At 44.0% G+C, this 63,155-nt stretch overlaps 2 protein-coding genes and 1 long non-coding RNA gene across 3 annotated transcripts in view; all 3 read right to left on the bottom strand.

Moving 5' to 3' along the window:
• Nucleotides 1-4,813: 4,813 nt before the first annotated feature.
• On the bottom strand, nt 4,814-8,287 carry LOC136718274 (uncharacterized). Its single transcript, XR_010805271.1, has 2 exons — nt 8,135-8,287; nt 4,814-5,578 (listed from the first exon to the last, which is right to left on the bottom strand). It is a non-coding gene; the product is annotated as an uncharacterized LOC136718274 (long non-coding RNA).
• A 2,742-nt stretch (nt 8,288-11,029) lies between these two features.
• LOC136718289 (antigen WC1.1) lies at nt 11,030-19,501 on the bottom strand. Its single transcript, XM_066695974.1, has 13 exons — nt 19,411-19,501; nt 16,525-16,839; nt 15,832-16,125; nt 15,677-15,745; nt 15,281-15,598; nt 14,951-14,989; nt 14,558-14,686; nt 14,346-14,444; nt 13,818-13,889; nt 13,432-13,518; nt 13,112-13,183; nt 12,750-12,836; nt 11,030-12,392 (listed from the first exon to the last, which is right to left on the bottom strand). Exons 1-13 carry the CDS (start codon nt 19,484-19,486, stop codon nt 12,217-12,219), a joined length of 1,833 nt encoding a protein of 610 aa, XP_066552071.1. The 5' UTR covers nt 19,487-19,501; the 3' UTR covers nt 11,030-12,216.
• A 34,540-nt stretch (nt 19,502-54,041) lies between these two features.
• Nucleotides 54,042-63,155, bottom strand: part of LOC136718535 (scavenger receptor cysteine-rich type 1 protein M130) — a 13,924-nt gene continuing 4,810 nt past the window's right edge. The window contains exons 5-16 of the mRNA XM_066696286.1: nt 58,762-59,076; nt 58,070-58,363; nt 57,915-57,983; nt 57,519-57,836; nt 57,196-57,234; nt 56,803-56,931; nt 56,591-56,689; nt 56,312-56,383; nt 55,926-56,012; nt 55,606-55,677; nt 55,251-55,337; nt 54,042-54,891 (exon numbers count right to left, since the gene is read on the bottom strand). Coding sequence (XP_066552383.1) covers nt 54,716-54,891; nt 55,251-55,337; nt 55,606-55,677; nt 55,926-56,012; nt 56,312-56,383; nt 56,591-56,689; nt 56,803-56,931; nt 57,196-57,234; nt 57,519-57,836; nt 57,915-57,983; nt 58,070-58,363; nt 58,762-59,076 — 1,757 coding nt within the window. The 3' untranslated portion in view covers nt 54,042-54,715. The remainder of the gene's footprint in view (nt 54,892-55,250; nt 55,338-55,605; nt 55,678-55,925; nt 56,013-56,311; nt 56,384-56,590; nt 56,690-56,802; nt 56,932-57,195; nt 57,235-57,518; nt 57,837-57,914; nt 57,984-58,069; nt 58,364-58,761; nt 59,077-63,155) is intronic.

Raw genomic sequence — 63,155 nt, 5'->3', positions numbered from 1 at the left:
CCTTCCGGCGAGCAGAGGGGCTCGGTCTGCTGCCACGGGGCCCCAGGGCTGGTGTGGCTGGGAAATGAGCCTCCATCCATGGGATGGATATACATTAGTATAGGAGATAAGAACATAAGAAAGTTTACAAACGAAGGAGGCCATTCGACCCATCGTGCTCGTTTGGTGTCCATTAATAACTAAGTGATCCAAGGATATACATTAATATAGAGATACATACCAAGGTGTACATATTATTTGGGTAGAACCAAGGTGACTCACATTCATATAGTTTATCAGCAAAACAAAGAATATGTGAATGTTATTATATAATTAAGTGATCTACTGCACCCTTTGATTGTACCAGGAGCAAAGGGAACTCGCTTTAATCCCACTCAGATCCCTTCCACAATAAATGGGAGAATAACTTCAACACGGGCGTGCATAGAGGATGTTCTGCCCTATCACAGGCAAGGGTCTTTATTATAAAATACAGACAAAAACAAAAACATTTACTGGTTACTAAAAACACAAAGTTAACGTCTGCCAATCGCTGTGAAATAAACTCCTTCCCGATAGCACCCAGAGAGATACGCCATCAAAGGCGGCACTGCTCCCGAATAAAACGCGCTGAAAAGAAACCAATACAAATACATTTAAAGTGTTTCACAGAAAATAGGTAAAGTGTAGAAAATCTTGAACTTCATAATAAAGACACATCAAAAATACCACACCAAAAACGGGGCAGTGACACCCGAGAAGAGATTCTAACACTTGGGCTATAGATTACATTATATTCGTATCGCAAAAATGCAAAACGTTATACACAAGGGTAGATATTATTTCAGTTCACAAAGCGATATATAGTCAATTAAAAAAGCAGCGCAAAAGAATAAGACCGTTAAAAAGAAACCAACAAAACTAAAGTGGAAACAAAACAGTGGCCAACGCGTTTCCTGTAGAAGAAAGAAAAACAAGCGTGACCACCAACATCGTTTTAAACAATACCAAAACCATAACACACAATCAAACATACAGAACCTCGGGTCAAGCACAACGAAATAAAACCAGATCCAGTGTAGCGAAAGCAATGCAGTGCTGCGGAGTCCATCCGTATGTGAACAAACACAAACACACGCCTTATCAGCCCAGACGGAAACACAAGTACAATGCAAGATCAAACAGAAATCGCATTAAACACGTAACGTTTCCAACTTAATTAAAGTGGTCTGTTTAAAGCTTATTCTTATAAAGCAAAGTGAATGGCAAATGACCCAAAAGAGCGCACTTACCGTGAGACGCGTTGTTGTCCGAGTCGACAGTTGCTTTTCACGCAGCGCACACAATGGCAGCACCGTTCTGCACATGCGCACTAAACGCGTCTCAGCGCAGCCGCTGCTGCTCAGACAGACTCCGCTTTAATGACAGTGTCTGATGTGAACAAACTGCGCCGTTTCTCTGCGCCGATCGGTGCGAGTCCGTCTGACTGAGTGCAGCGCGCCTGCGCCGTGACGCCACCGCCGTCTGCCTTCCTCAGACACGTCCACGGTGCTGCTGTCAGCTAGGGGTGCGCCAATTAGCGGCTAATGAGCCAATTAGCGGCTGATGAGCCAATTAGCGGCTGACGCAGGAGAGCTTGACACGGGAAGAGGCGCGTCTCTCTCTGCTGGCGTGGTGGCTCAGCGGGCTACGCGTAGCTTCAACCCCAGGGCTCGCAGTTAGAGCCTCTAGTCCCTGTGGCCCCTGGCCTCTCCATGAGAATCCAGATCGAGGCCCAGGCGGGGGTCTGGCTTCTGATGGGGCGAGTTTCGGTGGCGGTCGTTCTCTGCCACGTCGGCTGATTTTGGGGGATCGCCGTTTTCGGGCGGTTCCCCAAAAGCTGGGCTTCAAATGGGTTTTCAAAGTGGGTTCAACAAAATCAGCTCAATTGTAAAAACTGGCGCCTTTTATCCCTGGGGAAGCGGATGGCCGCTGTGCGCTGGAGGGACTCGAGTCAACAGGGGGTGTGGACAGTATGAACACAACAAATCACCCAGTGCAATGTACCGATTTTCAGAAAGACCCTTTGATGTCAGAGCTGAGGTTCGAGCCGCTGCGCTGACGCTGGGGGGCTATAATGTACAGACTACAGGTATAAGGTGTCTGCCAAGAAATAAATCATGTAGATGTCTGACATGACATGACTAGGCTATACAGGATATCTAAATCAAAAAGGCACAAACAAGAATAAAAAGGTACATAATATCCACACGTACATTCCTTAAATAATTCATAAAAGGCAATATATTAAAATGGCAAAAGCTGTTCTGTTCTGTCCTGTCCTGTCTTGTCTGTGTTATAAAACCAGTAGACAATGTGCAACACACCTGAGATGGAAGAGCTGACCATCGCACTCCCGCTACACAACCATTAACTAACACACAATCAGACATGCACGCAATTGCACTTTATTAAATATAATATACAAGGCGACAATCAGGGTAACAGGAGTCGAGACCTGCAATTGATACGGTCATCGGGGATTTGTTTCCGACAGCAGAGGTGAAACCTTAAACCCGCAGGTCCAATAGATGCGCACTGCTGTTATTGGGTGTGAAGAGACATGGAGTAATAATCGGTGCTGCTTCACTGGAGTGCTTTACTGCAGGCGGACAGTCTGCTCACTCATTGGTCGTAGCTGTGGAAGAAAGACCGGAGCGCTGGGGCAATATTAGGGTTTCATTAGCCTTACCCACTGTGACCCGCAGCCAGGATCGTAAGTGAGAAAACAGCGCCCTCTGCTGGGCAGATGGGTCTATGGCATTTTGCCTTTGTATAAGAACAGCGTCTGCCCAGGCGTAACAAATTAAAAGCTTTATAGTGGGGAAGTGAGGGAGTGGCAGACCCGGGACGTCGACCTGTCCCCTCTCCAACACGGGCGCTGTACAGGTCCCGTAACAGAGAGCCGGTGTGGAATGACAACCAGACGAGATGTGTAGCTGGGGCAGACACTAACCCCACTACTGTGCCATCGTGATGTAAATTTGGCGTTTCATTGTATTGGATGGTGTTGTTACCACACCCATGGAATGGAACCTCATATCCAATTGTTTTTAATAATTATCATCATACAAAGTCCAGTAAGCCTCTATCTACCCAGTAAAAATCACATTAAAAACAGCCTACTTGTATTAAGCTGGAAAAGTCACGTTTCAAGTGTATACTTATAAAGCAAAGTGAATGGCAAATGAGCCAAAAGAGCGCACTTTACAGTTGCTTTTCACGCAGCACCGTTCTGCACATGCGCACTAAGCGCGTCTCAGCGCAGCCGCTGCTGCTCAACAGACTCCGCTTTGATGTCAGTGTCATTACTACACGTTTGAACACAACAGACCAATAGGACACGGCGGCGTCACACACACTAGACGCCGGGAGCGCACGATGTATCCAGCGGATTCATTCCCGAACATCACTACCATCACCCGCCGCAGAGCCTCCGTGTCCCTACAGTGACAACAGCCGCAGATCTGCAGTGTATACGCTCCCCTCACCCGCATCATGTAGCCAATTATACCGCCTTGAGTTTTTGTGGGAATAAGGTGTCATTTTACAGAGTTGTTGTGTAAACATTGTCAGGGGGACATTTTCCTCATCAGGGATCAGACAGTGAACGGAACGATGGATAATCAGCTCCAGTTTAACGTGATTTATCTTGATATTCAAGAGTAGACATGACAACTAAATATCCAAGTTCATACTCACAGCCCTCAATTGTGATTTCCTTCTCCACCTTCCTCGTCTGTAAGGAACGGTAATTCAAATTGGCCTAATTACATTTAAATAGGCTGTAAGCAAGATCAATCACATTACATATTCCAACAGTCTATACATAACATAGACAGCTAGGCTATATTATAAATATTTCAATACACTGTTGGCCAGTGTTGCACTTTATGAATGAAGAAAACGTAGTCCACCCCAGTGCAACACATGTATTGTTCCTGTAAACACAATCAAATCACTGTATCGATCGCATACAACAACGTAACGAAAATAAAAAACGAAAATGGTCGTAAAGATGTTTAATTAGATTATAGAAAAGTATATAAATGACAGCTTACCTGTAAGCACCGCACTGATATCTCACGTCTTCTATTGACTTGCTTACTAATGCGTCAGTGACGTACTCCAGTGAAAGCAGAAGTAACTATCGCCACCTGCTGGTCGGAAGCTACTATACAAATGATACATTATACACATGGATTATACACATTTTAAGATGTACCATGGGGGTGCAATGTCATTGTGTTCAGCTTACACAGTGCCAAAGAAGCATATGACTCTGTGTAAAATCTGCATAAGTCTGAGATCAATTATATTGAACACCACCACATGGATGAAGTGGGAATTTTGCCCAGAGTGAGCATACGTGGGAGGAGCTCACAGAGCCACAGTCAGTGAGGTGGGATATTGTCATGTGTGCAGCATGTCAAGAGAAGGTGTTCTTTACTGCTGACCCATACAATACAGCACACCTAACTGCATTCCCGACCTCTTGCACAATAGAATTGTACACCCTGAAGAGAGAGAGCTGTTGAGGCCTGATATGCCAAAGTTTGAACCAAAGTTTGCTTTTTATATGTAATTCGTTTTTTTGTCATAACCAGCTTGGTCCTGAGTATCTTCAGAGGACTTGATTCATATTTACTGTAAAATATTTCCAGTTTCATTTGATGTATCAATAACATTACTGTAACTGAATATAGTAAACATTTTTACTATATTAACATTGCTGTTGAGTGAAATTGTTTCTGAGTCACCCAAGGAACATCAGCTCATTCTGGGGAGAAATGTCTACTGACCATTTACACTTTATTTTACAAACAAGCAGAAGAAGACAAAGAGAGTAAACAGGGCTGACCATGTCATATTGATGCTCATTGTTTGTGTGTATTGTGCCATTGTGGCTGATACAAAGAACGCATGTTAATTGGTTTGAAAAAGTTAATTCTGTTTGGAGAAATTTGTTAAGTTAGTAAGTCTTTATTATATATAGTATTCGATAAAATGATGACAGCTGAGCAAAATTAAATTGAGAGCTGACATGGCGTTTAGTTTGAAACACAGTTCGAACACACTTAAGTATGTTTGGGGTCAGACTTGTGTCAGACTTGTTCTGCAGCATTTCAAACATCTGTCCCATGAGCTGGGCAGGAGTCACAACACTGCTGAAGGCCCGCGGTGCTTTATCTCTTGCCCCCCAGGTGCTGAAGGTTATTGGCAACAGAACTGAGCAATGACTGGATTCTGCATGGATGTGCAGGTTGCAGCTCCGCCCAGCTCAGCTGCTGCCTGGGGAGTACATAAGAAGTGGAAATTGGCATTCAAAGCAATTTTTATTGAAGCGAAGGTTAACTTCTCTCTCTCTTTCTCCCTCTTCATCTTTCTACCCCTGTGCTGTGCGGCGCTGGAGACGCAGGTGTTGGTGGCACCAGGGTCAGGGTCCTGCTGTTCATGAGTCCTCAGAGTGGATCAGAGCGTGGAAGGAGCACAGGCAGATGGGAAATCCCCACTAACAGCATGTCCACCTGGGTTTGTCTGCTGTGCCTGGCTGTGCTGTCTATAATTCATAAAAGGCAATATATTAAAATGGCAAAAGCTGTTCTGTTTTTTTGTCCCGTTATAAAAACAGCAATGGAATGGAATCTCATATCCAAAACTTTGAATAATTATCATCATACAAAGTCCAGTAAGCCTCTATCTTCCCAGTAGGGATAACTAACTAAATAATGTTGTGGCAACATTGCAACCTGTCGCCGCCATGTTGGAGGACAAGCAAAGCGATCCACTGGTCAATGGTCTGAGTCTGCTGTGCACTTACGAGGGTTTGTGACTCCGTTGTGCCTTTCAACCAACTCAACCATGTCATTAGTGCATGTCCTAGACGTTTATATGTGTAAATATGGAAGTAAAATTTGAGATGTGTTCAAACTCATATTTATTTCTGTGAAAAGGCTATTCATATCTAGAAATTCGTTTATTTGATTTTAAATATATTATAAATTCCATCACTACGTTTAAACTTTAATTTAAAGGATCTGCACTGCTCTCTAATAATTGATAGCTTATGCATCATACCGCTATGATCCCGATTAACTTTCCAGATACCCCTTGAAATTATGGTTAACAAATGCTTTTATTCAATGATGAAAACTGTATCCCATTAAACATGACTGATCATATTGACGTGTACATCCAAAGTTGCAGACAAGCTCAAATAAAAACAAAATCAGTCAACACTTATTTACATAATAAAAACGAAAGCAACAGTAACAATATAACATGTGATAGAAGATTTTCGTTTTCACAACTGGTATTATGTAAGCAATCTTTAATTAATATTAATTTAATATTTTAATTTTGTTCTAAATATGCTAACTGCAAACCTGATATAACATTGATTGTTTACTATAATGATTCAGCTCGATAAAAAAAAAAGTAATAATAGTAAAAAAAAAAAAAACACACCATTACTTTAATTTCATGGTAGTTAAATTACTTTGTCCGATTATCACTTATGATTATTGTACTTTTACCTTCGCCATCAGTCACATTAATGCAGTCAGTGTCTACCAAGATGGCCGCGGCCCGATAGTAGGTCATGTAACAGGTTCGCTGTATACGACACTGTGACATCACAGACAGGTAGACTCCAGGAGTTCCCAAAACTATAATGCAATATCAAATATCAATATTTGGTGGTTGGAGGTGTGTTAATTCTTTTGAATAAGTTAATTGTTTGGAGGAATGTGCTCAAGTAATCCAGAGACTACATTGATGCCACATTTTACCTGCTTAGACTGGGCTGCACCTTCTGGCCAGCCTCTTGCATTGGAAGGCCATGGTTTATCACATGGTCAATGTGAGTGGCACACAGGTCATTGGAAACATCAGTTCTCCGTCTTCCCCTTTGAGCTGCTGGGCCACCACATAGATGCTCCCGTCCTTAATGACGGAGATGGCTAACCCTGGTCCTGGAGAGCCGCAGGGTATACAGGCTTTTGTTCTATCCCAATCGTTAACTGTTTAATTGAACAAATTGTGGATCTTAATTAGGCAATACGTCTGTGTTCAAGGTATCCAATGATTGGTAATTTAGAGAGGCCTGGATGTCCTGCAGGATTGCAGCTCTCCAGGACCAAGTAGCCACCCCTGCTCTATGGGCTCATGGTTGTGGTCACACCCTCTTTCTCCATTTCATGCCAACACCAACTCACTTTTATATGCAATTATGGACTGACTAAACAATGAGGATTTGCAGTAGAGGGTCACACTTGCGTGTTATGGACTGATCAAATGTTTTATTTTTGTTTGACAAGACTCACCCAATTGAGTGCATGTGTAAGAGTTGCATTTACAGTTTTGCACAAATGTGCTTGGCACTGGGATTTTGTGTGAAAAGGGTCTTAAGCTAGGGTGCATTAGCATGGGGCACTGGACTACACCACTCTGATTTGACCCCCACATCAAAACTCAGCCACACCCTCCCCACTTGCGTTTGGATCTTGGCACACCAAGGACACCAGGTAAGAATATAACCGAATTTATTCAATAAAGAACAGTTTATACACTCGGACACAGCAAGCACAGGGCATGTTGTAAGTCGCCCTGGATAAGGGCGTCTGCCTAGAAATAATAATAATAATAAAGTTTGTAGCTGCCTGTACACAAAGTAGGGAAATAAAATCCAAGTAGTAAAATCAGCTAAAACCTGTACTAAAATGACTATTACACACACACACTATTGTTGTTCTCTACAAGTCTCCGCGGAGCTTCACATGACCTCTGGAAAAAGATACGTAACGTTATCAGGTAACTTCAACCGCATACAGAGCTCTTGTTAAATAGCTGCCAAGGTAAACAAGTTGCGGTTTGTCGCCCCCTTCAGGTCGCTGGACGCAGCGTCAAGGAAGACCGTAGCATCAGACAGGCAAGTTAATAGTGTACATGCATGGACTATAAATTACAGTAACTAATGCATTTCTTATCAGTTAACCTTTGGGGAAGCAGCACACCAGCCCAGGAAGGGGAACACGTTTCCACGCGTATATCACGGTATAGCCGTTCAAGGTCTCGTCTCCGGCGTATTGTCCACAGTACCCGGCCAACCACTCACCCGGCCAACTGTCCTGTCCCGCCGCACTCGTCCTCCTCACAGGCCCAGAAGCCGAGCTGTGGCTTTGGCTTAAACAGCGTTCCGGGCTGCGCCAAGGCTGACAATTATCCTTTGCTGGGCTGGTGCTACTGAGCTACTTTTTCCCCCGCCCTGGTTAACCTATCATTTCACTGGTTATCAATCAATCAATCAATCAATCACTGGTAGCGCTCTCCTCTAGCCTTCCTCCCGGGCTTATATCCGTGAAGTGCAATTAACTGAGTTCGCACCGTGTGTGACAAAAGCAACCACAAACATCTGTTCTGGGTCTCCCCTGAGCCCTTTTCCCCTTAGACTAATTGCCCTTTTATGTGCCCTGTTAATGTTGTTTATACAATGGGATTTATAAATCGGCATGCCGTTTAAACACGTGATTCACATTGTTTTGAGTGTAAATGCTCCCCACGGATTTGATTTAATATTATTATTATTATTATTATTATTTCTTGGCAGACGCCCTTATCCAGGGTGACTTACAACATAGTGCAATACAAAGTGCAAGAATACAGTTAAATACAAGGCATCAATCATTACAAATTCAATTTAACTAAAACATAGCAATACAAAATACATTTTACAAATTCCAAATTTACACAAGTACAGTAAGTGAGGTCCTACATCCTGGACGGTGAAAGCTAAGTGCTGTCAAGATGTAGGGTCACAGTCAAGGGCTACTGGAAAGGGAGCAAGGAGGAAAACAATCAAGAACGCAAGAAGCATAATAAAAACTGTGAAGTGCTATCTAGCAGGGATAGAGGACTACTATTACAAGTACTGTCGGAAAAGATGCGTCTTGAGTAAGCGCCGGAATGAGGTCAAGGACTCTGTTTCGACTTCAGTGGGCAGGTCGTTCCACCATTGGAGAGAAGGAGCAGGCTCTGGAGGAAGGAGAGTAGAGAGGAGGTAGAGTTAGTCGTCTGGCACTGGAGAAGCGCAGTGGTCTGGAGGGGATGTATGGAGAGACGAGTGACTGAAGGTAGCTCGGTGCAGTGTGGTCGAGACAGAGGTAGGTGAGGGTCAAAGTCTTGAACTGAATGTGTCCCGCTATCGGGAGCCAGTGGAGGGAGCGGAGCAGTGGAGTAGCGTGTGCGAATCGTGGCAGAGAGAATACCAGACGAGTCACAGAGTTCTGGATGAGCTGGAGTGGGCAGGTAGTAGATGCAGGCAGGCTGGCCAGGAGGGAGTTGCAGTAGTCCAGGCGGGAGAGGACCAGTGACTGGATGAGCAGCTGAGTCGAGTAGTTGGTGAGGAAGGGACGGATCCGGCGTATGTTGTTCAGGAAGAATCTGCAGGTGCGTGTCAGTGTGGTGATGTGCTGGGAGAAGGAGAGCGCAGGATCGAGGGTGACTCCTAGATGTTTAGTGGAAGAAGGAGAGAGTGTGGTGGATTCCAAGGGGATTGAGATGGGGAGGTCAGCAGAAGGTGAGGAAGAGTGGGGGAAGAACAGGAGATACGATTCGGAGAGGTTGAGCTTGAGGTGGTGCGAGTGCATCCAAGCGGAGATAGCAGACAAGCAGGAAGAGATGCGACGGGATGAGAGGGTCAGAAGAGGGAAAAGACAGGAAGATCTGGGCATCATCACCGTAGAAGTGGTAGGAGAAACCATGGGATGCGATGAGGGGCCCCAGGGAGCGAGTGTAGAGAGAAAACAGGAGCGGGCCCAGGACAGAGCCTTGGGGAACGCCTGTGAGGAGAGGTTGGGGGGTGGATGAGGAGCCTCGCCATGTCACTTGGTAGGACTGGTCACTGAGGTAGGAGGAGAACCAGGTGAGAGCAATCCCAGAGATTCCAAGGTCAGTGAGGCAGGAGAGGAGGATGGAGTGATCAACGGTGTCAAATGCTGCAGAGAGGTCAAGGAGGATGAAGACTGAGGAGAGGGAGGCGCCCGAGCACGGCTGAGGGAGTCAGTGACTGCCAGGAGAGCCGTCTCAGTGGAGTGAGCTGTGTGGAAGCCAGATTGCAGAGGATCAAGGAATGAGTGTTGGGACAGAAAGTCAGAGAGCTGACAGTGGACCGCCCGCTCGAGAGTCTTTGAGAGGAAGGGGAGTAGGGAGACAGGGCGGTAGTTCTGTGGAGAGGTGGCATCAAGGGTTGGTTTCTTGAGCAGTGGGATGACAGCAGCTTGTTTAAATGCAGAGGGGAAACAGCCAGAGAGGAGTGAGGAGTTGAGGAGGGAGGAGATGAAGGGGAGAAGATCAGGAGCGGTCGCTTGGAGGAGGCGAGAAGGGAGAGGGTCCAGGGCACACGTTGTAGGTTTGTGACGTAGGAGGAGAGAAGAAACCTCAGCATCTGAGAGAGGCGAGAATGAAGAAAAGGAAGCTTGATCGGTTGGAGGTTTGGGTGTGATGGGAGAGGAGGGGACTATATAGACTATTGGTTGGTGCCTGGTGCAGTAGATGATGAGAATATTGATAGCGGTTTACAGTATTGTTCTTTTATTTACAGATTTTGTGACCCAATAGTTTTACTGGGTTGAGGGGTGTTTGTGATATTTGTGAGGTATTTGGGTTGTCTTCTGTTTGCTGCATTTCCTGGTAGAGAGCTGTGTCTCTAGCCACCCACCTTTCTTAGCACAGCTGTGATCTGACATAAAGCCAAGGCTTACCTGTATTTTCACCACACCTGTGTCTTGGGTTTCATTGAAGGGGAATTGAGACAACCAGCCTGACCTGTAAAAGCGTCTGTGAGGGTGTGTGCATGACGCATATAGCTAACTTGTGTAGCTGGGCTAGTGTACTCCCCAGGGTCCTGGTTGCTATAGCCTTGGCTTCTGGGTCTAGGTGTTACATATTTACCATGTACATAGACTGCAGTTAATCTGAAAACTGACCAGAACAAAGTGAAACATTATGATGCAAAATAAAAACTTTATTGAAATTCATATTAAAATATGAACCAATCGAAAAGGGGTACATTTAATACCATACATTAATGGATTATTCAACTTTCAGAAAAAAAGCCACATATATAAGAGGAATACAGACAGTTATGCAAATAAAGCAGTTATGAGATCTCAGTTTTTGCAATAAATCATTGTGTTCATATACCTACAGCAACATTTACACTGGCAAAAAAATCAAATATATATTCTGAAATCAAAGGATAGTATAGATGTGTACATTCTTTCACAGAACTGTCTTATTGTTTCTGCCTCTTTTAAAAGTCTAATACGAAGCTCAGTGTTAGAACATTTCAGGTAAGGAATATTACATGTTATTATTTATAAACAAAATGTTACAATTGTATACACCATGTGTATTCTTATTTACATATGCATACATCTTCTCAGTTTATTTAATTTTGTTATTGTACACATGAGCACCCTAACTACTTCACGTATCAGACCAACTGGACCCCAATGGATGGTGTGAAAAGTCCTAGTGATTGACAATACTGAGACTGAATCTGAACCAAAACTTAGGGGTAAGATTTATAACAAGTATGAGTGAATTATTCTGTGGTCCAAGTCTGAAGATAGGCTCTCTCTAATCTATACTCGGATACAACTGCATGTGAAAACATTTTACAAATCTTGTGCTCCATATGTTAATAAAATTTACCCAACTCTCCACATATTTAAAGACAATGGTTATTTATCATGGCATTTGCTTTTTGTAGGCGTATGTAATGCTTTGCAACACTTAATATTAAGCTGATATATCTGTAGCAGTTTAAAAGCAATGTATATCATACATATAAAGAATATCTGTTGTAGGAATTAACCATTGGTCATGTGACCTGCTGTGATGTGTAAATACTGTGTTGATTCTCTACAGAACAGATTGAACATGGAAACCTCAGCTCTGTCATCTGACTACAATAAAATCTTGTCTCTGATGGGAATCCATTGCAGACATTGAACAGGTTGCTCTTTGTGTGCTCGCTCTTTTGCTTTCCTGGAGATAACACTATATTACTACATTGAAAATGCTTTTATATGTTATTCATGACCAATTAATATAATACAGATTGCTTATTAACTGCTCTGGATGTACCCTGACCAAAAAGTGTGAACTGACACTCTTCTGTAAACACTTGTGTGTCTAGACCTGCAGGTGGAGCCTCTTCCAGACGCCTCTGTCAGCATCACAGCGCCCGTCCTCTCCCAGAGACTCATCCCCGACATCATCGTAGTCAGGCCTGTCAGGGGCCGGGGGTCCTCCTTCAGAGGGCAGTGTGGCCAGGACAGTGTCCACTGCAGGAGCAGCGTGGGAGACACCTGCAGAGACACACAGTGTCAGGGACAGGGAATGGATGGGCTCAAGAAGAGACTCAGGATCTAAAAATGAAGTTCAGATCTCAGACTAGCAGGTGATGAGCAGGAGATGAAGGTGTGAAGACCTCGGGGAGTGTGGGACACAGCACCAGTGCAGGTGAACTGGTACAGAAAACACTGTGCTGACATTTATACCTCAGAGACCTTGAGCTGAGACTGGATAGAGCCGACACAGTCGTAAAGCTACAGGATTGGGATTGGTTGGTGATGGGCAATAGACAGTGACAGGGAGAGGCCTGTTGACAGCTGGTCCTGGTCAGAGAGAGCCCTGGGAAACCGGAGATTCATGTCATAACTCACCTGGCAAACCATCTGGGCTCTTGGTCACAGGGACGGCATCATCATAGACCTCTGGGGCCTCTTCTGTCACAGGAGGCCTGGATTCACCTAAACCAGGCAGAGAGACATTGATTATATATCAGGACCAGCACTTACCTTGGACATAGAAATAGCTGTTCATAGCACACTCATGCTTTACTGTAATCACAGTTAATTAAAGAACATACAAGTTAGCAAAAGATTTTACAACCTATTACCTGGCCTAATTGAATTGACTAATGACTTCCACATCTGCTGTAGTCTTTATCTCTCAGTGTGATGAGGGATCAGACCCCTGACCCCCCACACCTGCACTGAGCTGCACTGACTCCAGCCCCTCTTACCTGTGACGGGGTCTCCCTCACTGCCCCCCACATCATCATACGCAGTGGGCAGCTCGTCAGGAAGGACACTCCCTGTGAACACAAGAGCAGTTCAATCACAAATATCATAATTTTCTACTTGAGACGTTTTGTTTGAGTTATTTAACATTTTTAATCTCTTTAGGTGCATTTAATAATATGATTATCTTACATCAAGTATATGTTTTGAATTGTTAAGAGGTACATTTCAATTTTTGGTGCATCAGTATACATTAATGTCATCCCATATATTCTTAAATCAGTATTTTCTGGGAAACGGGTGATTTCCTGTAATAACTCACCTGGCAAACCATCTGGGCTCTTGGTCACAGGGACGGCATCATCATAGTCCTCTGGGGCCTCTTCTGTCACAGGGGGCCTGGATTCACCTAAACCAGGCAGAGAGGCATTCAGTTCACACTGCGGCACTGACTTACCCTGGACAACTGGACTGAACCTGTTCTTAATAAGGATCCCTTGCTTTATCAACACAAACACAGTTATAAAACAGGTCTCCTGTAACACAATAGTGTGTGTAATTTAAGTCACTATGGATTGTACAGTTCCTGCTGAGTGCTTTAACTCATATTTCAGTCTGATATGGGACCAGAGTGAGCCCTGGGCTGATGTCCCCCCATCCCTGACCCCCCACACCTGCACTGAGCTCCACTGACTCCAGCCCCCTCACCTGAGATGGCGTCTCCCTCACTGTCCTCCACATCATCGTAGTCAGAGGGCAGCTCGTCAGAGAGGAGTCTCCCTGTGAACAGAGAGCAGGTTAGTCATATCTGCAATCATTAGAAATGAAACATTATATTTTCCATAAGAATAAGCTTTTCTGCATGGATTTTTGTATGTAGCAGAGCTGCTTTCACAGTCTTTAACATATGGAAAATATGGTGATAATCAGTCATTAAAATGAGAATCCGCTTTTCATCTGCTGGAGATATCAGATAGAAAACAAACATGTCTGTCATTTCATGGTTGTAACATATATTCTGTATTTTAATGATACTGTATTATTTTGCATTACTATGTTGAGAATGTGATAATCTGTGTTCAGTGTGTGCAGTAGTCATTCATGTTGAGTGTCTTGATCGGCTGTGGGTCTCTGCTGTGGGTACAGATCCTCTCCTGTGAGTGGGCGCTGTGGGCTGTGTGCCAGTGTGCCGTGTGTGTGGAGGGCCGATCACATCTGAAGACTCTCTCCTCTCACCTCTCCTGGGGGCGCTGTAGGTTCCCTCTCTGGCCAGTTTGTACTCAATCTCCTCGTAGACGGCTTCATGCAGGGGGCCGACCTCCACCTCAGATAAGGCTGTGAGAGGAAATGCACACAGAGACACACAGTCACATCTCTCACTCGGCAACAAGTGCAGACTTTGGTGTAGTGTTTTATTTGAGTAGTGGGGACAACATTGATATGCCCACCTTTCTTCAGCTTCCTGTTCTGCAGCAGCTGCCCAACCAGTAGGGCCAGCACTACGAACAGCACAGCGCACAGCACCAGGAAGACCAGCGCTGGGATGTTGACGCCCTCCAGCAGTGGCTTTGTGTCAGCTGACAGACGAGAGAGAGGACAGTGAGGAGAGACGCAGAGACATGTTATACAGCACATATAAACCTCTCTCATCTGTACTGCTGGGCTGTCACTTCTGTCACAAAGAAGACTAGACAGTGATCCCCCACTCCCATTATTACTGCCCTCTTCCAGACTGCCAGTGAAACACAGAGGAAAGGGAAAAGAGCATCACATCTTTATTGGGGATCGGAAGGGATCTCAGTACAGGGTGAGTCTATAAGAAGGATGGCTGTTTTATTTACCGTTTACCACTGTTGAGCTGATTGTTGCATTTGGCAAGCCTGGGGAATAAAAGGAAAACTTTAATTGACATATTTCATTCTGTAGGACACCCAGCATGAAAAGCAGATGTTTGAATACATTTACGCAGATCTTTAACTGTGCAATTCATTCAGTTGTTGTGTAGTGTAACGGTCAACATCACATTGTTGTGACAACAGTCAAAACTACAGAACTGCAAGGAACTGACAACTGAATCCTGGGCCATATTTAAACACAATCAGTTGGAAACTGTATGAAGGTGAGGTCAGTAGTGCTGTGGACAGCTGGCATCTCCTGCTCCTCCCTCTCACCTGCACAGATCACCCCTGCATCCTCCTTGTGCCGGCAGTCGCTCTGGTTCAGGGGAGAGTGACAGCAGTCCCACAGGTGGCGCTCACTGCCCGTGCAGGTCACCTCGTCCAGCCAGATGGCACCGCTGCCTCTCCCGAATGAAGAGTTTCGTTCTGTCACGATGCTCATCGCATCCCCACAGCCCAGCTGCCTGCAGACCACCTGGGCATCCTGCAGGTCCCAGGAGTCATCACAGACTGTCCCCCAGGAGCCCTCATAGCGCACCTCCACCCGGCCAGAGCAGTTATCGGGGCCAGTCAGCCGCAGCTCCAGGGGCTCTGGAAGAGAGCAGTGCGGTCACTGAAGGCCCTCAGCTCAGGGCTCTGAGTGACTGACAGTGTTGACCCTGAACTCACCTGGGCAGTGCGGCAGAGGCTGCTCTTCCTGAGATGGCACAGAGGGTCTGAGGACATCTTTCTTTTTAACTGAAAAGTAAACAAGGTATGAAGAAAACCTATACATATCTGTTTTGATGTTAAAATGGCTATTGAATTCACAGTAAGAGTGTTACCTGAGCAGCTGATCTCAGCTGCTTCTTCATTTGTGCAGTCATTCTGACCCCAGGCAGCAGAGGGGCACTGCCACAGTGTGGAGTCGTGTTGACGGCATTTAACTAAATCCAGCCATTTGACAGCAGTGCTGGACACATCCTGAACACGAACGCCGTCTCCACAGCCCAGCTGACGGCAGATTACCGACACGGTTTCTTTCTCCATGCCATTGAAGCAGACGCTGCCCCAGGTGCCATTGTAGTAAACCTCTGCCAGTCCAGAACAGCCTTCAGACAGTCTCAGTTGTTTGTGCTCTGTCAAGGCAGTGGGGAGAGTGACAAGATGAACAATACTTGATGACAACTATTCACATCATACAGAAAGGTGATATTGCATTTTTATAAGTCAGATAAAACAATTTCAGAGAGAGGATGATAAAAACCCCTGTGGCAACTCTGTATCTCTGTAAAATTAGCTTACGTACCAATTTCAATAACATAAAATAATTTACAAAATATGTAAATGCTGATAATAGTTAATCAAAAACATCTACCACATATGAAACCATTATTGCAATTTAACAAGCTGTAAACAGTATCACATGAATAAACTTAAGCAGCAAGTTGGTTTTAAAATCTAAAAGATTTCATTTAACTTTTTACTTAACTTTCTTTTACTTCTTTATTTCCCAGTAACAGAGGCATCAGCTGTACCTGAACACAGGATTGTCACATCCTCCTTGTGTCCACAGTCATGTTGTCCCCACCCTGCTGAGGGACACTCCCACAGAGACGACTCGTTCCCCAGACAGCCCACCTCGTCCAGCCAGATGGGTCCAGTTCCCTGGCTGAGGGAGGCTGGCACTGGGGCGCTGAGGGCCATCCCACACTGGAGCTGCCTACACACCACCTGAGAGTCTGCCAGGTCCCAGGAGTCATCACAGACCGTCCCCCAGGAGCCACTGTGATACACCTCCAGCCTCCCAGCACAGGGACCTCCTCCCCCAGCCAGCCTGATGAGCTCATGCTCTAATGGGGATGATTAAAGTGTCGCAGATTAATATGACAATCAGGGACTACAGATCAGGATACAAATCTAAAAACCTGCACAGCCTGAAAAATCAGTCCCATAAAGTGTTTTTTAACACAGAATTTAATGGAAGTGATCTGCAGCTGCCCATCGAGTCCGAGTGTTGAAATTGAGGCTTGTCTGCACTTTTGAGCAAAACTCCTCAGCTACACAAGCTGTTGACCATATTGTAATTAAGATGACTAATCTTTTAGGAGAAGGTAGAGAAGGAGTCTACTCCACGGAGCAGTCTCCCCACGGTTGTACCGCCCGCTCTATCCTGGGATCTCGACCTCTGTCGGCAGATTTTAATCCGTTCGACATGCCGAAAACAGCTCTCGACACCGAGCTTGTCGATCCCTCGATGTTGTCGACATCTTCCAACCCCACCGATCCCTCGCCCCTGCTGCTCGACATCGATCAACCTCATCGATCCCTCGACCCTTCCGTTGACACTGATCGACCTCGGCGATCCCCCGACCATGCTGTTCACATCGACCTAACTCAACGATTCCTCGACCATCGACCTCTCGACGAGCTCACGTTGACAACCTCGACTTGATCATCGAGGGGGACAGTCTCAGAGCGGAGGAGTTTTGGTGAAGTGCTTCTACCACGAGAGCTGTCGATATACTTGAAGGGTCTGGACGTGGATGATCTAGAGATGAACCTTCTCACAGGCATGAAGCCGAAAGGGGCTTTCCATCGCTGTTCCGGACGCCAGGGCAAGCTGTACTCGGACGATGGACACGATCTGTGTGTGCATTGCCTAGGAGAGGAACACGCCAGGAATGCGCTGACGGGAGAAGACGACTGTATACATTGTGCGGCTTTTACTTTTACAACGCGCTGTAGGAGGGCTAGAAACTCCCCGTCTGCCAGCTGTCACAGCAGAAGCTCCGCTCACCACTCCTCTCTGGGCTCTGCGAGGGACTGTAGCGAGTGCTTCTCCAGGGCAGAGACACTCGTCCTCATCTCGCTCCTCTTCAGCGAGAGTGCAGTCAGCTTCCCCATCTCTATCTCCACCTCCACCTCCACCTCCTCACAGATGCACCCGAGAGGAGAGCTCGCTCTCCAGATCCCCGAGGGCGAGACGCTCCCGCTCCTGATCGGCGAGGCACTCCGCGCCACAGGAGACAAGAGACTGAAGGGATTGCGTCACTGATCAAAACAGTCGGGGTGCTGGCGGACAGCCTGGACTCTCAACAACAAATACTGAACACAACGGTGGCCCGTCTTCCGACTGGAGAGGAAGCGTCCCAGAAGGGGCGTGGCCACCATCGCCAACCCCCCCCCCCACCCAACAGACTGACTGGACTCTGTCCTGTCTGGGCTTTGGGGTGCTATATGCGAAGGACTGTGCAGAGCCGCAAATCCGACCAGCTGTTTGTCTGCTACAGTTCCACCACCAGAGGGAGGGCGGTTTCAAAACAGCGACTGGCACATGGGGGACGGATGCGATCCGCCTCACCTATGAGACTGCTAATGTTCCCATGCCTGAACACATCTCAGCGCACTCAACGAGGGGACAGGCCACATCGTGGGCTCTTTTTCACGGTGCCACACTACAAGAACTGTGCAATGCTGCAACCTGGTCTGGCCAACAGACCTTCACAAGGTTCTACCGCCCCAAGCTTGGGCTCCCAGGTACTTCAAGCTGCTATCCCTCAGGTGCCGTGAGGCTCTGCTTTCCTTGTCATTGTGGGTTTAGGCTTAGTCAGGTGTCAGGACTCACGACAGCTCTGGTATAGTCTTCCCATTAGGTAATGGCTGTCTTTTGAATTGAAAGGGAACGATAGGTTATTATCATAACCCCGGTTCCCTGAAAAAGAAAGACAGCCATTACTCTTTAGGGGTTGCTCGGCCAGAAGACCTTCCTGATGAAGACATGGCAGGGAGCTGCAGTCAGGAGGAGACTTTTCACAGACGCCGGGGGCGGGTCTCTCCTGACAGCAGGGCCCCTATTGGGCAGCTTTGGTACATGTTTTCAATGATTGGCAAGGCAGAAGGCTCTTCCCATTAGGGAATGGCTGTCTTTCTTTTTCAGGGAACCGGGGTTATGATAATAACCTATTGTTTTCACATAAATTGAAACATTGTTATTACTAAGAAATTATTATTTAGTAAGCATGCACCAAATAACTGTGATTTAACTATAATTCAGCTATAGTTTGTAAATGCAGAGTAATTCAAGATAATGTTTTATTTAATTAGTTCACCGCAACCAGACTGGAAGAAGCGGTTATTGAAAACGGATGGATAGGTGGATTTGCTTAATTTTTTATGTTTAATTTACAAGTATTCAGACATAACCAGTTTTGTTTTAATTATCATATACATACAATTCAAATTATACACTAATGATACAGACTGTTGTGTCCTTGCAGCCCGTGTCTCACAATATTCATACGTAGACAGGAGTGAATGTGTCTGTGGCATCACAGGGGTGTGACTGAGCCATTCGACTCCTGTAACACAGAGCATTACACACCTTGAAAACTGGAATAGTACAAAAGGGTGGGATGTCCTACCTGCTTCTACTGAAGAGGTAGAAGTTGGAGATGGAACACCTGGAACATGAATATGAAAAAAATATAATTTTAACATGCTGGCTGAGAAAGAAGCATCACAGTAAATCTGTAAAATACGAGCGTGTTTACATCTAATACACCCCACAATTATCTGAACTTTACGAGTGTAGTTTAGGTGAACACATTAGATATAATGTATTTTATGCCATACAACATCTATAAAAAGCACCTTCAACAAAGAAAATACAATACAAATATGTTAAAAAATAGCTACTGTTCACATATTGCCTTTGGGGAATGTTTACTTTAACCTTCTTTTCATGAAGTAAAATGTTATTGCTAATGTTTGAGGCTGTGAAATGAAAGAGAATGCATTTAATTTCCATACATTGGAGTGATGCAATTTGCATAAATAACAAACCGCAATATATAAAATATTGCATATTAATCAGACCTGGATAATTAGGTGGAAGTAGATACAGGAGAGAAGATGTAAGAACTACACAGTAATGAAACTGTTATATTCTATTAGTGTGTATAAGTACTAGTCATTCAAACCTGAAACAAAAGTAAGACACAATGTCTTAAATCTCAACAGGCAAACACTGCTTAAGTCAGATCAAATATAATGGCAATTTCTCCCTGTGTGTGTCAATGTTAAAGGTGGACGTTCACACCTGAACAGATGACTCCTGCATCATCTCCATGGGCACACCTGGCTCGCCCCCATGAAGAGATAGCACAGTGTGACAGACGTGTCTCATTACCCTGGCACTCAAACACATCAGCCCATACTGAGCCACTGCCTTCTCCAAACCTGGCCTGTCCTGGAGCCGCTACAGCAAACCCACAGTTCAGCTGCCGGCAGAGAGCGCTGGCGTCTCTCAGATCCCAATAGTGACCACAGACTGTCCCCCATTCACTGAGGTACCGCAGCTCCACTCGGCCAGAGCAGGAGTCGGTGCCATTCACCAGCCTGAACCCTGTGTACCCTGAACACAGGAATAAAACATTACCCGAGTGAGACACTGTAACAGACCAGGAGCAGTAGTGAGGAATACTAATTAAAATGCATTAACCTTAATTAAAATAAATGCAGTATAGTGGACATAATGGACATACTCTCTATGTGCTGTAGGAGCGCGTTAAAATTTCATTTTCTTAGATCACTAATCAGCTCTTAAATAAATGTCAAGATGTAAAATAGTAATTTGTTTATTTGTATTTCAAAATATTCAATATTTTAATTATTAAAATTGCATTTGACAGCACAAGCAATAAGGATACTGTGAGTTTCCCATTTAAAGTAAGCAATTTTTATCATCTATTTATTTTTATTTTTAATGGAACCCAGTGTAAATCACTCACCAGTGCAAGTGAGCCCCACATCACTGTGGTTTGTGCAGCCCTGGTCTGGCCTGGCTGAAGTGACACAGTGCTGGAGTTTGGTCTCCTGTCCCTGGCACTGGAACTGTCCTGGCCAGACAGAGCCCTGACCTTCTCCATAATGAGCCCCCCCGTGTATGATGGCAGGAACGCCACAGTCCAGCTCCCGACAGACCACCTCTGCATCGGGCCAGTCAAAGTCATGGTCACACACTGTAGTCCAGGCCTTGTTGTGATTGACCTCCACTCTCCCAGAGCAGAGATGTCTCCCATTCACTAGTCTGACAAAACCTACAATCCAAACACGGCAGGCTGTTAGTGTTAGGTTACAAACAAAACACACACTTGTGACTTAAAAAAGTGTTTTTTTAAATAGCTTAATAATAATGTAATGATAGTGTAGCTGCATTATTAATCAGATTATTGTAACAGGGAATGTTTGCGTGTTTCAAAACATTGTGAACTTTGTGGCCCAGATAAGTAGATTGCCCTCTACTGTGAAGGAGAAACATTTATCTCGTGTGACATTATGAGGTATGACAACAGCCTGGTGTTGGGTATGGAACCGCATAACAGTCTTGCATTTTGATTGGTCCATGTCTGTTAAATGTATAGGACATTGATCAATATGATTAATTAAATAAATACATACATATTAGAATTGGATGTGGTAAAATAGATACATAGATAGTGATATAGATATTTATTGTTATATAGAGAACCTCTTCTATGGTGTAAAGGGTGAATCAATCAATAGGGGATAAAAACAAACATCAATATGATGTCATATAGAGTAGGCCTGTCAGTAGCATTTTATTTGAATGACTCTGCAAGACTAGAAGGAGTTGCAGTTCTTCAGTCTATCTGTGTCAGTTTATCTTTAATCTATGATATCCTAATTGAAGAAAAATGCTACATATCCTTTATTCCTGTGCATGTCTAATATAAAGCAGGTTTTGGAGAAATCAAAAGAGCAGAGACAGCTGGAGGAACTAAGCCAAAGAAGTCTTCAGAGTAAGGTATGCAACAGCTCATGCTTTCGGTTTTGGTCTTGGTGACAGAGAGAGACTTCAAAACCCATCAGCAAAAAAATACACACATTTCTCACCTCTGCATCTCTCTCTCTCTCTCAAATTGATCATTATATCACAACAAACTCCACCTTCTCTAAAATATCTAATACAAAATTTGTAAAAAATATATAATACATTACAAGAAGAAAATCCAACAGAATAAATAAATAAATGGTAATTTTCTGACTAACCGCCTTAAAAGAGAGACAGAGAATGAAATGACACCCATTATAAATGATTCAGAGGGCAATGTCATACAGACCCTGGTTGGCATTAATTACACTTTTAAGATGTTTCATAGTAAATTAAATATCACTCCCGGTGCAGCCATTCACTCTTTAACTAAAGTGCTGTACAGTAGATCAAATGAAAAAACAAGTACATAAAGCAACAAATACAAAAAATACAGAACACTATACACATGACCTAACATACGACATGACAGACATTGTAACACTGCTGCCCTTATGCAGACTCACACACAAAGGAGAAGAGATGGGTCTGAAGATGGGATTGAAATGTGTCAATAGTAGGGGAACACTTACTGCACAGTGGTAGACTATTCCATAGCATCGGGGCAGCAACAGAGAAGGCACCATCACCCGTAAACTTTAACCAGGACCGTGGGCTAGACAAAAGCATTTGGTTTGAGGATCTGAGAGGCCTAGAGGTAGACCTAAGCCGAATAAAGACTCAACCCATTGCTCCAGCTCCACCTATCACTTATTAATCCAGGTCTGAAAATCATCAGTAAGACACTGGCAACCCGAATACAATCAATTATTCAATGACTTATTCATCCCGGGCAAACAGGCTTCATCAAAGGCAGACATTCATCCAGTAACGCCATTGTCTTTTCAATCTCATAACACAACACAATAATATAAATGCAATCACTGTGTCACTCGATGCAGAAAAAGCCTTTGATCGAGTCACTTGGCCTTTTCTCTTCTCAATACTACAGAAAGTTGGGTTTGGAGAATCATTCATTCACTGGATCAAAACACTGTATTCATCACCTATGACTGCAGTCATAACGGTATAACATCCAAAAGATTCAAACTTCAAAGAGGAACACAACAAGGATGCCCACTTTCTCCATCACTATTTGCCCTTTTCATTCAACCACTGCCATCAGACAGAACAGTAATATTATGGGAATTCAAACACTTAATTCAACACATAAAATCAGTCTTTACGCAGATGATATTACACTTTACCTTCAAAACCCCTTTCCTCTCTGCAGGAAGTGTTTAAGGTTATGAACACATTCTCTCTCATATGTGATTATTCCATGAACTGGACTAAATCAGCGGTTTTACCCATGACCAGTCAGAGCTGGAGTCGTGCACTTCAGACACAACTCACAGTGCCTTTATCCTCTGGTAATATCACATCTGTATCAACATCTCAACCAGGCTATCAGAGCTCTTTCATCTCAACTGTATTCCTCCATTAATGTCCGAAGAAGAACCGAAACACTGGGTGAATCTTCCCATTTCCCTTATTGGATGAATAGCTGCCATTAAAATGACCATCCTCCCTAAAGTAAATGAGCCGTTTCAAATGACCGGTACAGCCAGCATCACACTGGTTTTACAATTTCAACTCCATCATTACAAAATATAACTGGAAAAATAAATCTCCTCTTATCAAATTGGCAACATTACAAAAACACAAATCCTGTGGAGGACCTGATGCACCAATTCTGATTTATTATGGTCTTCCTTGGTTGGTGAAGCGACGGTCGCTTATCTAGGTGCAGGTTGGGCGGCTCAGGTTCGTCCTCTTGCCGCTCAGGTCTCCGCTATCACGGCTTGTCCTGCACCCACCACCCGGCGTGAGCGGCGCAGGGTTCAGGGATGACTGGATATTACCGCCGTTTGTGCGGGACCTTTTCCACCGTGTTGCCCCTCGGACTAATTTACTCAGCGCGTCTCTTTCTGCTGCTCAGATGAAGGTCAGTGAGCTTTTGCAGCTGCAGGCGCTGCTTTGTTCTCCGCTTCTCTCTGCCCCAGACTTTTCTAAACCATTGAAACTGCAGGTCGATGCGATGTTGGTGCTGCTGCTGTATTGTTGCAGGAAAATGTGGACGGTCTTGATCACCCTGCCTGTTGGTTTTGGCGCAGATGTAATAGCGGTCAGTCCCGTTACTGCACTATTGAACAGGAGACTCTTGCCGTATTGCTCGCCTTACAACATGTTGAAGTGCATGTTGGCTCTGGCGTTGTCCCAGTCGTTATTGTTATACCTGCGGGTTTCGTGTGTATTGTTTGTGCGCATCTTCTCTGTGTCGATCCCACTGTCACATCCCTGTAGTCAGCCTGGGGAGGCCGAGGTAGGTAGGTAAGACCCCAGGGCCGACATATTCATCACGCAGGGTTGGGTTTTGTCGAGACACAGCAGCCTAGTCCATCGCAGGGAGCCGCAGTGTGTGTTTGTGGGCTAGACTATGTGGCTGCTGCCGTAAGGGCTTCAATAGCTTGGGTTTGTTCATTTCTTTGATTTGGCCCCCGTGTTCGTCCTCCCTTTGGATCTGTGTATTTGTTCATTATGGTTTTATCCGGGGTATTTGTCATGGCCCGGTCTTCAGTGATTGTGGTCCCAGCACTAAATCTGTATGATTTCACAGCATTGTCCGTGACCCCTCTGTGTCCCACTGCTCGCTCCTCTCAGCGCACTTTCCCCATCGCTTGTGCGGCGCGTTATGTTGCGATTCCGCAGCACTTTCTACCCCCAGATCCTAGACCAACAAGGGGGGCTCATAACACTGTCTAGCAACACACCTGCAGTTCATTATCAAGTGATCAACCACGACCACCGTCACAATTCATGGATAGATATTGAACAATCAGAGTGTTCAGAGATCTGTATAGGTGACCTCCCAATTATGACCAAATCCATTAAAACATCCTTGCTTTAAAAATATGCCTCTCTCTACAACTCTGACAGCTTGACGGAAAATAAATACACTAGTTATACCATGACACCCTGTAGATTTACACCTATATTTTACAATCCAAGTTCTTGATAAATAAAACACCCATTACTTCTACAATATGGAAACAAAAAGGCATCACTCATTTACATCACATTTGATCCAGAAGTATGGTATCAGTAAAGAACAGGATTTAGCATATTTACAAAGAAGACACACCGAGTGTCTGCTTTTTTCTGCAGCTCTTCACAATGGCATTCATTCTGGATTGTAGCATCCCAGTCTCTCAACATTATGTTCACTAGGTGACCTCTCAGATATCAACACATTATACCAATCTCATTCCTGTGTCTCTAACTATCGCCAAGAAATCAATGCTATTGAACTGGAAAACAAACAAACAAACCTCAATACTACACACTGGCAGAATCTAATGACAGATACATCTCATCAGGAAACATGTCTGCACTCCACACATCTCAGATTAGAAATGTTCAATACAACCTGGACACCTGCAGTTTTATATGTGAATGTATCCCTAGATTAATGCCACAAACCCAAGTATGATCATATCAAATAACACAATAAAACAGACCACACAACGCAACACACAAACAAAACGATACGGGTGTATTTCCCTCCTGACCATTCCCAGTTTCCTCCAGCAGATGGCAGTGTTACCCTCGTTTAGTTCCGCTCCCTCCAGACTTGCAGTAAATCAACGAGTGATTTGATTGATTGATTGATTGATTGATTGATGAGCCCACCTGTCTCTCATCACCCGCACATCAGCGCAGATCCAAAGCACAGCGATCATTTTAAAAGCGATATTGAAGAAGCTGCTCTCCAGAGATTGTGCCAGGATTTGGGAGAGTCATTCAGTTGTTGGTCAAAAATATAATATATCATGTTATATTTACTTTATTTAATCTCATTACTAGACTTCATTCAGTATAGGATACAGATGTGTGCATACAATAATAATAAGGTAATATGCTGTGGCCTTTGGTTTGCTTATGATGTAGCCAGCCTGCTGCTGCCACTTTATTGTGACCAGATTGACAATAAGATCCCTACTGACATATGTAAATAAGTAACACTTCTCTAATTAAGATCATGTCCATTTTAACAAGACATGAGTCCAGTGTCATGAGTTTGTGGTGCAGTCAGTTCTGCTGAAGTATTGGGAGGTGGGATCAATGTTTTATGCCAAGATCAGTGAAAGTCAGTCTGACGTTAATGGAGAGAATCTGTGTCTCCTACCTGAACAGATAACTCCGGCATCCCCTCTGTGAGAGTACCTATACTTGACTTCAGTTGATCCACAGTCCCTCAGCGCAGACTCTGTCCCACGACAGGAAACCTCATCCAGCAGCACTGATCCAGACCCGCCTCCAAAGTGAGCATTGACTGGTGCTGATACAGCAGATCCACAGCCCAGCTGTCTGCACACCACTGCGGCATCATTGACATCCCACTTATAACTCCTAACTGTCCCCCACTGTCCTTTGTGATGGACCTCCAGTGTCCCAGCACAGGGACTGCCACCCTTCACCAGCCTCACAGCATCACTGCCTGCAGAGAGAGGAGAGAGAGTCACAGGCGGCCAGGGCTGTAAAGCAGCGAAGTACAAATCCTGAGAGGCAGCAGTAGCGGCTTGTTTTGAAAGATAGAGCCGCCCTCGCTTCAGAGCGTCTCCAAAGCCACGCCCCCTCCATCACACATGCGCACACACACAGAGCGGAGTCTCAGCGCCAGGAGGAGAGACGTGCGGGTGGAATCGATCGCAGCAGTTTTGGATTATCGCATGTCTCACTCATAGGTTACACATTACAATAATAACGAACGTAAACATCTTATTTACGGTTGTTATGTTTTTAAAAATAGTAGCTGCGGCTCGCTCTGCACAGCGTCAAGGTTCCCGCGCTGATGACGTCTGATTGTCTGCGCGAACAAGTTGCGCGGCGGTATGCAAATACAGATTGACCGACAGGAAGGACATCCTATCATTACATTCGGACCGAATACAATGATTGGTCGATCCTTTTTTAGTCCTCTCCCTTCCACAGAAGATATGAGATATGAGATATATATATATATTTTACATTTAGACCACTTAAATTATTGATTGCTATCAGGATGTGAAGAGACGTTCAACCAGTATAACAAAAAAAAGTTTTCTGGCAAAGATTGCATACTCTACCTTTAAGTACATTTTTCGAGTATCTGTAGTTTACTTAGTATTTTTTATTAGTGGCTACTTTTACTTTTACTCCACTACATTTACCAACAAAATAATGTACTTTTTACTCCATTACATTTACCAACAAAATAATGTACTTTTTACTCCATTACATTTACCAACAAAATAATGTACTTTTTCTCCACTACATTTCCCACAGACGACTTGTTACTGTTATTATAATTGCAGAGAGGAATTACATACATATACGTGCAATTAAATGTTTCAGGTTTGCGAGAGACTTGTGACCAATCACGCTGTTTCATAATGAGCAGCGCTGCAGTGAGCCAATCAGTGAGCCGGATCCGCGGCACAGACCCGCCCCTCTGTCGTCATTGGCGCATCAGCTGTTGTTTTCCTGGTCAGAGATGGACTCGAACCCGCGGCCGGAGCGGAGACCCGCACTGAGACACACGCTGTGACCTCAGAGCAGCTCTCTGTTGCTGCAGCCCCAGCAGAGAGAGTATTGATTGCTCTGACATGCAGTTTTTGCGCATTCAGAGGCTGTTTGGAGGTTGAAAGTGATGACATTACATATTAACTGTATTATTCACTTTATGATTTAAATACAGTTGTATATGAGAAAAGGTCCCGAAATCATGTCCATGGTGATGTTTACACTTTATATATATATAATCAATATAAAATGTGATGTTACGCACGCCATCTTAAACAACGTTTGTTTTATATAATGAATAAATGATCTTGTAGCCGCACTCTCACATATTAGGTATTTAGCCCTGATGATCACACAGCAATGTGGAAAGGCGTTGTTATTCAATGAAATGAAACTTTTGTAAAACGAGTACTTTTTCATGATATATTTTGCCTTATTTGGGTCAGCAGCTCATGGCAGTGAAGACGCTGCAGTGCACGGATGATTTCAGTTATATTCACATACAGGCCGTATGGAGCCGCTGCCCCTTTTCATTGCCCTGTCGTTTTTTCCTAAGTGCCCCTGTGTCCCGACCCCCCGGGACCGAAGTGCCCCTTCGTTTGTTTCAGCCACTGCCCCCCCGCCAGCCTGTGCGCCTCACTGTTCAGAGATGGATCATTTTGAGTTTGAGATTCAAACCCAGTGCAATAGATTACATTATAACACATGTGATCACTACAGGGTACACATTTTATATTGTTTATTTTGTTTTATATTATTATACAGATGTGTGGGATATATGTATACGTGTGTGTGTGTGTGTGTGTGTGAACAGTGTGTTTGCTCAGAAAACTCCAAATTATTTATATAAACCCCCAATGTTACCCTTTGTTAATACTGAATACACATGAAAGTAATATCCAGATATGAGCCTAATAACATTTCTTTTTGTCGGACTTTGTTTTCTTGAACATAAAATTGAGTAAAAATACCTTGATAATTTATGGAAAATAAAATGTTGGATTAAAACATCAAATGAATCTCTTGTGTGCCCCCTTCATGAGGCTCACACACAAACACTTCCACTTTATTACTAAAATCACAATTTACTTTTACTTTTGGTACTATAAAGCCCTATAAAACGTCATGTCTAAAGGACCCCATTCCTCCACAGACAGTGTGAAGAGGAACCTCATGACTGAACAGAGACGCCTCTCAGCACCCAATATTACATCACTGAGAGACACACAGCACCCTCGGGACATGCTGACGCTTCATTAACTAGGTCTTACCTTACTTTCTGTCCTTTAGTTATATGGATTTCTGTATATTTTTGTTGATCACATTATTGGTTGTGCTTGCTCCTGTAAGATATTATTTGTTAGAATGTATTTTTCTATGGGAAATTCTATACCATCTGGTTTGGCAGAGGAAACAGACTTCCTTCCTTTTATCTAAGTTCCCTGGTAGCCACTGGTAGCCCCATGTAACCTTATCTGTATGTCCAGAAGACCAAACTGTTACCTGTCTTCTGATTGGCTCCTAGCCAAATTCCAAAGGACCCCAGACTTCCAAATTACATTCGCATAAAGCACCTAAGTCATGGTGGTGGGAAAATGTGACTGGTTGAAAGGAAACCTTATAAAAGGGAAAACAAAGAGAAGTTCAGAGAAGAGACAACAAGACAAGACAGAGCAGGAGAGGAGAGAGAGAGAGAGAGAGAGAGAGAGAGACACCGCTTCCTGCCTGACCAGTTTGACCTAAGCTGTCCTGTGAGAGGACAAAGGAGAAATCGGGTATTATCTGTTTCTTACTGTAATCCAGCAGAAGCTTAAAATTACTTATTTTCAGTTATATAATTGGATGATATTTGTTTTATTTTGTCATAAATAAATGATTATTGCACATCTGTGACTTGACCGCATCTTCCCTCTAAAAAGAATCTTAAAAGAGAAACCAATTGACCTATGAGTTTTCAGTTCAACTATTTATTTAGATTGATTGAAATAACAATAACAATTACTTGATTGATTTATGGGTTTGTTATGTAACACATTGGTTGGGTGGAGGCAGCTGTTGTAGTCTTTTTAAAAAGGCAATAAGCTCAACGAAAAGGAAAGATAGAGCAAAGAGAGAGACAGAAGACAGAGCAGGTGGGAGAAAAGCAGAGAACAGGGAAAATGAAAGAGTGACAGATGCATTGTTAAATACTGACCTCACTGTAAGGCCATAGATTAGGTAGAATGAATGAATGCTGAATGAGGAAGGGAATTATATAGTGTTGAATCGAGTGGAGAGGGAGCTGGTCAGAGATTGACTGAGTCCTTTGTTCCCCCCACGGCCGGTTATAGACATTTGGAGGCCCTTGGCAAAATTTATGTTGGAGGCCCCCCGTCTTGATTGGTGGACTGATAGAGAGCGAATAGGGATGGTATGGTTATGGAGGCCCCGCCTTCAAGCCCGAGGCCCTAGACAATTGCCTACTCTGCCTATACGCCGGCCTGGATTCCCCCTCCCTTCTCTGTATAGTATTTTCCTGACTAAGGTCAACTTTTTGTATATGCTTTTATGTGGCCTTTTGTATTTTCTGATGCTGAAATTCAGATTTTTATGTGGAGTTCCATTTTTTTCTCCACAAAAGAACGTTTTGTCTTTTTAAATTGTTGTAACGAAACCCGATTGATATAATCCAGTTGCTCCTCAGTGTTTTTTGCATGGAAGAGGACATTCTGCCCATTGTTGGACACTTATGTAGGGGGCATCAGAAATGACTAGGGGGCACAAGTATTTCACAGGTCTTTGATGAGCGTTGGCGTGGGGGGTGCGCACGTAATCTTTTTGGGAAATGCGTGAGATTTTAGAAACAATGCGTGAGGTGGAGCCTCGATGATAACACAGGATTGATCACATCGATAGCACAATGACACTCGGACGCAGCTGCGCACTCTCTCTCAGATCAATACTCACTTCTCTGCGCCGATTGCGTGGAGCGGGTGTCCGTGTCCTTGTGTTTCTGCCAGAACTCATCAGACTCACTGTCACGACACAGTTTTTCACGCAGTTGTGAGTACTGCTACACTGTTCACTTTGCCCACTAATTATTCATGGTAGATATATTTGTCATGCAGCTGCGCGGTGAAACTTGTTTTCTCGTTGTGTGCATAGGTAACTTTGAAAGTCAAATTAAATAGTCAAACTGACTACCGACGCTGGGAGTTAAAGAATGACGCATATAGCCGGTTTAATATTAATATGAATGAGCTGCCGGGAGTGAGCGCTGTGTCTGAACACTTCAGGTTTGATGTTATTCTGAGCCGCTATACACAGCGCAGTCATCAGCGCAACTGATCCAGTGCGCATGACTGAGGGGCAAAGTGTAGGACAGAATAGGGATACACAACTGAGGGGCACGATATAACAACTGAGGGGCACGATATAACAAATATGGGGCACAATATAACAACTGAGGGGCACGATATAACAACTGAGGGGCACAATATAACAACTGAGGGGCACGATATAACAACTGAGGGGCACAATATAACAACTGAGGCGGTACAATATAACAACTGGGGGGCACAATATAACAGCTGAGGGGGCATTGCCCCCTTTTGCCCCCCGTGGTGCCGGGCCTGCACTTATGGTTCCCAAAATATAAAGCTTGTTTTCACAGATTGAACTTAAATCTTGTGTGTTATTCCACATATAGGACTGGGATCTGGGACTTGAAAAATACTGGCCTACTGGATCAGGCTAGGAACAGTCCCACCTTCCACAAAAACCTCTTGTGGGAGATACACTGAGGAGGACAAGGAACATAGAAGATCACAACAGTCCTGCTGGGAATAATTACATGTGCATCTGACCTGGTCATCCGAAGCTACGACGATGGACTTCTATAACCACCGCAGAGAGAGAATCAATGTAGCACGGTTCACCAAAGAAGGAGAAGAGGGAGAGCAGCAGATGTCTAGGATTCAGTTCAGTAGAGAAATCATTCAAGAAGGTATGGGTTTCGCTCCAACTGATATTAACTGTTTGGTGAAGTTACCTGGCAAAAAGGAGGAATTTGATGTTAGTTTTAGGACTAGTCACTTGTTAGATTTGTGTCACTGGAAGTATATCCAGGAGAATAAACAAGGAATATGGGCAGGGTTCAGGATTACTATCCTATCGGACGCACAGTATAAGATGACTACCATACAGTTTTTTAGTGAGACTGTTTCAGATGAGGATGTTGATACTTGGTTAAGGAGACATTACGGCCTGCTCAAGAGGGTATGGAAGATATGGGATGAAGACGTAATATGGGGAGGAGCGTGGAAATGTCAAATACGATTGAGAATGGATCCCCAAATTAAGGGGAAGGTGTGCCATTTACCCAATACCATACAAATTGGAGAAAACAGGGGTATGATTTTTTTCGAAAGGATGCCAAGATTATGTAGACGTTCCCAGGCAGGTGATCATGTGATAGCTAACTGTACTGCAGTGATTTGTAATAACTGCAGAGGGCAACATAAGACACAAGGTTGTACAGGAGAAATACGCTGTAACCTGTGTGGGACAGATGGTCATACATTTAGGACCTGTCCCAAGTCGTATGCTAATAAAATGAAGCAAGCTTTAGTGGAACAAGCTGAATCAGACCAGGAGTAAAAGAAGACCATCTGCCAGGGAAGGAGGTGTATAGGGGAGAAGAAGAGCAGGGCCATGTTATGGCTCAAGAGACATCTATACCAGGAGATAACCTCAGAAGACAGACTGGTGACACTGAGGAGTAGGCCTGGAAGATAATAAAGGGAAAGAAAAGAACTAGAGAAAATAAGAACGTAGAGGCTGACGGAGAGACTATTCCATCAATAAAGAACAACATCTCTATCTCTCAGAAGAGGGTTAATCAAGATCCCTCTAGAGGTAAGATCCCCTTCTGCTCTCTCCCACTAGTAAGAGCTACAGGTGAGGAGGAAGGTTACAGCACCAAAAGCAGACCTAGAAGTATCTAATCAGACCCTTATCAAGATGATTTCAACCAATCTGCCACCTACCAATAGAGAAGAGAGTAATCCCCCCAAAATGGGGGAAGAAGTAATAAACAGCTTAATTGAGACTGTCTCACCAAAGAGAGCCAGCGCCCCCTCCATCAGCGGACGGAGAGAACCTGGAAGGCCAGTTGAAGGTCTGCAGTTGGAGGGAATATTAGACCAAGCCCTAGCCAAGATAAAAGAATGGAGGAACATCACTCCATCTGAACCATCTAATCTAACTGTAGTGGCACAGTCTAATAGTGTACAGAACATACAAATTGAATCCAGAGAGAAAAAGACTATTAAAGATCTATGTCCCATTATCCCTACTATTGTTGCCAGTGTAATCTTAGCCAAAAGTGACAATAAGGAGACCATAAAAGTGGTATTTTTCAGGCCGAACCTCCAAGTGTTCCATACTTGGAGGAAAAGGATGTAGAAAAGTTCACAGAATTAACAGGGGCGAGAGCCTCCTGCCCTGAAGAGGAGCAGTTAAAAAGGTAAAAAGAAAAAGATAGTTAAGGTAAAACACCCCCCTATACTCCCTCCCGATAATCGTCCAGATTTAAGACCGGTATATGATGAAAACAATGAAATATGGTTTTATGTAAGTATAGACAGAGGGAGCTGAAACTGCTACCCCTATAGAGAGAAAAGAGTAATAATGTTGTGAACCTTTCAGAAATTAGCAAAACCCTACCTAGGAATATAAATAATGTGAAGACTAAGGCAATTATACCTGTGCTCCCGGACTGGCCTTGTGTTTCTTTCCCCTGTCTCTGCAGGTTTGCGAGACCTTCGATGCCGGCTGAAGATGCCGGAGAGGGTAGCAGCCTGCAGGGAGGGGGAGGACTGTTGGTTGAAATGGACGTCAGTTTGGAATAAGGACAGAATCCAGAAGACATGGATAACTGCACAGATAAGGAGGAACAAATACTCTTATTGGACTGAAGGACTGTTGTGATCTCTTTTGATGATAATTTAGTATAATTGATGATTTGTTATTGATAATGTACACCTGTGTGTTATTTTAAGTGATGAAAATGTAGAATATATTAAAAACAGTATTATTCCAGATATAGTAAATTCTTAAAAATATTATATTTGTTTAAATAAATACTTTAAATAAATGCAAATTCTCCATTTCGAACAATAAATATGTATTGATATGTATACTCTCCTGTAGCAATCTGGGAGTTGTAATTCTGTTAGATTCAACTAAAGCTTTTACGATTAACAAAATCAAGCTACAAGTTGATACATTAACAAAACGAACATGAATTAAAATAATTGCTGAGAAAAAAAAAACCTTAGACATATTTGTATAATGTTAGATCTCCAAAAAAATATTGTTAATGGTATTCTTTACAAAAACAAATGCAATTTTTAAAAGAATCCTGTTATCAGATATGCAGGAAATCAGAATTAAAATACTTCACAAATAAAATATACTGACATCAAAATTAACTGCGCTCTTTGAATAACCAGGGCTTTCACAGTCCTGAATTAAACTTTTTCATTCATCTAACGTTTTAAATTTTCATTAGTCACAAAAACTTAAGAATAAGATTGTATTAATCCCCTCAGGGAAATTAATTTGTCTAATAATAACAAAATATTTGATTTTAATTTAATTACCAATAGGAAATGAACAACGAATTTAGATCTGTTTCATGTGGACACAGTTAAATATTTTAAGTATTTTCATTTCTACAAATACATTTTTAGTGCTATTTTAAATCAGGAGTTATTCCAGTGTAATAGTTATACTTTAAAATGCAACAGCATCAGACTAGCACAATGAATAGAAGCGTCTCTCCACTAGAAATGCGCTGTACTGAAGACCATGTGCTGTGCAGAGGGCAGCTGAAAGGGTCAATGACTGTCTGGACACTTTGTAATATTTTGGACAACAGTTTACACTCAATACTGATAGAATTGTATGGTTGAAAACTGTATTTTTATCAACACATTAATATACCATGTCAGAGTGGAAAACACCATTGAGACAAATAGGAATGGCATGTCATTCTGCAGGTGATTATTATTATTATTATTATTATTATTATTATTATTATTATTATTATTATTATACATTCCAATCATATTGTAATCCATGACTGCACTGCTATCTGGCCTACAGCCGTGTTCTTGCACAGGGTGACATGAAAGATTCAATTAATGCTATGATATTTATTATAGTCTAGAGAAAACATTATGCAATTTTTAAAGCAATATTATTATAGTTATTATTAGTAATAATCACTTTTATTTCACATTCAACTGCAATTGTTTTACAAACCCAATACACATGCAACACTAATGTCAGATATTCAGGCACTCAAATGTATCCATTGATTTTATACGTTTTTATTACATGAAGTGCTATCAATTTAATATCCCCAGTAGCCCTCTTAAGAATAAAATATAATGACCACAAAAGTAATTGTGCACTTCACAAATAACCTACAAAACTGTATAAGAAAGATCCATAGCATTTCATCCTGAAATTAAACTTTATCCTTCACCTAACCTTTTATATTTTCATCAGCCACAAAAAATAGAACTTAATTAAATCAATTTTAATAATTGTATAGAATTAATATCACAACTTCTGACTGACTTTCATATTCTCAGTATGGATTAGTACACAGTATACTATGTATTGAGACAAAGCAAAACCATGCATTTAAAGTATCACAGATTTTTATCATTACTGATTATGTTAGTATTATTATCAGTTTTCATGTATTATTTTAAAATCCACAGAGACATACATCACACAAAACAATGTTTAAAATTCCACAGTTTCTGATTACAAATAGTACTGCTTGTATTGTATTGTATTGTATAGTGCTGTCTCTGTATTTAATCTCCACAAAAGTGACACTTAAAACATAATGCAGTTATGTGTTCAATACATATAATAATGACATATGTGATACTAGCTGGTATAATTGCTGTCTGGAGTCACTGTTCATTCTCCTCTGTTCCCTGAGCAGCTGGACTGCCCCCCTGCCCCAGACCCTGAGCCCCGGCCCCCGGCTCCCAGTCTCTGAGTGAATCACTGCCTCATCTGTATGAGCTGGAGAGGAGGAAGACTGAGACACTTACTGGCTGTTGTGCGCAGAACCAGGACAGCCAGAGAGAAGATGGACAGGCAGCTCTCCATTGTTGACAGGACAGACGAACCCTCCTCTGAACGCAGCTGAGACCCCTGCCTTCACCCCTGAGCGCACAGGGCAACTGAGCTGCTGCTCCACAGCCCGGACCCCCAGCAGAAACACAGCCCCCCGCCCCGCCAATCACACACAGCATTGCCTTTTCAGACTGACAGCAGGAAACTTTCACACAGGTATGATGACAAATCAAATGGGGCCATTTCAGTTTTGTCCAAATACATCGATAACACATCACTGTTTCTTCTCAGGACGCCTCCTTCACCCTGAAGACGCCACCCAGCAGAGAGGAGACGCGCAGCACCGAGGACAGGGAGGGGTTTTCTCTTTAATAAAGGAGACAGAAAAGCAGCTGCAGAGAGAAGTGCTGCAGTGTGCAAAATGAGTCAGTCAATAAGAGGGATCTGAGGTTTATAGTAAAACTAACAAAAACACGGAGAAAAACACTGATTTAGTATATTCTACTTTAATCATTTCATTTACAACTGACAACTATAACATTTCAATGCTTTGTTTTTGTTGTTCTCCTTAAATGAATGACCACAATAACTATCGTATGTGCATACAAAACTATAATTAATAGTGAAATACATTGCAAGGTTCTCCATTATTTAGGGGGGTTCAATTGCACTGTGTTTCAAAAAATGTGATTAAATGAATATAAACCTGTGGGGTTCAGCACAGGACACAAGAGTCATGAATCAGCTCATCTACAGGAGAGTGCTGGAGTCCATCCTTCACAGAGAGGAACTTCCACACATCCACACCTGATCACTGCCAACACTATTGACTGCGTCCTCTAGTGTCCAAGAGATGCCACTGCCAGCACTGCTATGAAATGTGCTCTTTTTGTGTATATTTACCCCAACTGTGCCTCTGGCCCCTTCCTGACTCCACACAGCCAGCTCTGCCCCAGTGGTGCTGAAGTGTAGACGGGCTCCCCTGCTAATCCTGAAGAAGCCCCTGTGAGGAGCAGCTGGACCCTCTCCAGCTCAGCCCACAGACAACACTGCAGGAGGAACCAGGGGCTCTGCAGCCATGAGGCCTTGTGTTGAACAGGCAGGGAATGAGGCAGAGCTACTGCTACCAGCCACCAGTACCTGGGGGGCTCTTAGTGTGATATGGGTCCACTTATTTACACTTTAATTATTTTGCACTTTGACTTTGTTTTTACTCTTTGTAAATATTGATTGAGGTGTCTGGAGTGTCTGTAATGAAGGCCGCCTTGTATACCTGTGCAGGTCTGTAAAAGAAGCCTATCCAGACAACATCCTTTCAGCAAGAGAAGAGAAGTCAGCACAAAAAGATGGCGAGGGAAATAGACAGCAATCTGTGAGGCAGAGCCGATCTCCCCTGTGAAATGAAGTCATCCTGGTGATCATCTCCCCTCAGATAATCCTACTCTCACCTTGATGAATGGTGGCCACTGTCAGTCCCTCTTCCTGCTGCTTTCTGTTTCGCTTGTAGCTCCCACTGCCCCTGCTGTTGATCCAGTGTCGCTCTCTTGAGGTCTTGGAGAGGAGGCCTGCTGTATCTGATTTACTCTGTTTGAATGAGTTGTTTAACACTGGGATTCACTTTTCCTTTTATGTTTTTGTATCTTTACCTCAGATACACCTCCAAACCCTTTCTGAACCACTCAAGCCTAACACACCTTTCCTGATTTACTTCAGGCTTCTATTTCTAGCTCAATCAGATGCCCCTCTTCAGTATAAGTGTGTGAATAATGCTTCTGCTTCATCTGTGCACTAGCAGAAAGTGGCCACATCCAAGGATAATTTGCTGCTGTCTTATACAAGGTGTGATGGCCATGCAGAGCTCCTGTGTGTCTTGTCCAGGATGAGCAACACATCATTCGTCCATGGCTTGTGTGAAGCTGTGAGCAGTGGCTGGACTGGACTGGGCTGGGCTGGGCTGGGCTGGGATAAGGTCTGTATGTTCAGCAGAGGGATTGCAATCTCTCCACACAGCAGTGGCTCCGGTGGCTGGCCAGGCATCTGCAGGACAGTATGGTGACTCAGGGTGGCACTGAAACTGCATAGCCAGTACAGCAGTGTTGTGTCAATGTAGGTTTATTAAACATTAACTACTCTATACTATATTCTGTCACTAAAGGCAGAAAGAAAAAGTGTATTTCTTCAGCTGTATTATGAGCCTGGTTGATAGAAGCACTTATGGACGTGCTCAAATGTATTGATACCCTTACAGCTCATTGAAATAATGCATCATTCCTCCCGAAAAGTGATGAAAAGCTATTGCATCATGTATACTTGCATGCCTTTGGTATGTCATAGAATAAAGCAAAGAAGCTGTGAAAAGAGATTCATTATTTGTCATTCTACAAAGATATTCTAAAATGGCCTGGACACATTTGTTGGTACCCCTTAGAAAAGATAATAAATAATTGGATTATAGTGATATTCAAAACGAATTAGTTTCTATCATTAGTATCACACGTCTCCAATCTTGTAATCAGTCATTCAGCCTATTTAAATGGAGGAAAGTAGTCACTGTGCCGTTTGGTATCATTGTGTGCTCCACACTGAACATGGACCAGAGAAAGCAAAGGAGAGAGTTGTCAAGGAAAGAAAGAAAATTATAGATAAGCATAGTAAAGGTAAAGGCTACAAGACAATCTCCAAGCAGCTTGATGTTCCTGTGACAACAGTTGTGAATATTATTAAGTTCAACTCCATGGAACTGTAGCCAACCTATGGAGCTTCCATGGATGAAAACTTTTGAAAGAAAAACATAGAAAAGCCAGACTGGATATTGACAAGCCACAATCCTTCTGGGAGTCAAAACTGGTGCTTTTTGGCAAGTCACATCAGCTCTATGTTCACAGACGAAAAAATGAAGCTTTCAAAGAAAAGAACACCATACCTACAGTGAACCATGGAGGAGGCTTGGTTATGTTTTGGGGCTGCATTGCTGCGCCTGGCACAGGGTGCCTTGAATCTGTGCAGGGCACAATGAAATCTCAAGACTATTAAGGCATTCTGGAGCAAAACGTCCTGCCCAGTGTCAGAAAGCTCTGTCTCAGTCGCAGGTCATGGGTCCTCCAGCAGGATAATGACCCAAAACACACAGCTAAAAGCACCCAAGAATGGATAAGAACAAAACATTGGACTGTTCTGAAGTGGCCTTCTATGAGTCCTGATCTGAATCCTATCGAACATCTATGGAAAGAGCTGAAACTTGCAGCCTGGAAAAGGAACCTATCAAACCTGAGACAGCTGGAGCAGTTTGCTCAGGAAGAGTGGGGCAGACTACCTGTTAACAGGTGCAGAAGTCTCATTGAGAGCTACAGAAAATGTTTGATTGCAGTGATTGCCTCTAAAGGCATTCTTGTCCATGCCATTTTCATTTGTTTTATTATTTACAATATTATGTTGAAAAACAAAATCAAAAGCAATGTCTGATTTCTATTAAATATGGAATAAACAATGGTGGATGCCAATTACTTTTTTCAGTTTCAAGTTATTTCAGAGGAAATTGTGCATTCTTTGTTTTTTGTGGAGGGGTACCAACACATTTGAGCACATCTGTAAATACTTCAAAATGTCTTTAAATCAACATAGGGAGAGCTATGTCAAAATCCTTACATTAAGTCAGTACAAACCTGACCCAAGAGAGGCCAGCAGTAAATAATCTTCTTCCTGTTGTTTCCTATGTGATTGTATACTTGCACTTTAATAAATGTATCTTTCCAGCACATTGATTACATCAGATTCTGTGAAAGAACACTACAAATATATATATAACACAAGCCTGTAATTCTCTTTCCTTCAGTAAATACTTTCCTCAGTACTATATGTGGAGATAAAGCTCTCTGTACCCACTGTTATTTAAGCAGCTCTGAGCTCTGACAGGAGAGGAAGCCAGGCTGTACAGTGAGGCTGTGGGTATCAGTGTGTAGAAGAGAATGGATGAGTGTCACGCGCTAATGTTGGAAATAGCGAGTGGACACAAATGACTACAGTACCTGAGTTTAATAGTTTAAATCCACCAAACCTTTTCCCCGCACAGACGCGGCTCAGGACACCAGGACAAGTTCAGTACAATTTGTTTCTATGCAAATGTGTCATACAGGGCAAGAAGTCTGTACTTGGACACTATAAACGGGGAACAATTTATAAAACCTACCTAAAATGCCTTTAATAGTGTAGAAGGAAAGTTAGACATTCCTCTCTCACAAGGCTTACTACGTGTATACTTAAGAAAGATAAGCTCAAGCCAAGGGTCAGGTCAGAAGGTAGCTTGACGTCTGTTTGAATCTATGATGTGCATCTAGGAGATGTCAATCACTGTGATGTAAGTGTCTGCTCCCTAATGTATACATTAGCCTGTGAACTGTCAGCTATAATGATATATCTTCTGCTTAGCTAGCTTTTAAAGATAACATAGAAATTACTTTTTAATTATTACCAGATCTTTGTTGACTTCTTTGTGTATAAAAGCCTCTGACTTTTTGTATGGAGTCAGAGCAACTTTGTAATCTCCTTGATTCACTGTTTCTCTCCACGCTGCATGTAATAAAGGCATTGCAATGATCGCTCTAACTTGATTGAAGGCTGAGATTCTTCCATGTTACCCCAGGTTAAATCCCTATTAAAAAAAATAACTACCCTAACAAATATCAAATGTACAAGTAAAGTCAATAACAATCCTAACAAAACATGGCAAAATGGCTTATCTCTACTTCAGGAGCGTTTCTAGACTTCAAGTGTTAGGGGGGCTTCGAAACGACATCCAAGAATGGTGGTGCTGACAGTGTTTTTTCCTGTGTCAGAGATGGGGGGGAGGTTACTGACAGTGTTTTGCGGAGTTACTTCTTCATTCTTGGATTCTTTTGTTGTATTATTTTCTGACTGTTTGACTGTTACTTCATAATCATATTATGACCCTAAATAGGATCTAGCAACGCCCCTGCTCTACAGACTCACCACCAGGCAGGGATGGACTGGGAAGGTGGGTTGCTGGTCTGGGATGGGGGGGTGGTGGCGAAGTGCAGTCCAAAAGCGGGATTGGTGCTGCCAATTGACTGGGCCTGCCCACAGATATATATAAAACAAAAAATCGCCCCTGGCCAACAGGACATCCGGCCTCCCAGTGCTCCAGACAGCCAGTCTACTATTGCCACCAGGCGAGTATGGTATCAGGGCTCTGTGGGATTTGTTCCTTGCAAGCTGATTACCTTTAACCCTTTCACTTACCACTGCAGGTAAGCGCCTCCGCCTGATGCTGCGAACCAGGTACTGTACTGTGTCCGGCTGAACTGCAACACTGTTCATCAAGACACTCCGGCTGATGAAGACAGGCGAGTCTGGAACAGCAGTCAACACACAATCCAATAATTCAGGAGAAACGTGTCAGTGAAATGTTCAAAACAATAAGTAACCCGTCTTTATCTCACAGGTACTTAAGCAGAGTACACGGGAGGAGCGGACAGTGGCAGCAAAACTAAAAGATGCTCAGCAGCTTATCATTCCCCATGCAAAAGCGAAAGCAAAGAAACTGGCGGAAAACTAAAATTGCAGCATCGCAAGCAAAGACAGGGGCTGCAGACGAGTTGTGCTCTCGATTTAATCAAGTTTGTATTCTTTTTTTGGCTATTGATATATCTTTTTTGTTGACAATTCTATACATTTTGCATTCGATTTTTGTTGTTGTTGTTGATCTCAACATCATTTTTTTCTCAAGTTTTCTTGTTTGTTCACAATTTATTTCTTTGAATGCGATACCTATGGGGTAATTTGAGCCCATAGGCACTGTCTTTTCAAGCCCAGTCCACCTGTGTCTTTCTTGAGGACAACTAGCCCGTCACAAGCAGAGTTTGAAGTTGTAAAGTAGTGAAAGTTGCCTGTATGGTAGAATTGAACTGAAGTGCGGTACACATCCGACTGATCACTAGAACAGTCTGCCCCGCAACACCGGACCACTGTTCTGGACTGAGGTGTTCCGCCGCTAAAATCTAATACTGCCGGCTTTGTTCTACATTTGGCAGAAATAGTTCAGTTAATAAACACAATGTTTTCAATTTTACATTTTCCTTGCATTTTTCTAAATCTTACATCGCCTGTCAGCGTTTGTGCGATAGAGAGCGCTAGACAACAAAGAAGGAGACTTATCAACGGAAAAACTCGGACGATCAAGTAGTGATGTAGCTGTGCATCTATATTGTGTTTAATGTCGTGCCAATTAAATTACATTTAAAATTCTCTGCAACTTACATAAAGTACTTCAATGAATAATGATGTGGTAATCCCTTCTTAATGGATGGTTGGCTGGAAATGGCTCAAAGGAGTTCGCAGTTCCTGCCTCGACCTCCAACAACCCGCAACAACAAGATGCATCGGAACTACAGGGACAGGAGATGAGGCCGAAAATTCACCGTCTTCCAGTGTGAAGGTTAGCCATCGTGTAATTCAAAGTGTTGGAAATGAATGACCATTGCCAGATGAGTCGTTAAACAACCCGAAGCAGCAGGCGGGCTGTTCAAAGAAAGTATGATGAAAGCCGTCTCTCTCGGCTCTACATGGACGGGTCTGAGGATTGTCCTGATGCTCTTTGCGTTGTATGCAAGAAACCTGGCGAAACAGACAAAATAAAGAGACACCTTGAGAGTCAACATCCAGATTTGGTTGCTAAGGATGGGACATTCTTTGCTGGAAAAAATGCAAGGATTAATGCAATGGAGAGCTACAGTAAGTGATGAGTTACTAGAAGCGGCCTATCTAGTCAGCAAGAGAAGAGCGCTGGCAGGTGAACTCACGCCATTGCAGAAAACCTGATCAAGCCCTGCGTGCGGGATGCGAGTGTCGAGCTGAATGAAACCGCTGCACATCAAAGCGACAGTGTTTCTTTGTGCAACAGCAATACTATGGCAAACGATATAAATCGGTGTTATGTTCCCGATTCAAGAGTTGTGATTTCTTTTGCCTTCGGCTCGATGAATCAGCGGATGCAGCAGGGCTTGCAGTGCTTTTAGCGTTTGTTCGCTATTTGCAGAATGGCGAAGTTCAAGAGGATTTGCTTTTATGCAAGTCGCTGCCATCTTGTACAACTGGTGAGGAAATGATTAATATTTTGGATTCTTTTTTTATTGAAAATTCAATGTCATGGCACAAATGTACAGACGGGGCAAAAAGCAGGACTGGTTCGCCAATAAAGCAGGACAATCCAGTACTACTAGCTCAACGAAGAGAATGCGTCAAATTTGACTGACGTATTGTGTAACTGCCTCTCAGCTTTAGTTAAGTTTGTGACTATTTTTTTGGTTCCTACCTAAAATTAATAGGATATCGTAGAGGCGGAACTAATTAGCGCCATCCTTGTGTTCCGCACGTAATTAAAGGGGGCACAACATCTGAAGTGTAGAGCTAAAACATAGCATCGCAAGAGCTCTCCGAGCTAAGTAAATATTAAGAATATAAAGATATCTAAATGTATATTATCCGAGTAAAGAAGACAAGGAAGAAGGCTTTTGAGATTTAGCCCCTCCTAAGTAGGAAGCAGCCTACGAGGTATGTTTCTTTTGTATCCAGTTGTCTGTGATATATTTCATGTGCATAGCTTGTGTTAACTAGTGTGTAACTATAACGGCACAAACTGTATTCAAGACATACATACATGCATTGTATTTATAATTTCCTTTTATTTTTTTTCTCTCTTTCAACCCAGTTCTCACGGGTTGACATGATATGTTGTTGAAATAAAACCCCGTTTTTTAACCAAGACCTCGTGCTTCGTGTTGACTACTGGAGGGAGCTACAGTGAGAGCTCGTCTGCTCCGCATGAGGAGGCGAGGAAGACGGCATCGGAGAGCGCGAGTCGTGGTCGGGCCGAGACATCCGCACATGACAGCGCGAGAAGAGGCAGCGCCCACGGAAGAATCGGGTTTCATAACGCAAATGAAGCTGTAATTCAGAGACATTAAGCGTTCTGGGCAAGAGAATGAGACATTTCTTTGCATTTCCCATTAGTTAATGTTTTGTTTACTTACCTTTTCTCAAATTGAAGTGGATTGATATTGCTACTGTGTTGATATTGTGTCTACTGATGAGTAGGATGTGAATATTAAGAACTATTAGTACCGAGAGTAAAGCAGAATTGGTCATATTTAGACTTAAAAGTGAATGGTTATTACTTAATGTGGTATATGTACAAGTTTAACTAAGAGTTAATATTTTTGGTTTGTTTAATTTCATTTGTGGTAATTTAAGATTTAAATAAGGCCATATATAACTATAACAAGTTATCAGGCAAGAAGACCATAGCTCCATAGATCACAAAGTGAGTGTTACTAGTCTTTGAGTACAGTTAGTACAGTTTTTATTTTGGAAAAAGCAAGTTAATTTAGCTGCAGAGAGTAATTTTTCTCCAAAGTAGTGTCAGTAGCTGCAAGTAATTAAAGGCTGACTATTCACATATCAGAGATTAAAAACAACTACTCAATTGAGCTTAAGCTAAGTTAAACATAACTTAGATTATTGTGAACAAGGTAATTTACTCAACTAAAAAACAAGTTTAGATTTAAACCAAACTAAAGCAAAAAGCATAAACGTTGTTTATGAAGATTTAAGGCACATTGACATTCCCGACCAAGACACACGTCGCAGAGCAGACACCTGCGAAGCAGTAACAAGAACAATCATCCAGACTGCAAAGGCTCTTCTAGACACAAGAGGGGGTGAAGAACAAAGAGTGAAATCAATAGAGTCTGTAATTGAAGCTGCAGCCTCAGACAAAGTAAGCGTCAACTCTCACCGCACCAAGTCGTCTGCTCATTCTCAAACTAACTCAAGAATAACATCCCGTTCAAGCCAGTCTTCTGCAAGACGAGATGCTGCTGCTGAAGTTGCTGCCAATGAAGCCACTTTAAAAGTACTGCTAGAGCAAGAACGTCATATCAAAGAACTTGAAAGACTCGAAACTGAAGCAGCCAATTTACGAGCTAATCAAGAGGCTGAAAATGCAGAAAGACAAAGGGTGCTGGAAGCCAAGCGCAGAGAACTAGAAAGATTGGAGACAATCAAGAAGCTAGAGGCTGCTAAGGCGAGACAGCAAGTATATGAACAAAGTGAATGCTCAGATGAAGAAATATTTGGGCTGCTCCATCAATGTGTCCCTCCGAAGGAGAATGAGGAAGTCAAGCATGAAAGTAGCCTATTGCAACATCGCTCCCCACCTCACTCTCTGACACAACCAAAACAAGAAGACAATACTGCAGCTCTTGTTAGAGCATTCGCAGAGTCCATCAGTGCGAGTCGTCTTCCCGTACCTGAACCAACAACGTTCAACGGCGACCCACTCAGATTTAATGACTGGAAAGTCTCCTTTCAGACACTTATTGACAGGAAAAACATACCAGCTGAAGAGAAAATATACTATCTGCGAAAGTATGTGGGTGGACCAGCCAAAAAGGCCATTGAAAGCTACTTCTTGCTAGGCACAGAGTCAGCTTATTGTGCAGCGTGGACCATCCTAGAAGAGAGATACGGCAATCCATTCCTTATCGCCAAGGCCTTCAGAGATAAGCTTGATACGTGGCCCAAAATAAACTCTAAGGGGAGTGTGGAACTTCAAGAACTCGCTGACTTCCTTCGCAGCTGTGAGGCGGCCATGTCTCAGATCAGAGGTCTTGAAGTACTCAACGACTGCAACGAAAATCAGAAAATACTCTCTAAACTTCCAGACTGGCTGACCTCAAGATGGAATAGGAAGGTGATAGAAGTGGAAGAACAAAGTCACACGTTCCCAAGCTTTAGCCAGTTCGTCAAGTTTCTCACACGTGAAGCCAAAATCGCCTGTAACCCAATAACGTCCCTCCACGCTCTAAAACCAAGTGAAAATGAGAAGATCAAGGTTTCAAAGACAAGAGGTCATGGAGCAAAGGTATTGGCAACCAACTCAGACGAGAAAGCTGTTACCACAAGCTGTGTCTTCTGTGAGAAGGCAGGTCACAGTCTACACAAGTGTCGCAAATTTATGGATGAGACTATTTCAGAGCGAGTCAAGTTTGTTCAAGAGAAGAAATTGTGTTTCGGCTGTCTGAAGTTTGGCCATCGCTCGAAGGACTGTGAAAACAGAGAGATCTGCGATATGTGTGAAAAAAGACATCCAGCTTGCCTCCATGATAATCGCACCAAAGAAGAAAGGATGTCAACACGGCTTAGTGGAGCAGGGAACAGTGGCAAGTCAAGGGAAAGGAAAATAGAGCGGCCACAAGATAGGGCAGCAAGATCATCACGTGAGTCAACATCCAACAGAGTTTTACAGAATGTTAAAGACACTCATACATCCACAGTCATTCCAGTGTGGTTGTCAGTCACAAGTGAGCCAGATCGTGAAGTTCTTGTGTATGCACTCCTCGATACACAGAGCGACACGACATTCATCCTGGAAGAAACGGCAAAGACTCTTCACACAAAGAAGGAACCAGTTCAGCTAAAGCTCTCCACAATGGCTTCAAGAAACACAGTTGTGTCCTGTCGGAAACTGACTGGACTACAAGTGAGAGGATTCTACTCAGACAAGATAATTCCTCTGCCAGTGACCTACTCAAGAGAATTCATCCCTGCAAACAGAGATCATATTCCCACACCAGAGACTGCAAAGGCATGGCCTCATCTGGAACACATCGCAGACGAGATTGCTCCTCAACAAAGCTGCGACGTGGGCCTGCTAATCGGCTACAACTGTCCTCAAGCTCTTGTCCCAAGGCAAGTGGTGCCTGGTAAAGAAAATCAGCCCTTTGCTCAGAGAACAGACCTGGGCTGGAGCGTAGTTGGCTATGGCAACCCATGTCTTGACTATGGAGATGAAATTGGAGTAAGTCACCAGGTCATCGTGAGGCAAGTGATGCCTGGTCTTCAGTCCTCTTCAAACCTCACAAGCGAAGTTCACTATGTCTGTAGAACTCAAGTCAAAGAGGTAGTCTCACCTGCAGATGTCATCAAGGTGCTGGAATCGGACTTTGTCGAAAGGTCTTTGGAGGACAGTCACATCTCTCAAGAGGATCTCCGATTCCTGTCAAAGATGGAAAGAGGCATCAGGCTCAAGGACAATGGTCATTATGAGATGCCACTGCCATTCAAGAATGAAAGACCCAACTTACCAGATAACATGGTGTGCGCCATCCACCGTCTCAGATGCCTAGAACGGAAGCTGAAAAGAAACAAACAGTACTACAAAGACTACAAGACCTTCATGGATGAGATCATAACACGTGGAGATGCAGAAAGGGTCCCAGAAGAAGACCTCAATAAAGCTCCAGCATGGTACATCCCACACCATGGGGTGTATCATCCCCAAAAGCCTGGGAAGATACGTGTTGTCTTCGATTGTTCGGCGAGATTTCAAGAGACATCCTTAAACGACCATCTCCTGACCGGTCCAGAGCTGACAAACACCTTGGTGGGAGTTCTGTGTCGTTTCCGGAAAGGTCCAGTGGCAATCATGTGTGACATTGAACGCATGTTCCACCAGTTCCACGTTAAAGCAGAAGACCAAGATTACCTAAGATTCCTGTGGTGGGAGAATGGAAATCTTGAAGCCAAACCATCCATCTACCGGATGAAGGTCCACTTGTTTGGCGCTGCTTCATCACCTGGCTGCGCTAACTATGGACTCAAGCACCTCGCAGCCGAAGGACACGGACACTTCAGTGAAGCCACCATCAAGTTCATTCAGAAGAACTTTTACGTTGATGACGGCTTGTCAAGCTTAGCGTCTGAAAGCCAAGCTATTCAGTTAGTGAAGGAGGCAAGAGAGCTCTGCAACAAAGGCAAACTCAGGCTGCACAAGTTCATTTCCAACAGCAAGAAAGTCCTAGCCTCAATCCCCAAAGAAGAATGTGCAAAAGCCGCCCAAGACCTGGACATGGCCCTGGGAGAGCTACACGTGGAAAGAGCACTTGGCATACAGTGGTGCGTGGCTTCTGACGAGTTCCAGTTCAGAGTGATTGTGAAAGAAAATCCACTTACCCGAAGAGGAGTTTTATCCACTGTCGCTTCAGTATACGATCCACTCGGATTTGTGGCACCGTTCATCCTGGTGGGAAAACAGATTCTGCAGCAGATGTGTCATAACAAGCTCAGTTGGGATGACATCTTACCTGATGATCTTCGACCCCTGTGGGAGTTTTGGCTCCAAGACCTGCAAAACCTGGCTGGTGTAAAGATTCAGAGATGCTACATTCCATTAAACTTTAAGGTTCAGAGCTACGAGCTCCATCATTTCTCTGATGCCAGCGTGTCAGGTTATGGCGAGTGTTCGTACCTCAGAGCAGTCAGTGCATCAGGTGAAGTCCACTGCTCTTTGGTAATGGGGAAGTCAAGAGTAGCCCCTGCTAAGGTTACCACCATACCAAGACTTGAGCTGTCAGCAGCAGTCGTAGCCGTCCGCACCAGTGACATGCTCAAAAGGGAACTGGAGATAGATTGCCTACAAGAATTCTTCTGGACCGATTCAAAGGTTGTCCTCGGATACATCAGTAACGAGGCCAGGAGATTTCATGTGTTCGTGGCAAACCGTGTGGAACGCATCAAGCAAAGTACGGAGTCTGCGCAATGGAGGTATGTGGCTTCCGAAGAGAATCCAGCAGATCATGCCTCAAGAGGTCTTGCAGCAAAACAACTTGTAGCTTCCAACTGGTTCACGGGTCCAAGCTTTCTTTGGCAGAAAGAGCTGACCAGCGAAGTAGTCAAGGTGGGAGAGATTGCAAGTAGTGATCCAGAGATCAAGAAGGCCCAGGCTCATGACACCCTGGCAAAGGAAATAAGGTCACTGTTAGATTGTCTACGAAAGTTCTCTGACTGGTCAAGAATGGTGAAAGCTATAGCCAGACTAAAGCGGCGTGCAAGGGAAGCGAAAGGCCTCAGGCCAAGGTCCTGGGAAAGCACCAGTTTAGAGGAAAGGAGAGATGCAGAGCTCAGCATAATCAAGATGGTCCAACAAGCAACCCTCTCTCAAGAAATACAGGGCATCCAGTGTCATAAGAACTCACAAATCAAAGACAAGGCCAACAAGTTACACAAGTTGGGTCCATTCCTGGATGACCAAGGTATCCTCAGAGTCGGAGGCCGCTTAACTCATGCTGCTCTTCATCCACATGTGAAGCATCCAGCTGTTCTCCCTAGAGACAGTCACGTGTCGGCATTACTCGTCAAGCACTATCACGAGAGAGTGCACCATCAGGGACGGGGAATGACCATAAATGAGATCCGATCCAATGGTATATGGATCCTGGGATGCAGCAGGGCAGTGTCATCCCATATTTACAAATGCACAACGTGCAGGAAGTTCAGAAGATGCACAGAACAACAAAGGATGGCAAATCTCCCGGAAGATCGAATGGAAACAACCCCTCCATTTACTTACTGCGGGATGGACTGCTTCGGGCCATTCCACATCAAGGAAGGAAGAAAAGAGTTAAAGCGTTATGGACTCTTACTTACCTGCATGTGTTCCAGAGCAGTGCATATTGAAATGCTCGACGACTTGACCACAGATGCCTTCATTAACGCTCTGCGTTCATGCATCGCTATTCGTGGAACAGTACGGCAAATAAGGTGTGATCAAGGGACAAACTTTGTTGGTGCCAGGCGTGAGTTCATTCAAGCATTAAAGGAGATGGATCAAGAGGAACTCAAAGAACTGAGATGTGAGTTCATCATGAACACCCCAGCTTCAAGTCATATGGGTGGCGTCTGGGAAAGACAAATTCGCACTATCAGAAGTGTCTTGACGTCCATTCTAGAACAGTCAGCCAGACAACTTGACTGCTCCTCACTACGAACGTTCCTATATGAAGTTATGGCGGTTGTAAATAGCAGACCTCTGACCACTGATCATCTGAACGATCCATCCTGTCCAGAGCCCTTGACACCAAATCACATCCTGACCATGAAATCCACGATCATCTCTCCACCTCCTGGAAAGTTCGTCAGGGAAGATCTGTACCTCCGTAAAAGATGGCGCAGAGTTCAACTCTTAGCCAACAACTTTTGGACACGGTGGAAAAAGGAATACCTCCTCAATCTCCAACAGAGACAGAAGTGGACCAAAGACCGCAGAAACGCTAAGGTCAATGATATTGTCATTTTGCAAGATGATGCTACACCACGAAACCAGTGGAAGTTAGCAAAGGTTATTGAAGTGTACCCAGGAAAGGACGGAAGAGTGAGAAGGCTCAAGTTGCTTATCGGCGATTCAACTCTGGATGGAAGAGGAAAGCGCATCTCTAAACCTGTTCATTTGGAGAGGCCCATCCATAAGACAGTTACATTGTTGGAAGCAGACTGAAGACTCCAGCATCCTCCAGTCACTCTTTCAACTAGTTCTTAAGTTAAGATAATAAGTAAATAGTTAGTACTTTGAAATTAATATTATGTGCAGTTTATATGCAGTATGTGTGTCTCCAAGCTGTTCTGAGAAATCACTTGTGATTTGGTGGGAGTGTAACTGCCTCTCAGCTTTAGTTAAGTTTGTGACTATTTTTTTGGTTCCTACCTAAAATTAATAGGATATCGTAGAGGCGGAACTAATTAGCGCCATCCTTGTGTTCCGCACGTAATTAAAGGGGGCACAACATCTGAAGTGTAGAGCTAAAACATAGCATCGCAAGAGCTCTCCGAGCTAAGTAAATATTAAGAATATAAAGATATCTAAATGTATATTATCCGAGTAAAAGAAGACAAGGAAGAAGGCTTTTGAGATTTAGCCCCTCCTAAGTAGGAAGCAGCCTACGAGGTATGTTTCTTTTGTATCCAGTTGTCTGTGATATATTTCATGTGCATAGCTTGTGTTAACTAGTGTGTAACTATAACGGCACAAACTGTATTCAAGACATACATACATGCATTGTATTTATAATTTCCTTTTATTTTTTTTCTCTCTTTCAACCCAGTTCTCACGGGTTGACATGATATGTTGTTGAAATAAAACCCCGTTTTTTAACCAAGACCTCGTGCTTCGTGTTGACTACTGGAGGGAGCTACATATTGGATCAAGTTGTTAAGATAGTCAATTTGATCAAATCCAGACCTCTGAAAGGCAGACTTTTTTCTATCATTTCTGATGATATGGGAAGCCTCCATACTTCATTACTGACGCACGGCTGTCCGCTGGTTGAGCAAAGTGCTCGTCTGTGTCCCAGTTAATTGAAATGACGTGTTTTTTACTTTGTCTTACCGACTGCGAGACGTTATGTGGCCGCAAAGTCTGTCAAACTTGGCAGATATATTTACTAAAATGAAAGAGTTAAACCTGAGCCTTCAAGGAAAAGACATTACGGTTTTCTCTGCTCGGGACAAAATCGCAGCCACAAAAAGAAAACTTGAATTGTGGTGCTCAAGTGTTGGAAAAGGCCAGCTCAGTTGCTTTCCCACCCTGGACAACTTCCTCTCTGAAAGAAATGTCAAGATTGATGGTACAGTGAAGAGTGATGTTATACTGCACATGCGCGGACTCCAAACTGCATTCAATGAGTTTTCCTATTGAAACTGGGAATTGTGACTGGATTCACAATCCATTTAACAGCTCAGCCCCTGAATTCACCAATAAAGAAATGCAGCAGTATATTGAACTGGCGTGTTATGGACATTTACAGTTGGACTTTTCCAGTGACAATCTGATCAAATTCTGGGCAAAAGTGCAGCGAGATTTCCCAGATATCGCAACACAAGCTCTCCTTAAAATCCTGCCCTTCGCTACCACCTACCTATGCGAAACTGGATTTTCCAGCTCTCTCCACAAAAAACAAAATACAGGAAAAACTGAATGCAGAGCCAGAGATGTACATAAGTTGTCAATTATCACACCTGATATCAAGCGTCTTTGCTCGTAGGCTTGTGTTTTTTAATGTTCAATGTGATATAATACAGATATGAAGTACATATATATTTTTCAAAAACTGAGACTGTGCATATAAGATTTAATAAATTCCACTAGTATTAGTTGTTCCTAGTTCATATGATAGCATTTAATATATAACATTGTTATGGTGTTCCGCAAAGACAATCATTACTTCTAGGTGCTCGGCGACCTGAAAAAGTTTGAGAACCACTGCACTAGAACAACACAGACAACTGTGCACTTTGTGCTTTAACTCCAAGTCACCAACTTGTAGATAAAAGTAAAAGTTAATAACCTGACATGTTTGACAATGAAACTGTGAGTAAGAGTAAATCAGTCTCAGACGGAGGACTGCAGGACTTGTAAACTGTTAAAATGCTTTGCAAGAGTTAAGCTGTGAGCTTCCTTCAGTTTGGATTCCCTAATTTTGAACACCACAGGGACTGGGTTCACTGTACTTGTGTTCGTATTTTGTATTCATGAACCCTCTCCTAATACAGGGCCTCTTTCCTCATGACATCACTGGAGTGTGAGATCAGGCTCTGTACCGACTCTGTGGTTTGAGCTGCTCTGAGCTCTGACAGGAGAGGAAGCCAGGCTGTGCAGTGAGGCTGTGGGTGTCAGTGTGTAGAAGCTGCGGAGAGCTGTGCTGTACAGGGAGACGGCACAGGGAGGCCAGGTGTTCACAGCTCTAGTGACATGAAATACAAGATTCATGTATAACAAATAATACAAAAATAATAATTCAATATATTATTTGTAGATAATAAACATTGGTAAGCATGATTGTCTGAAGTGTAGATCCAGTGTCTGAAGTCGTCCCTCTCAGCAGTCGGGCTGATGTCTCTCCAGGGTCCTGACTGACTCCCTCCATGCAGTGAAGCCTCAGTCCTATTGGCTCAGTGTGCTGATCTCCTGTGCTACACAGGGAACGCTCCCTCTGCTGCTCTTATCAACACTGACAGCCTGGTCTCAGCTGGGACATCCTGCTGCTTCTGTACACTCACAGCTCCTCTAATACAGCCCCTCTCAGATCAGGCTGCTTCAGTCCCCTCACAGGAACCCTAACACACTCAAACCACATTTACAACATCAATAGGATGAATTAGTAATCAGGACTACATCACACATTCCTGTTAGCTCAGCTTTGCTTGCTGACTGTAGTATTATGGTATCCATAAACTTGTAAGCCCCAGGTGTCAGTCCAGTTTAGGACACATGGGAAATACATTTCTGGCTCCTGGTTGTTCCTCCATTGGCCGTTCTCATCCTCCTCACACAGTCCTGTCAGTGTGGCTGAGGACAAGCCAGGGCTGAACACGAGGGGGCTGTTCCTGTCACAATGGAGGTTGACCTGCACAGCTCCAGTATGAATATTATGGGAGTCTCTCACAGCTGACTGTCCCCAGTGACTCTGAGCCTGAGTGTCCATGAACACTGAACTCCTCAGCAGCTGATCACAGGCTAATTACAGCTCCTGTGGTGACAGTGCGGCTCAACACCTGCACTTTCTATACATGTGCTTTGTCTCCCCTTCTCATCTCTCTCCGCTTGTCATTATCTCCCCATCTCTTGCTTTCTCACTTTCTTCCTCATCTCTTCCTGTGTGTTTTCACATTCAGTGACAACCTGATATTTCCCAAGTTTACACCCTCAAACACAAACAATGATTGAATGATTATATGTTATAAAATGTAAAGTAATATCCAGTGAGGTCGGCCCCTACTGGCCATCACAGAGCCTTAAACGGTCCCCTCAGGGCCTGTGTGACTGGGGGAGCCTCAGTGCTGGAGGGCAGGGCAGGGAGCAGGAAGGGGTTGAAGCCCAGGCTGTTGGGCCCTGTCCTCCTCATGAGACACTGAGATCAGAGAGCTGCTCCTCTTCATTTCCACACATCAGCTACTGGTTCCTCCCAGGCAGCAGCCGCCTCACAACACAGAGCAGCTGCTGGAATATGGGATCATTCGTCTATGAAGGACCAGACCTTTTGTTCTGTTGCTTTCCAGATCAACACCCTGTACTCAGATACAACACACTGCAGGTATTGCAGCTTTCTAGTTTGATCGTATTTGAAAATAAATTACCTTTATTATAACTGAAATATTGTGTTGAGTTTGGGGGTTTATTATTAGTATTTAGTATTATTTTATGTATTTATTTTGTGACCCAATATTCTTACTGGGTTGAGGGGTGTTTGTGATATTTGTGTGGTATTTTAGTTGTTTTGTTTGCTGGATTTCCTGGTAGAGAGCTGTGTCTCTAGCCACCCACCTCTCGGTACAGCTGTGATCTGAAATAAAGCCAAGGCTTACCTGTATTTTCACCACACCTGTGTCTTGGGTTTCATTGAAGGGGAATTGAGACAAGCAGCCTGACCTGTAAAAGCGTCTGTGAGGGTGTGTGCATGACGCATATAGCTAACTTGTGTAGCTGGGCTAGTGTACTCCCCAGGGTCCTGGGTGCTATAGCCTTGGCTTCTGTGTCTAGGTGTTACATATTTACCATGTACATAGACTGTAGTTAATCTGAAAAATTTGTTCTGGTCAGTTAAATAGTGATGCAAAATAAAAACTTTATTGAAATTCATATTAAAATATTAGCCCATTCAAAGGGGTACATTGAAGTCTATACATTAATATATTCAATTTTCAGCAAAGCCAAACATATAAAAGTATAAGAGGAATACAGACATAAAGCAGTTATGAGATCTGGGTTTCCAAGAAAGCATTATGTTCAAATACCTACAGCAACATTTACAGTGATGGCAAAATATCAAATTCAGAAACAATGAGACAGTTCTGTGAAAGTCTAATATGAATGAAGTTCAGAGTCAGAACATTTCAACTAAGGAATATGAATGGGATTATTTCCAGTATTTATTTTCTCCTGATTTGCAATGTGTTTTTTTACAACTGTATACACAGTGTGTATTCTTATTTACATCTGCGTACATCTTCTCAGTTTATTTAAATGTATTGTACCATGAGCATCCTAACTACTGCTGACTACAATAACATCTCATCTCTGATGGGAATCCATTACAGACATTGAACAGGTTGCTCTTACTTTTGCTTTCCTGGCGATAACACTATATTAATATATTGATAATGCTTTTATATGTTGTTATTCATGATCAATTAATATAATACAGATTGCTTATTAACTGCTCTGGATGTACCCTGACCAAAAAGTGTGAACTGACACTCTTCTGTAAACACTTGTGTGTCTAGACCTGCAGGTGGAGCCTCTTCCAGACGCCTCTGTCAGCATCACAGCGCCCGTCCTCTCCCAGAGACTCATCCCCGACATCATCGTAGTCAGGCCTGTCAGGGGCCGGGGGTCCTCCTTCAGAGGGCAGTGTGGCCAGGACAGTGTCCACTGCAGGAGCAGCGTGTGGGACACCTGCAGAGACGCACAGTGTCAGGGACAGGAAATGGATGGGCTCAAGAAGAGACTCAGGATCTAAAAATGAAAGTCAGGCCTCAGTCTAGCAGCTGTGATGAGCAGGAGATGAAGGTGTGAAGACCTCGGGGAGTGTGGGACAGAGCACCAGTGCAGGTGAACAGCAACATGAAACACTGTGCTGACATTTATACCTCAGAGACCCTGAGCTGATAATGGATAGAGCCGACACAGTCGTAAAGCTACAGGATTGGGATTGGTTGGTGACGGGCAATAGACAGGGACAGGGAGAGGCCTGTTGACAGCTGGTCCTGGTCAGAGAGAGCCCTGGGAAACAGGAGATTCATGTCATAACTCACCTGGCAAACCATCTGGCCTCTTGGTCACAGGGGCGGCATCATCACAGTCCTCTGGGGCCTCTTCTCTCACAGGGGGCCTAGATTCACCTAAACCAGGCAGAGAGGCATTGATTATACATCAGGACCAGCACTTACTTTGGCCATAGAAATAGCTGTTCACACTCATGCTTTACTTTAATCAGTTAATTAAAGAACATACAAGTTAGCAAAAGATTTTACAACCTATTACCTTGCCTAATTGAATTGACTAATGACTTCCACATCTGCTGTAGTCTTTATCTCTCAGTGTGATGAGGGATCAGACCCCTGACCCCCCACACCTGCACTGAGCTGCACTGACTCCAGCCCCTCTTACCTGTGACGGGGTCTCCCTCACTGCCCCCCACATCATCATACACAGTGGGCAGCTCATCAGGAAGGACACTCCCTGTGAACACAAGAGCAGTTCAATCACAAATATCATAATTTTCTACTTGAGACGTTTTGTTTGAGGTATTTAACATCTTTAACCTCTTTAGGTGCATTTAATAATATGATTATCTTACATCAAGTATATGTTTTGAATTGTTAAGAGGTACATTTCAATTTTTGGTGCATCAGTATACATTAATGTCATCCCATATATTCTTAAATCAGTATTTTCTGGGAAACGGGTGATTTCTTGTAATAACTCACCTGGCAAACCATCTGGGCTCTTGGTCACAGGGACGGCATCATCATAGTCCTCTGGGGCCTCTTCTGTCACAGGGGGCCTGGATTCACCTAAACCAGGCAGAGAGGCATTCAGTTCACACTGCGGCACTGACTTACCCTGGACAACTGGACTGAACCTGTTCTTAATAAGGATCCCTTGCTTTATCAACACAAACACAGTTATAAAACAGGTCTCCTGAAACACAATAGTGTGTGTAATTTAAGTCACTATGGATTGTACAGCTCCTACTGAGTGCTTTAACTCTTTAACTCTGTCTGATATGGGACCAGAGTGAGCCCTGGGCTGACGTCCCCATCCCTGACCCCCCACACCTGCACTGAGCTCCACTGACTCCAGCCCCCCTCACCTGAGATGGCGTCTCCCTCACTGTCCTCCACATCATCGTAGTCAGAGGGCAGCTCGTCAGAGAGGAGTCTCCCTGTGAACAGAGAGCAGGTTAGTCATATCTGCAATCATTAGAAATGAAACATTATATTTTCCATAAGAATAAGCTTTTCTGCATGGATTTTTGTATGTAGCAGAGCTGCTTTCACAGTCTTTAACATATGGAACATATGGTGATAATCAGTCATTAAAATGAGAATCCGCTTTTCATCGATCACATCTGAAGACTCTCTCCTCTCACCTCTCCTGGGGGCGCTGTAGGTTCCCTCTCTGGCCAGTTTGTACTCAATCTCCTCGTAGACGGCTTCATGCAGGGGGCCGACCTCCACCTCAGATAAGGCTGTGAGAGGAAATGCACACAGAGACACACAGTCACATCTCTCACTCGGCAACAAGTGCAGACTTTGGTGTAGTGTTTTATTTGAGTAGTGGGGACAACATTGATATGCCCACCTTTCTTCAGCTTCCTGTTCTGCAGCAGCTGCCCAACCAGTAGGGCCAGCACTACGAACAGCACAGCGCACAGCACCAGGAAGACCAGCGCTGGGATGTTGACGCCCTCCAGCAGTGGCTTTGTGTCAGCTGACAGACGAGAGAGAGGACAGTGAGGAGAGACGCAGAGACATGTTATACAGCACATATAAACCTCTCTCATCTGTGCTGCTGGGCTGTCACTTCTGTCACAAAGAAGACTAGACAGTGATCCCCCACTCCCATTATTACTGCCCTCTTCCAGACTGCCAGTGAAACACAGAGGAAAGGGAAAAGAGCATCACATCTTTATTGGGGATCGGAAGGGATCTCAGTACAGGGTGAGTCTATAAGAAGGATGGCTGTTTTATTTACCGTTTACCACTGTTGAGCTGATTGTTGCATTTGGCAAGCCTGGGGAATAAAAGGAAAACTTTAATTGACATATTTCATTCTGTAGGACACCCAGCATGAAAAGCAGATGTTTGAATACATTTACGCAGATCTTTAACTGTGCAATTCATTCAGTTGTTGTGTAGTGTAACGGTCAACATCACATTGTTGTGACAACAGTCAAAACTACAGAACTGCAAGGAACTGACAACTGGGCCATATTTAAACACAATCAGTTGGAAACTGTATGAAGGTGAGGTCAGTAGTGCTGTGGACAGCTGGGATCTGCTGCTCCTCCCTCTCACCTGCACAGATCACCCCTGCATCCTCCTTGTGCCGGCAGTCGCTCTGGTTCAGGGGAGAGTGACAGCAGTCCCACAGGTGGCGCTCACTGCCCGTGCAGGTCACCTCGTCCAGCCAGATGGCACCGCTGCCTCTCCCGAATGAAGAGTTTCGTTCTGTCACGATGCTCATCGCATCCCCACAGCCCAGCTGCCTGCAGACCACCTGGGCATCCTGCAGGTCCCAGGAGTCATCACAGACTGTCCCCCAGGAGCCCTCATAGCGCACCTCCACCCGGCCAGAGCAGTTATCGGGGCCAGTCAGCCGCAGCTCCAGGGGCTCTGGAAGAGAGCAGTGAGGTCACTGAAGGCCCTCAGCTCAGGGCTCTGAGTGACTGACAGTGTTGACCCTGAACTCACCTGGGCAGTGCGGCAGAGGCTGCTCTTCCTGAGATGGCACAGAGGGTCTGAGGACATCTTTCTTTTTAACTGAAAAGTAAACAAGGTATGAAGAAAACCTATACATATCTGTTTTGATGTTAAAATGGCTATTGAATTCACAGTAAGAGTGTTACCTGAGCAGCTGATCTCAGCTGCTTCTTCATCTGTGCAGTCATTCTGACCCCAGGCAGCAGAGGGGCACTGCCACAGTGTGGAGTCGTGTCGACGGCATTTAACTAAATCCAGCCATTTGACAGCAGTGCTGGACACATCCTGAACACGAACGCCGTCTCCACAGCCCAGCTGGCGGCAGATTACCGACACGGTTTCTTTCTCCATGCCATTGAAGCAGACGCTGCCCCAGGTGCCATTGTAGTAAACCTCTGCCAGTCCAGAACAGCCTTCAGACAGTCTCAGTTGTTTGTGCTCTGTCAAGGCAGTGGGGAGAGTGACAAGATGAACAATACTTGATGACAACTATTCACATCATACAGAAAGGTGATATTGTTTTATCTGACTTATAAAAATGCAATTTCAGAGAGAGGATGATAAAAACCCCCTGTGGCAACTCTGTATCTCTGTAAAATTAGCTTACGTACCAATTTCAATAACAAAATAATTTACAAAATATGTAAATGCTGATAATAGTTAATCAAAAACATCTACCACATATGAAACCATTACTGCAATTTAACAAGCTGTAAAGAGTATCACATGAATAAACTTAAGCAGCAAGTTGGTTTTAAAATCTAAAAGATTTCATTTAACTTTTTACTTAACTTTCTTTTACTTCTTTATTTCCCAGTAACAGAGGCATCAGCTGTACCTGAACACAGGATTGTCACATCCTCCTTGTGTCCACAGTCATGTTGTCCCCACCCTGCTGAGGGACACTCCCACAGAGACGACTCGTTCCCCAGACAGCCCACCTCGTCCAGCCAGATGGGTCCAGTTCCCTGGCTGAGGGAGGCTGGCACTGGGGCGCTGAGGGCCATCCCACACTGGAGCTGCCTACACACCACCTGAGAGTCTGCCAGGTCCCAGGAGTCATCACAGACCGTCCCCCAGGAGCCACTGTGATACACCTCCAGCCTCCCAGCACAGGGACCTCCTCCCCCAGCCAGCCTGATGAGCTCGTGCTCTAATGGGGATGATTAAAGTGTCGCAGATTAATATGACAATCAGGGACTACAGATCAGGATACAAATCTAAAAACCTGCACAGCCTGAAAAATCAGTCCCATAAAGTGTTTTTTAACACAGAATTTAATGGAAGTGATCTGCAGCTGCCCATCGAGTCCGAGTGTTGAAATTGAGGCTTGTCTGCACTTTTGAGCAAAACTCCTCAGCTACACAAGCTGTTGACCATATTGTAATTAAGATGACTAATCTTGTAGGAGAAGGTAGAGAAGGAGTCTACTCCACGGAGCAGTCTCCCCACGGTTGTACCGCCCGCTCTATCCTGGGATCTCGACCTCTGTCGGCAGATTTTAATCCGTTCGACATGCCGAAAACAGCTCTCGACACCGAGCTTGTCGATCCCTTGATGTTGTCGACATCTTCCAACCCCACCGATCCCTCGACCCTTCCGTTGACACTGATCGACCTCGGCGATCCCCCGACCATGCTGTTCACATCGACCTAACTCAACGATTCCTCGACCATCGACCTCTTGACGAGCTCACGTTGACAACCTCGACTTGATCATCGAGGGGGACAGTCTCAGAGCAGAGGAGTTTTGGTGAAGTGCTTCTACCACGAGAGCTGTCGATATACTTGAAGGGTCTGGACGTGGATGATCTAGAGATGAACCTTCTCACAGGCATGAAGCCGAAAGGGGCTTTCCATCGCTGTTCCGGACGCCAGGGCAAGCTGTACTCGGACGATGGACACGATCTGTGCGTGCATTGCCTAGGAGAGGAACACGCCAGGAATGCGCTGACGGGAGAAGACGACTGTATACATTGTGCGGCTTTTACTTTTACAACGCGCTGTAGGAGGGCTAGAAACTCCCCGTCTGCCAGCTGTCACAGCAGAAGCTCCGCTCACCACTCCTCTGTGGGCTCTGCTCTGCGAGGGACTGTAGCGAGTGCTTCTCCAGGGCAGAGACCCTTGTCCTCATCTCGCTCCTCTTCAGCGAGAGTGCAGTCAGCTTTCCCCATCTCTATCTCCACCTCCACCTCCACCTCCTCACAGATGCACCCGAGAGGAGAGCACGCTCTCCAGATCCCCGAGGGCGAGACGCTCCCGCTCCTGATCGGCGAGGCACTCCGCGCCGCAGGAGACAAGAGACTGAAGGGATTGCGTCACTGATCAAAACAGTCGGGGTGCTGGCGGACAGCCTGGACTCTCAACAACAAATACTGAACACAACGGTGGCCCGTCTTCCGACTGGAGAGGAAGCGTCCCTGAAGGGGCGTGGCCACCATCGCCAACCCCCCCCCCACCCAACAGACTGACTGGACTCTGTCCTGTCTGGGCTTTGGGGTGCTATATGCGAAGGACTGTGCAGAGCCGCAAATCCGACCAGCTGTTTGTCTGCTACAGTTCCACCACCAGAGGGAGGGCGGTTTCAAAACAGCGACTGGCACATGGGGGACAGATGTGATCCGCCTCACCTATGAGACTGCTAATGTTCCCATGCCTGAACACATCTCAGCGCACTCAACGAGGGGACAGGCCACATCGTGGGCTCTTTTTCACGGTGCCACACTACAAGAACTGTGCAATGCTGCAACCTGGTCTGGCCAACAGACCTTCACAAGGTTCTACCGCCTCAACGTGGCGGACCAGCTGCGCCCAAGCTTGGGCTCCCAGGTACTTCAAGCTGCTAGCCCTCAGGTGCCGTGAGGCTCTGCTTTCCTTGTCATTGTGGGTTTAGGCTTAGTCAGGTGTCTGGACTCACGACAGCTCTGGTATAGTCTTCCCATTAGGTAATGGCTGTCTTTTGAATTGAAAGGGAACGATAGGTTATTATCATAACCCCGGTTCCCTGAAAAAGAAAGACAGCCATTACTCTTTAGGGGTTGCTCGGCCAGAAGACCTTCCTGATGAAGACATGGCAGGGAGCTGCAGTCAGGAGGAGACTTTTCACAGACGCTGGGAGCGGGTCTCTCCTGACAGCAGGGCCCCTATTGGGCAGCTTTGGTACATGTTTTCAATGATTGGCAAGGCAGAAGGCTCTTCCCATTAGGGAATGGCTGTCTTTCTTTTTCAGGGAACCGGGGTTATGATAATAACCTATTGTTTTCACATAAATTGAAACATTGTTATTACTAAGAAATTATTATTTAGTAAGCATGCACCAAATAACTGTGATTTAACTATAATTCAGCTATAGTTTGTAAATGCAGAGTAATTCAAGATAATGTTTTATTTAATTAGTTCACCGCAACCAGACTGGAAGAAGCGGTTATTGAAAACGGATGGATAGGTGGATTTGCTTAATTTTTTATGTTTAATTTACAAGTATTCAGACATAACCAGTTTTGTTTTAATTATTATATACATGTAGCGTTATGTTGGGTGTATTTGGATAAGAGCATTTGGGCTCTGAGCTGAAGCACTGATCTAAAGAAGACCTCTCCCCCCCCAAAGTTATCACATTTCCTTAGCTCATCAGCTTGGAACAGGTTTGCATCAAAGTGACAGTTTTGGGGAGGATGGCACCGAGAAGAGGCCAAATAGTTTGGAATTCTGCTATGAGATGTCTGGAGAAAGGGGCCTGTAGGTGATAAAAACTCTTTGAAGTGGATGAGAGCCGAAATCCCGACATAGAGCTACGAACCCAGGCCAACCGGCATTTCCAAAAGATGGCATGGATTGACATCAGTCATAAATCAAGCCCCCCTCCAATAGGACACTGGGGGCTGAAACCGAAATCCAATCTCAAGAACTCAGGGACCAATCACCTATTGATCTGACAGACTATAAGGAACAGTGGACAGTCTTTCTATCTCTCTTTCTCTCTCACCTGAACCAGTAACTCGCTGCCACAGCTCAACCTGTAGCTCTGTTGCCCGAACCGGAACCAGAAACCAACCAAGTCTTTGCCGGCAACAGAAGAGTTAAACTGGGAGAAGGAGATTGAGCCGTACGAAGAATTCTTTTAAAGGACTTTATTAAATAAAGAACTTTACAGACTGCGCTGCCCGCCTGTGCCCACCTGATCAGTGGAGTTTTACAGCTGGACAATTGACTAAGTCGACTGTATACGAAAGTGTCAGTCATTTAAATAGCTATTTGAGTCTTAAGAAACTTGACCCTTGGAACAAACAGGGCCCTGCTTTCCTCAAAGACTTTGTCTTCAAGTAACTACGGTGGAACCCTGCTTACAAAGAAGATTTTGTGCACAACCTTGGAGCCTTCAAACCAGTGGAAAATCTGTTTGGAAAAGACTCTACTTTCGCGAAACCCCAACTTCCAGGTGCATCGACTGAGTGGAAGTTCTTGGACAAAGCCGAACCGGACTGCCTTTGTTCCAAACCACACGGACCTCGTGCCGGTGCTGTTATCTGAGCCCGAAGCCAGAGAGGCCTCTCTGCGACGAAGTTCAGATAAGTTTAACAGTTTGGAGTTCATGATTCATGACATTTGAGAAATCAATTAGAAATGTTAATCTGTGATTCATAACTCTAGAATGTGTAATATCATTTAGTTTTCTTAAATATAAATGTGTGTTGCATTAAACTGTTTTGTTGATAATTTTAGAAATAAAATCTGTCAACGCCGAGAAATATCTTCTCATTCCTGTTTAACTGTTTAGTCTGAAATTGACACAAGTTAATAGACATTAGATTATTGGTGGCCCTGCCTATCCTTAATCATTGAATAATAATCAGTTAAGGGAAATTGTGGTAACAAGTAATGATAGGATCTTTCTCGGCACCTAAACGTAAATGAGACTGATATATATATAACGAGAAGTTACCTGACATAAATACTAACCTGCGTAGTTATTTAATGTCTGACTAATACTACTAACGAGAGACTCACCTTCGTCTTACTAACCAGTATTGTAATCAATGTGTTTATAACCTTTTTTGTTTAACGATTTGTGTTATCATATGCGATCCCATGGTCTTTGATTTGGTCACGGAAGTGATTCGTCTTTTTTTTCTAGTTTTTCCCTTTTGTATAATTAGTGTAGTGCTACATTTAGTCTTTGTTTTGAATAAATTTGACAATTTATATCTTTGGAATTGGTGTCTGCGTCCAATTA

This window comes from Amia ocellicauda, chromosome 22 (genome assembly GCF_036373705.1).
Source record: "Amia ocellicauda isolate fAmiCal2 chromosome 22, fAmiCal2.hap1, whole genome shotgun sequence".
NCBI lineage: Eukaryota > Metazoa > Chordata > Actinopteri > Amiiformes > Amiidae > Amia > Amia ocellicauda.
Note: the sequence above shows the minus strand (reverse complement) of the source record. Positions and strands in the feature narration are given on the sequence as shown.

Coding starts and splice junctions, on each gene's coding strand:
- LOC136718289 (XM_066695974.1), bottom strand. CDS start 19,486: ATGTTAAAATTATATTTTTTTCATATTCATGTTCCAGGTGTTCCATCT. Junction 14,445..14,557: donor GAACAGGAAGCTGAAGAAAG/GTGGGCATATCA, acceptor TTCCTCTCACAG/CCTTATCTGAGGTGGAGGTC. Junction 12,393..12,749: donor GAGCCCAGATGGTTTGCCAG/GTGAGTTATGAC, acceptor GTGTCTCTGCAG/GTGTCTCCCACGCTGCTCCT.